This window comes from Condylostylus longicornis, unplaced genomic scaffold (genome assembly GCF_029603195.1).
Source record: "Condylostylus longicornis isolate FDR11 unplaced genomic scaffold, ASM2960319v2 ptg000114l, whole genome shotgun sequence".
In the NCBI taxonomy this organism is placed as follows: domain Eukaryota; kingdom Metazoa; phylum Arthropoda; class Insecta; order Diptera; family Dolichopodidae; genus Condylostylus; species Condylostylus longicornis.
In genome coordinates this window covers 6,176-68,959 of record NW_026578082.1, presented here as the reverse complement: position 1 = coordinate 68,959, position 62,784 = coordinate 6,176, and the positions used below count along the sequence as shown (strand labels likewise).

The 62,784-nt window shown below is 24.9% G+C and overlaps 1 protein-coding gene across 1 annotated transcript; it reads right to left on the bottom strand.

Moving 5' to 3' along the window:
* Positions 1-24,026: 24,026 nt before the first annotated feature.
* Positions 24,027-25,302, bottom strand: LOC129614638 (cilia- and flagella-associated protein 61-like). The gene is made up of 5 exons (XM_055529368.1): positions 25,115-25,302; positions 24,788-24,988; positions 24,476-24,684; positions 24,098-24,411; positions 24,027-24,041 (listed from the first exon to the last, which is right to left on the bottom strand). Exons 1-5 carry the CDS (start codon positions 25,300-25,302, stop codon positions 24,027-24,029), a joined length of 927 nt encoding a protein of 308 aa, XP_055385343.1.
* Between the last annotated feature and the right edge of the window lie 37,482 nt (positions 25,303-62,784).

The following is a 62,784-nucleotide window of genomic DNA, read 5'->3' as shown; positions in this document are numbered from 1 at the left end:
CTTTATTAATTGAAGAGAAAATGGTCATTTACAGTGAGCCTCATAAATTTTATTTTTGTTTTTTTTGTAAAATTACATTCTTTGTAATGATGTCCTTTTTTCTTTTTGCTTTATCTTGTGTGTTTAGACAGAAGATAGGATGATAGAAAAATGTAAAAAAGATATGAGATCAGAAGATTATTTTACAATTTTATTTTAAAATTAATTTTTAAAGATTTAAAAACTATTTTTCATTGATTGATTCTGGCAAAAAAAAAAAAAAGTAAATTTTTGAATTCTTATTGAATAAATTATTTGCTAGAATTTTTCTTTGCTTTACTGCTTGTTAACAAAACAGATGTATTGTGTATATTTATTAGATGAAACCCTTTCATGAAATATCATGAGTTGTAGACTTCTATACACCTTCTTACATTGAAAGAATTCTTTCGTATATAAGATGAAATTTTATATTGTGATAACGACAATATAACTGTAGCTATTTGGTCCCGCAATAAAATATGTATTTCATGAATTGAAAACCTTCTTAAAGAAAATAAACTTTTAGTAAGCAAGAGAATTGAGTCGTTTAGAAACTGAAGGATGAAATCAATTTCCAAGGTTAAATTATACACGATTTTCAAGAAATTTAGGAAAAAACAATTATAGAACCGATCTTCCAGAATTAATAAACCCACTATCGAAACATAATAATCGAAGAAATTTGAAAAAAACTTATTCTACTCATGAGTCTGGACTAAATAATTTTATAAGTGATTTTTCAGGTATAGTTACCCAAAAATACTTCTATAGGAATTGGCATGAAAAATTACGATATCTTCATATTTTGAAATTTGGTGGAGAGATCAAAATATTTGTGGAGGTTTAGTGGAAAGATTAAAATATTTGTGGAAATAAAAAATTTTAATTCACAATAAAAATATTAACGCATCAATCGTTATACCTTGATTGCCTTATGCCATTCATATTATTCTTAACCATCAGAGTACTTACAGTGGATCTGAAGTGAGTGCTATTGGAAATTGGAGACAGTGGAGCATCACTATCCTATATAAGTACCCAAGTATAAATATCCATTAATTTTTTAAATTCAAGCTATTAAATTTATCTTGAAAACTAAAATATTCTACTTAGCATTTAAACGTTTTTTTTTTGTTGCAAATTTTCGAAACTAAGTAGATAAATTTTCTAAATTTTTGTGCCCAATGTTACTTATATATACTTAGTTAAATTCTATATGCTTCTCTTTGAAAAATTGTTTTTTTTTTTTTATAAAAATATAAAAAAGAATTTACAAAGAATAAATCTTTAATTTTCAAATATAAAAGATTTTCAATCCTAAGTTATTTCTAATCATTTATTTTTACTTCTAAATTTCATTCAAATCGAATTGGGTGGATCAAATAAGCCAGTAAGTAATATTAAGAAATAAAAATCTAAAAATATAGAAAAAAATAATATTAGTAAATTTTAATTTTCCTCTTTTTTTATATATGCTGTACAATTTAATTTATAAAGTTTTATTGGTAAAAGAAGTTTCACATAAAGAAGCCGAATGGTCAATAATTCATCTGTATATAAAAGCAAAGTAAAACTATACAATTTAAAAAAAAAGAAGATGAAATCTCAATAGAAATAATTGAGTATATTAAATGGGTATTAGATAAAAGATATATTTGAAAAATAAAGATTTATATTAGATAACATTGATTGGTATTTCTTAAATTTTCTAATAAAATATTGAAATACTTACTTATATAGTAAGAAAAAATAGAAAAAATAATATCAAATACGATTTTGAAACATTTGCAATTAAGATTGCAAATGATTTCGAATATAAAAAGATGAGATTCCTTTTGAATATTCAAAGAAACTATTTACAGACCTCAAGTTCTTCTTATATATCTTTTATACAATAAATTAAAAGAAATTACAAATGTATGTATATACGAATAGAGTTAGATGTGTGATATATAGAAGGTGTTATAATAGTGATGGAACCGTAAGTGGTTCCCGTGAAATATATGAGGTAATAATAAAATATTTTTTTAATTGCCCGTCTTTATTTTATTTCAATTATTTTTGGAAAAGGTCTACAAAGAATTTATTAAATGTTTAAAATGCACTAAGTTTGAGTTATTTGGGTTAGAAACCTCATTATTTAAATAAATTAAGAATAAATAAAAAATATTATAGGTCGGAATTTTCCAGATTTCGAATGGACACCCCCGAGAAATAAGTATAAACAGAAGTTTCAATCTTTAACCTACTGATCGTATATGATCTATAGTACGTATGGCTTGTGGGAGAACTATAAATACTATTAAATACAATAGGTAGCAATAACAGAGCACATATAGTACGTATAGCTTGTGGGAGAACTATAAATACTATTAAATACAATAGGTAGCAATAACAGAGCACATATAGTACGTATAGCTTGTGGGAGAACTATAAATACTATTAAATACAATAGGTAGCAATAACAGAGCACATATAGTACGTATAGCTTGTGGGAGAACTATAAATACTATTACTTAAGTATCATATGTAACAATAGTAGAGTATGTTAAGAATAATATTGTATTTAAAATTTTAATTTTAACTATTAACACTAAATTAATTATTATTTAATTATAATTTAACACTTTTAAGAAAAAAAACAAATGATTTTACAAATTGTGTTCTGTCATGCAATTAAATATCATAATGGTTTTATTTAAGTACCATTAACGTTATACTATTAAGTGCACGAAATTTCTTATTCTTAATTATATTCTTAATTATATACATACATGATCTTAAGTTGCTCATAATTACTGAATATTTATCGTCATTTATGTTATATTGTTTATATGCATACATAACTAATATGATTAAAACAATGAAACTTAAAACTATATGGTTTTACACTGATATTTAAATTAGAGTTATCAATTTGAATTTCAAGTAGTATTCAAGCACTTAGAGCATATTGTAGAAAATTTTATAATGAAGAACTGAAGGATTCTAACATTTATACACTTTTTCCCTAAAGGTCAATTGAAATTTTATCGAAAGTCTATGCCTTATTCGTTAGAGGTCTAAAAAGAATTTCACTAAAAATTGTTGGAATTACTTAAATTCCATTTTTAGAGAATAAATTTTAATGCTAATATTATTTTAAGTACTATATTTACTGTTATAAAGAAATAGTCAAATATAAGAATAAAAAATTATAAGTCAAAATATAAATAGTAGATCTACTACAATTTTAATTATTACAAAGGCTATACTGTTTCTAAAATTTTAACTATTCTATAGTTTAATTTAAAATATAATCAAAGTACAAGCGCATAACACATGATATGAACCAACCATAATTTGATCATGTACAATCATGATTCAATTAAATATTTAGCGTTTTATTGTCTTCTGGTTCGTTGGCTTTTCATATATAAGTGATACGTATGCGGGAATATAATTAAATAATGCAATTGAAAGTATTTAATTTAAAGGGTGTTATATTAATTTATAATTTGTTAGATTCTAATGAAATATGATTAGATTTAAGTTTAGTGACTTGCTAACAAGTTCTGAAAATTATATTGTGATAAAGAGAAATTAACTAGGAATTAAATTAATTATAATTTTATTCGTGAATATGAGGGGGTGATACATTTTTGAGATAGTTTTAATTTGTTATTTAGATTTTTCTATTCTGTATTCTGTTTTATTGTGCTAATGAAGGCATACAAAAAAAAAGAACTGTATAATTTATTCATTTAAGATTCAAGAATCCCATTAATTATAATTAAATTTGTGAGAGATGGGAAACCAAAGTTTAAATATATAGTCACTGACTTATACTGAAATTTGTGCACATGTTTCAAAGCACATAACAAAAATATTAGTCAGAGGAGCACTATCGAAACCTAATATGCTAAGATTTTGCCAAAAAGCGCCATTATTTAACCTTTAGTGCCAAATTTTAGCTTAATAGGTCAAGTTTTGCCATGACATACTTATATGTAGCATATTATGCAAATTCGAGCTTAACTTGAAAGCTTTACAATATTTGACAAATTTTAGTGTACTAGATTAAGTTTTTAGCATAATACGCTCAATTCTATGTAATGCGCCAGATTCTAGCATATTATGCCAACTTTTAGCATTTTATGTCAAAATTTAGCATAGTATGCCTAAACATTGGTTAAACATTTGATTTGAAATAGTATAATAAAATTTATAGCCATTATAGTTATAGTTGGAATTTTTTTTTAGACAAGTTATGTAAATGAGAACTTTAATATTGGAGCATATAAGACAATACTTAATCAAATTCTGAATTTTTTACTCAAAACACTAAAATTTTTCTTTATTAAATCCACTTTTTCTATTTTCTCTATATTGACATATTTTTTATTTTCGTGAGTTAATTGGCATTTATTGCCGCTACTACTATTTGAGTGGGGCTTCTTTAATTTAAATGATATTTTCACGCAATTATTTTAGTATTAAGATAAAAAAAATTCGTGCGTTTTAAAAATTTATTATCTGTCAATTATCATCACAATATTCGTGTATATTTACAAAAATATCTTGATTTAATATAAAATATTGTAGTAATAGGTTTAAAATCAAAGAAGAGAGAAAAATAGAAGAATTGTGTACAGGTATTTCTTTACTACTTATAAATTGTACATTTTCGCATATTAATTTTGGACACGCAATTTTATACAAAGTACTCGTATACATAGGTATACGGTTTGCTTTTGCAATTATTAAGTGCTTATATAGAAAATTTTCATACTGTAATGACAATTACATACTGTAAAATATTTTTCTCCTTATATATCAAAAAATTTCATCTGCACCATCTTCAGTAGTGAGCAGCAGATGAGTTGGAATTTTCAAAAAGGTGAATTGTTTTTTTTTTCTCTTATAATTTCAAGTTTAACATTTGCAAATTTTCTTTTTTTCTTATGGTTGCAAATTTGAAAAGTTGAAAAATTCTTTTATTTTTTTTTTTATTTTTAGGTTTTGTTGTCTGCGTTCAGGTTTGGATGTGAATTTTGAGTAATATAGTAGGTTAGTATTGTTCTTGGATGATTTTTCAGTATTTTTCTATTTGGTTTTTTTTTTTTTGTTTTGTTTTGTTACAATGAAATTAATTTTCTGGTCACATTCTGTGGTTTTTTCTTTTACAGTACTTTCATTAATGTTTGTAGCTTAAGTATAAGAGAGTGATATTGCGGAGTGTTTGTAGAGCAATGAGGTTTCTTCATTTATATACCATAGATTATATCATAAATGAATATATACGTATACGTATGCAATATAAGTATAGCTAACAGATGATAATGATAATGATGTTGATGATAATAATGGTAATGGTGATATTTTTTTCTTTAAAATGTACGCCTTCTTCAATTATAACAAAATGATGTTAGTTTGCTGTAAGTAAAAATTAGAAATAAAAAAATACGAGAAGAAAAATACAGTAATTTTAGGGTGAACAAAAGATATGATCACGAGGATTTCCGAATAAGTTATAAATATAAACGTGTTCTATTTCATTTTGTGGTAATATTAACAAAAAAATTAAGGTTAGGAGAGTGAGCGTCCAGAATCAAAGTGGAATGAAAGCCAGATATTTTTAGGTTTTTTCATTTGGAGTAACATTTCTTTTAATTAACAATGAATTGTGTGTCGACTGTAAAATAGTTCGTTTTTATAACAGTAACGTGAATTTATAAAAGCCTATAAAAGTGAATTTTCAGCAGATCGAGATTATTTTGAATGGTTTGTATAAGCATCCATGCCACATAACACCTGTGCTTACAAGAAACACATGTTTTACTTACTCAAATCTGAATAATAATTTTCAGCTTGTAACTTTTTTTTCTGAAGTAAATTTGCTTGAGTCAATTCTCTTCAATTCCCTTGCAACGAAAGGGTTAATTCCCTTCGACAGACGATATTTTTTATTTTGATATCAAAATATTCGTTCAGGATCTCTCAGGTATTTGAGAATAAAATGTCCTCTCTAATAAATAGTGAAAGTGTTCTCTAATAAATGTGAAATAAAAAGTCAATTAGTTCAACAAATTAAAATCTGCTAAATTATTTATTTCAGAATTTTTGAATGCAACAAAAAATATTAAAATTTAGCAGTATCCAAATTTAATTTATAACCTTACGAATTCTCTGGGAACCCTCGTATTGAATTTTTGTATTAAAACCGAATGAGAGAATAAGAATAGAAAATATTATTTTTCATATAGTTAGATGCTAACCGGATTCGGTCATTTTCTTTGTCAATTAAAGGGACACAATTTTATATGACCAAAACAAAGAAAAAAACAAAAAACGAAAACAAATAAGTATGAACAAAAAATGTATGGGAATAAAGAAAATGTGAATGAAAATTTGTGCTTTTGTTTTTTTCTTATTTTTTAATTTTAAAATTTTCTTTTTCTTTTTTCTTTACACAAAAGAATGAGAATACTTTAGTTTTTCAAAGTGCAAGTCTAATGTTATCTTACATATTTGAAGTACTTAAGCATTCATTTATGGTTATGTTCGAACATTTGTTACATCATCAGCACAGCACCCATACATAAATACATTTTTTAACTTTACTGATATTTTTTATTATTTGCACTTAATTGACGATGCAATAGGAGTTTTTATTAAAATCAAAATGGCTAATTTAATTAATTGAATAAAATTGTTAAAGAGAAGTTGTTGTTAAACAAAAAAAAAAGGAAAAGAAAAACATAAAACTTTTTTAGAATTTTAAAATTTTTCTACATTTTGTGAACATACTCATGTACATGACTACTATAAGGTACACATGTATGTATATGTATATGAATGTATAGAATACAAAATACATTTATATATAAAAATGTTAGAAGGGTCGATTACAATTTGAGTGAAACTTTCCTAATTTAAAAAATTCTTTTTTTTTTTATTTTTTTTTCTTTTTATTTTAGAAGTACTTAAACAATGTTAATGGCATAATGAAAAAATAAATTTAAATTGTTAAGTTAAATAACAATAGAATTGTTGTTTTGTGACCCTAGAACATAATTGGATATAAGTACTTATAGTTAAATATTATGAATTCATAAATTTATAACACTTTATATTTGACACGCGCTCTTTTAACAGTTAATAAGATTACTTACTTAGAAGTGTTTATAGAAAAATATAGTGATAATTATGCATAATTATATAGAATTTCATCTACATATCTCAAGTTAGACAAAAAAATAAGGGTACAATTTTTATTTTTCTCTTTACCATTACACTATTTTTATTACAAATGCATATGCTTCATTCATGCCACAAATGCATTCGTTTGGAAATTCGCCAACCGACACGTATAACATTTTTTTACGTACAAGTAAGTGCAATAGGTAAGTAACGATAAGTATAAGTAATTTTGATTATAACATAACATTTAAAACAAGTTTTAATAATGAATATTGAAAATATTTGGTAGCCAGTTTCATCTACTTATGCCTGATATGAATTTAATAATTAAGTAATAAAAGTAAAACCAGGATGATCGAAATTTTAAAAAATTTACTATTTGAAGGTTCAAGCCCTTAAAGACGTCCTTATAATGTGAAATCGGTGTTTACTTATGGAAAATCAATTTTCAGCTGAGCTGAAATTTAAGAGTTTCCTATAATTTTTAATGTAATTCTTATGAAAATAATTACCTACTCATTTGCAATTAACTAACAACATTATACAAATCTTAATTAATTCCCAAATTATCTTAATTACTGTTATACATACTTAATTAATATAAAACACCATTTTATATTTTTGAAAATCCCCCTACAAATTTTACAAGCAATTAAAATATTAAGTATAAGAAAAAAAAAATCGAATAAAATTCTCAAGAGAACAATTTTATCATATTAATATTTAATTAATTTATAAAATTAATTGTTTCTCTTGTGGTAAAAACAAAATGATATTCAACTTAATTATTTAAAAAGAAACAATCATTAATTTCTCAAATTGATTCAAATCAGATACTTCCGGCGATACTTGCTTAAATATACTCGTACTTATATGTGAAAATTTATTTAAATTGAATTTTTTTTTTTTGTTTTTTTTTTCATACTCAATTAAATTTTCATTTATATAAATGATTTTCTATAATGGGAATACACATAACATCAAGTATATATTTAAGAAAATATTCACACATATGTACGTACATATATGTACATTCTGTGGCAAATTTTCTTATTATTTTACTACAATTTCAGACATAATTCTGTTATACTTGTACATATTATATAAGTTTACAGTATAGTATCTTGTATGTATGAATATTGCTAACATGGGCACTACATTATAAGATATAATGTAGTTTGTATAGTGTATTAAAATGTAAATGTTTAAGATACATATTTTAATACAAATATAATTAAAGCATTTAATATATGTAAACCCATAGTTTTCAATGTTAATATTACTTATAATATGAACAAGAACAGAAGGAGTTAAACAGAATTAATTTTTTCTTTTTTGTTTTCTTTTGCAAATTTTGATTTTCATTCATTGATTCAATTCATTCATTCATTTATTCATTCATTAAATTTTCATATACATACATATATACTCAAGTTGTATAATATATATATATATAAGAACTTATGCTTGCTAAATTCACTATGTAAGTAAATGAGAATGAGAAAATATTTTACTCAATGAATATTTTGAAAAAACTATATTATAAACAAACGAACATACTGTAAATTATATATATATATTTAGTTACGTAAGTAACTCTTGTAGATATTTACAAAAAATGTAGTGCTTCTTATATAATATTCTACAAGTAGACTTTGAAATATAACTCAAATATTTAAACAACGATGTAATGAAACTCGAATAGCAGACAAATACATCTTAATACTAATGCTATAAATACGAGAAATCACTTAATTTATTCAAGTACTCAAAGAATATTTAGAAAAAAAAAAACAATAGAACATTGAATAGGATTCGAATTATTAAGACATACGTATTCACACAAATTATAAAATGAAAGTATGTAGTATTCATTTTTCCCAATAAATTAACTTTATTGACCCATCATCCCGATCAAATAAAAAAAAAACGATTCACATTGGAGACATTAATTGGTTAAAAGAATTGAACTTTTACGCGTTATTAAAATATAACAAGAATAAATACAAGAAAAGGAAAGTAAAAAAAGATGAAGATGAAACCAAGAAAATAAAAATAAAAATTTTAATTAAATGATTGATTCAAGTATATTGTAGATACTTATGTTGAAAAACACTTGAAAGTGTATGGTTACTTTATTTAATAAGAAGCACATAATTTATTAAGAGATTTGTAAATGTTTTGTACATGAATAAATAAAATCTTCAATAAAATGATGTAAGTACCTACTTATCTACATAATAATTATGGTTAGTAACGAAAACTATAAGTAAATATAATTATATGTCCTTGTTCTGATACTTATTTGAGTATTCATTTTATTGTAAATAAAAAATTACTACTTAGTTCGTACTTACGAGTATAATAGACTGACTAAGATAAACTGACCGATAGAATTTCTTTAGTTAATATAAAAGTGATTATGGAAAACCAGGAGAACAACGTATAGTATCTTAAGGCGGTTACGAATAGTCTAAAAATTGCAATTATAATAAGATAATATAAAAAGATTTTGGTTTCTAAAGGCTCAATTCAATAAAAATTTACAATTATGAGACCGTATTTAAATAGAAATGCTATAAATCAAAATAAAATTTGTCAATCTATTAAGTAATTAATTAAAAAAAAAATACTGCTGAATAAACTTGATAATAATTTAAAAATAAAAAATTTTATAAAATTATCAATAGTACTTAGTGTTGCAGTTAACAAACTAAACCTGAATTTTTGGAATTAACCTGAATTTTTTGGAAAATAACATAATGCTATTAGATATTTAATTAAGTCAAAAATTTTGTGTTAAACATTTTTGACACGGATATTGAGAAAACACCGTAGTACTTGCTCAAAAGATATAGATTGTGTAAGTAACCAATAAGTATTTAGGTTGACAATCCACAAATAATGATCTTCAAACTCCTTACCTACATATTTTGAATTACTGACTTTAAAAATTTTCGATTTTGAAATTTTATCAAATTATTATTTTAATAATTAATTAGAATAAATTTTTAAAATTCTAAATTTTTATAGCAGAATATTTGATAACCATTGGATACCACTAATTTCAATAATCATTGATATGATTTTCCAAATGAAAATATAAAAAAATATTCTTAATTCTGAAATTATATTCATTTTCCCTCTTTGTCTTTTAATTGAAATTCAAGAATAATGAAATTCCAATTCATAAAATTAAAAATTTGATCAGTGTATTTACCGCCAATTCCTTACAGAGACAATATTGAATTGTTATTATCTTCGAATTAATTAATATTACAATTTGATCATTTCCAAGTAATTTAACCGTTATTCGGGATAATTTCACATTTGGACCTAAAAAATTCAAATTCAAATAAATAGATTAACATTTAATAAATTAAATATTACTGCAACAAATTACTGGAATTGCATCGAACCTCATATTTGTTTGCTACCTATATGACATTATTGATTAACTATTATTGCCAATAATTCACTAAAATTTGAGCGGTAATAATTTTGTATTTCAACATGTTTAGCACACTCAAATATAAATAGGTCAAAATAAATTGTTTAAGATTATTTTAAAATTTGCTTACCTTTTGGTTTTGTGTTTTTGTTTTTTTATTTTTATTTATTTCCAGGTAAGTAGGTAGGTAATTTTTTTCTCTTTTTTGCTTTTTTCTTTCTTTTTTTTTTGGGAGAATTTATTTATTGAACTAAAATTATAAACCTATCTAGAACTATCGTATATCGATTTGTAGCACCCGCGTAATTTAGGTTTCTATTAGTGAAAATAAATTTAGCAATTTTTTAATAAATTTTTATTTTATAATTATTTCACTTTTTTATAAAAGAAAAAAAATTCTTTACCGTCCTAGTCTTACCACAAAAAAAATAAGTTTATTTTTTTTTGCTTTTTCTCTTTTTTTTTGTTCTTTTTAACACAGAATTTTTTTTTTAACTCACTTATATCACTCATTTATATTTTTTATTGTCATTATTTTAATATTAGATTTTTTATTTAACAATAACACATTATAATTGTAATTATTTTAAATTTTTCAATTGAATAATTTTAATTTTATTTTAATTTTTTATTAAAAAAATCAAAACTTGTTGATGAAAATAATAAAAAATTGACAAAAATTGACAATCAACTGTTTAATTTTTCTGTTTTCCTTTTCTTTTCTTTTTTAATGTTTGACATTAAGTGTTGACAATGTTTTGAAAATAAGTGAAATTTATTTTATATTGTGCTTACAGTGTTGAATAAAATGAAAGGCCACCTGGTGGTAAATTTTACAGTATATGATTAAATGTTATTTATTCGTCTGGTGGTAAGTAATAAAATTTAAAATAATTTTTTTTAAAATGACAGTGTTAATTTTGTATTATTATGAAAATGTTTTAAAAACTATATTATTTAAATGGTTGTTGTCTTAGGAAATATGTAAAATATTTACTGGTTTTTGAATGTAATAAAATAATGTTCGTAAATTGGCCGCTCAAACGTACACTAAAAGTTTAATTTGATTAATTGAAAAATAATGTTTACACATTTAAATTGCAAATAATTAAACAGTATTCATAATAATACAGAATTAACTAGAAAATAAAACGTATGTATATTTTCATACCTACATATATTTTTTTTCGAAAAAATTGAATTTATGTATATAACATGTAATTACCCAGACAACAATTTTCGGATCAACTGAACTCTTTATCTCATAAAAACAAATAGTCGGAATGCGATACACATGACAAATAGTTTTCGAAAACGTTCAGCACTTGACTCGATGAATTTGAGCCGGAAAGGCAACCAAATTATCCACTTTCATTATTTTGCCTTCTTCAATCGTCGAATTCAATTCAAAAAAAATTTTAATTCTTATTAAAATTCAAGCCAATTTTTAATCACTAATTGTCAAACTAATTTAATGTTGAATTTTCATATATTTTCAGTTTAATTATTTACTGTATAGCTGTACATATGTATATAGCCAGGTATATAAATTTTCTAATATAAATAAATAGATTAAAATAAATTAGTTTTTCACGTGCTTCATAATTTATCTACGTATATATGACAATAGATATTTTTTTTAAATTATCGCTATTATGAATTTTTCCATAGGGAAAACTTAAATTCATCTATATATAGAATTTTTAAGTTCATTGCACTTTGAAATTCAATAGAAAACAATCGCATATATTATATAGAAAGCAAATGCATAATATTTAAAATAAAAATAAAATAGAGCTAAAAAAAAATCCTGAAAATTCATACATAATTCAAAAATTTATAAGCTAATCTTCTTAAATTAAATAAAAATTTCAATTTCTTTAAAAAATTTTATATTATTTTTCCATCTTTATTTTTTTTTTTTTTTAGATTCTTACAATTTCGCTTTGCATATGGTTTTTATAAAGTGAAGTTATCAATACCTTTGATATTTTAAGTCAAACCAGAAAAAAAAGGGCCATATTATTGTATCAAAAGCAAAATAAAAATTCACATATATCCTTGCAATAGAAAAAAAATCCTTTAAAAAAAAAAAATGGAGAAAAAGAAATTGTGTATACAATTGAATTGGTAAAAAGGAATACAAAAACCAAAGGAATGTTTTTTTTTCTCATATTTGTGCTTTTGTTTTAAAGAAAACATCTATGAAGGTTTTGTGCCACTTTTTATCCATAAATATTCGTATATCATTCATATGTCTGTGCATAGTGTGCACACATCGTTATATAATATACAAATGCAAGCTATATAGACAGAAAAGATAGAGATTAAATCTATTTTACTATTTTTGATTTCTCTTCTACGATTTGTTTGTCTTTTCTTCTTCCATATTATAAAAATCCTTTACGTATATTAATGGTTTGTATATGTACATGTAAATGTGTTCACCTGAATCCTTTTTATCAAAATATAAAAATACTTCAATCACGAATTATCGTAATGACAATACAAAGAGAGAAACAGAGAAAAAAAAGAGAAAAAATATAACCAGAAAAATTGGCCATTTTTAAGAATTTTAGCTTGTTTAAGATTTGGCCACAATACGAACAACCTGAATAAACTTTTGTAAATTTTTATAAATAAGAGAAGTTTTTTTTGCAATAGTTTCAAAAAATACCTGGCCGCCTATTTCGTTTCTTTTTAAATTAAACTGAGATAATATTTGCAAACGAAAGGGTTTTTTTGGGGTTTTTTTAAATAAATTGTACAAAATTCTGCAAAATATGATTAGCAACTAAAATTGTGGAGACTAGCAGCTTAAGTTCTAATACTGTCGAACTCATCCATTAAAGTATAAAAAAGGATAACCCTTCAATTTGCTTAAAGGACATTTAATAACTTCATAGTTCGTAGAAAGTAATATTACTGTGTAAAACTTTACTCGAAGCATTATAAAATTTGAATTTTTGAATAGATAAAAATCATATACATCTGAGTTCAATATAGAGACAAAAAAACTTTTATAAAACAAATTTGAATCTTCACATTTTATAGAAAAATAATTTTTATTACAAGAATATTTTCTTTTCTTTTTACAATATAGGATCAAGACAACTGCTGAATGAATAACTTTTTTATATATTTTTATCATAAAAAAATTGAAAAAATGAATAAAAATTTTGAAAATCCTAAAACAAAAAAATGCATGTGGGAATTTTTATTCGAAATAGCATTGACTGTTCTATACGTTCAAGTTTCAACCAAATCAACTCACATAAAAGAGAGAAAAGAGTGACTAAAAAAAAAAAAAGAGCGAGACGTGGCTTTGTTTTTTTTTTGTTTTTTTTTTCGAAATTGAATTCTCGTATAACAAATTATAATTTCATATACACAACCAAAAGTATATTATTCTTCTTTTTCAATTTATTTTTTATCTCTTTTTTACTTGCTTGTATACAACTGTTTGTTTAACTTTTTCACTTATTTATAAGGTTTTTAACTTTTCAATTCAAATTTCTTCTCTATGCTAGATTTTCTTTTCTTTGTTATTTTTTCAAAAATTTATTCAATTTTTGCACATCTTCAAAATATTATAAATAATGCATGTAGAAATATTGTAGACCGTATATACCCACGCCGTACTCGTAATTTTGCACATAATATGAGTGAATAGAAAATACAAGACAAATTAAATGAAAGTGAAAATCCGCTTTTAGTACATACGAAGGATATTTTAGGTATTGCAAAGTGTTATGAAGAAAATGTGTATTTAAATGGAATGCAGTTTAAAATTTTTTCATGAAATATCAATGTTTCTTTGAATAGTAAGTAGTTATAGTGATTTAATGAAAGAGTGGTTTCTCAGAAATTTTAAGAAAAAGAAATTTTGAATAGCCATTGAATACGTATTATTTCTAATTTAAAACTTAATTTTTAAGATTTTAATTGGGAATTAATAGTAAAAATTGGATTTCTAGTTTTTAGCACTTTTCCAAAAAATTTTTTGAAAAAAGTGCTTATTAGTTTCACTCTGCCCGTCCGTCCGTCAGTCCGTGGACACTTTTTTTATTTACAAAACTTTTACACCCTTTAAGATAGAAAGCTGAAATTTCATACGTACATAGATCTTCACTAGAAACTTATTTCCGTAGAACAAAATTTTTACCTATCTCCCCCCCTCTAGAAGTTATACCCCCCCAAAACCCTAAAAATGGCCTTTTTTAAATATTTGTTGCAATGAAACCATAAGTATTTTTGAAATTTTGCAAACGCAGAAAGGCAGTGGCTTGCTTCCCCTAGCGCGATATACTATAGTTAAACTTTAGAAAAACAAAATGGCCGTTCAAATTTACCGTTATCTAAAGGTCTTTTTTTACAAATTTTTGATGTCGTTTTTCTTCTAGACCCCAGCCTGTAGAAGCTTGAAATTTTAGGAGCTTTTAGACATTGACAAATAGTTCATTTTGTTAGAAGAAAATTTTTTTCCATCTCCACCCCCTCTCAAGTTATCACCTCTTGAAATTTGTAAAATTTGAATTTTTGACATCTTATATTTCCGAAACCGCAAGCTTTTCCAAATTTTTATAAACGCAAAAAGTTAACGGTAAATTCCATGAAATTAAAAAATATAATTATTTCTCTTAACTCACACAATTAACCCTTAAAATCGAGCATTATGTTAACCCCTTTTTATATTAATTTTTGCTTTATTTCAAAGACTGCATAAATGGTTTATCCTAAATATATGCAATCCTAGAAATAGTTTTGTATATGAATGAAAATAATTTTAATAGTGTGATAGGTATACATAGACTGTATTTAAAAGCAGAATTTTCACTTGTTGAAGGGAAAAGTGCTACAATACAAACCATTGGTTTGACCCAACTTTATTGCTCTTAATTTTAGTTATTACCAAAATATTTAGCAAAATATTTACAAAAAAAATTTAGAAAAATTGAGCAAAACAACCAAGACATATAAAATTGCATAAATTTAGGTGTGTGCGACAACATATTTTCAAATTATTACAGTATGATTGTGTTAAGAAATAACTATTTTTGGTATTTAAAAATTTACGAATTACAAATATATTTAAAATAAATTTTATCATAGAATTAGAAGTTTAAAAGGGCTTGTCATTTTGTATATAGATACCTAAAAATTTCTTTTGAAGTGATAACTACACAATACAAACAAACAAATAAACAAAAATTATTTCATTGACAATTTTTTAGTAATTATTCATGAGTATAACAGAATGTTATTTTCTTAAAAGGAAATTTTCTTTTTCAAAACAAAACCCTTAAAGATAAAGAGAAAGTATATGTGCATAAAATTACATACATATTATATAGAAAATAAATTCACTTTTTCCCTTTATGTATAGTCTCAAAATTTTCTTATACCTCTTTCATTCATTTTCTTACTTTTCATTTGCATAAATTTTACATGAGAGTTTAACATGTGCATTATATCGTATGCAGAAAAATTCAGTTATGTACCGTGTTTTATATTGGTTTTATCCTTACAAGAGAATATTTTAAGAAAAAATTCTGTTAGTTAAAAATTACTTCAAAAGAAAAATGGGCTGAACTATATATTATATACATATATAGAAGGGAAAAAGATGAGTACTGGGGGGCATAATGCTCTTAAAATAAATATAAAAATTGATTGAATGTTCTTTTTCATGTTTACTTTCAGGATGTTTTTTTCTTACTCTTTACAGTTTACATATTCAAACATAAGTATGTTTTGACCCTATGATGAAATTTTTTTATATATATATATATATATTACATATTATTTTAATTTGAAAAGTTATGAAAATATTGACGAAAAGGTTTTTTAAGCGTATAAAATAATTTTTATATTAGTAATAATATGCAATTCGTTTTTATACAGGGTGTATGTTCTTAAAGAACAAATGTACCCATTTGGTGCCACGAGTAAATTATTTCATTAAATTTGATTTTAATGAGTAGGAACTTAAAATTTTTATTATAACATTAGATTTTTCCATTGGTCTAATATGTGGCCTATTCTGGGATAATGATAACTTAGTTCCGCGACATAACCGGTTTTCATTTAACAGAGAGAGAAAAAATTGGACAATTTATTAATTATTTTATGTACCAGGTACTTTGCAATTAAAAGAGATGTTTCATTTCTTTTGTGAGTTTCGAAATATGAGTCAAATTCATTTACGTTGGCTTAAGAACATGATGTCAATGAAATTTTTACATATTTCGAAAATTTTAATATTAATTTAAAATTAGAAACTTAATTGAAATATCAGAAATCCTATTCGGTATTTTTCTTACAACGGTTAATATTTTCGTTCAACAAAACAAAACTGGTCCTCTTCGGCTCATATTTTAATTTTGCCATATATTTTAGTTTTAATTGCATTTAAGCATTAAAGTTAAATAATAAAAATACATTCAAATTTTAAAATAAAATTGACTTGTACTAAAATTGAGTTAGTAACAAAAAAATAAATTGTACTTTACCTCAATTGATAAGCACACCCTGTACTTACATGCATAACATTATTAATATTATTTATATAGACAAATCTTTAATTCTTAGACTGAATGTAGACTTAAAAGTAAATATAAAAAAAAAATTTTTTTTTTTGTCTTATCATAAAAGTATTAAGAAAAATATTTATTTTACTTTTTTACATAGTGTGTATGAAATTAAAAAGGAAAGGATATGATTTTATTATAGAAATCCTTTTAGGTTTTATGAGAAAACAGAAACTTTTTTTTTCTTATATTTTAAATAAGGAAATAAGTTATAATGCCATATAATGTAAAATAGTTGGCCTTATATAATTAATTTAGTCTTGGAAGCAACTCATAACTTAAAAGACTAACATATTTTTTTAAAGAATGCCTTAAAGGTATTGAACTTTTCATTTACTGCGGTCTACCAATAAATTGTTTAAAGAAAGTAAAATTAAAAAGTTTTTGGGTAATTCTGATGTTTTTTTTTTTTATGTAAAATATTTAATAGAGTGTAAAATGAGTTCTTATTATTTAAAATTAAAATGAAAGGGAAAATTTCTTTCGGCATTTTAAAATCGTCTTTTGTTTCTGAATTAGCTTTGAACTGCTCAAGTAGTTTTAGTAATATTGAACCGGTTCAGTAAATATAAAGAATAATTAATTAATAAAAATTAAGCTAACCGAGTGCAGTGGTAGTGTCCTGAGTGCAGTGGTTTTTAACCGAAGGTGTTCAGGTTCAGATCCCGGCCAAGTCACTATAACAATTATACTTAATAATAATAAATAAAATGTTAATATAAAAGTAATTGCCCATATCCGATATTGCATACTGATAAAAAAATAGACAATAAATATATTAATAACCTTCAGTATTTTATATGAAAAAAACTGTGGCAGGCATGGTGACCATGGTGACTTGTTAACTTAAATACATGTAAAACTGATGCTTGACTAAAGTCAAATGGAAAATTCCTAATGCTCTGAAGAGCAAAGTGAGGGAGAAAAAAAATTAATATAAAATCAGTCGGCTTTTAAGAACAATATAGACAACAAATTTGTGACTTGCATTTAAAAAACGCACTTTTAAAATAAAACTTGGCTTAAGTTAACAAAAATTTTAAAATTCTTTCGAATTAATTTATCAAACATTTCGCGAAGAGGAAGTCTTTTGCAACCACAAAAACTAATGCAATAAAAAAACCTTTATTTTCAAATTATTTTTAATCTTTATTTTTTTTTAATAATCCTAAATTTATTTCCATATTCATTTGCGAAATGAAGCTAAAAATCAATTACTTCACCAATAATTTAAAATTTAATTTTAATCATCTTATAATTCTAATAAAATACGATAGTGTGAGTATGTAATTGCAAATATTCAAATAATTTTAAAATTTAATATTTAATCCCTCCTACATGTATGCAACATTTATGTACACCATTATTAAATATATAATTAAAATATTATATAATTTATTTGACTAAGTAAAATAGTAAAAAGAAAAAAAGAAACCGCACACAGAAAACGATTCAATTATTACAAACGCGATAAATTGTAAAGAAAAGTTAATAAAGAATTTAAAAAGAAAATTCAAAAACCATAAACTTTTCCTATAAAAACTATTAGCACTTAATGAAAACCTATAAATTGGCTCCCAAGTATACTTATAAAATATACATATGAATGTACACAAAATATCGTTTCCTATACCGTTTTATATTCCTATATTCCTTTCGAAAATAGAATTGTTAAATTTTACTCAATTATTTTCGTTTTGCTCACTTCCACACACCCACACACACTCATAAGTTTATTTCTATTACGAGAGCATTTTTGTATTAAAGTTACTTTAATCGATTAAAAACTAAATTTTAAGCTAGTAACTATTATTTGTGTATAATAATATAAAATAATAATAACAATAATAATAAATACGGAAAGAGCATACTTTCAGGCTCATAAATATAATTAAGTCAAAAGATCTTTTACTTTAGCTATGTTTGTATACAATATTCTCTTTTGTAAATAATGAGTACTTATATGAAAAGTTTGTCAGTAAAATGATTTCGGCGGAAATTTGGTATAACACAACTTTTCCGGCAACCTATATACAATGTAACATAAATAAATATCTTATATGTGTATGCAGATGTATATATCTTAAATATATAGTCGTGCTATATACATATTATGTGTAAAATAATTGCAATTATATTGTGTAAATAATATATATAAATATTGCATGTATTTAGGCATATAATATTAATATATATTGTATTGTAAAAGTTTGTATTTGTAAATAAATTTTGTTATTTTCTTAAAAATTGAAAACGAAGAAAGTTTTTCTTTAAGAAGTAGCTGTACATACTGCGTATTATAATGTTTATACACATATATACATATATAAATGCTTATATAGTGAAGTGCACAAACTCAGTCTCAAGTTTTTCTGTTTAAATTCAAGACAATTATGTGTGAAAGAAATGTAGATGTTTGCTGAAATGCCGGACATGAAAAGCATTTAAACAAAATTTATTTATAAAATAAAATTGAAGATTTTTCCACGCAGTTACTGAACGGCTCCTCGAAATCGTTAAAATTTTTTTTGCATTAAAAGCTCGAGGATCCGTTTATGGCATGATCCTTAATAAGTTGACAAATTGTAACAGGACGGTGGATTCGGGGTTAATGAATGCGATTTGTCAAATTTTATTTTTTTTTTATTTTAAGTAACTTGTCAACTACGATTTCTAATTTCTTTAATTCTTTACTCGGTAACACTGGTTAATACACTTTGAATAATTCCCATTTTGTAAAAGTCTCAATGGTATATTCTTAATTTATAGCACCTGATTTCCGATTTCCTGTTCGAGGTTGCGGTTAAATATACAAAAAATTATATGGTGGTTTGGAAATATTTTAATTTGTATAAGTATATATATATATATATATATATACATACATACATATATACATAAATACATTTTTGTACTTTGTTTTTCTGGTTTTTCAAGTATCGGAACATTAAATTTAATGCAAACACTCAAATTATATTCTTAATATAGAAGTTCTTTAAAGTTCATATAAAAGGATATTTTAAGGAAATGTGAAATAAAATGGAATACTTTGACTTTATTTTAAATTAGTTGTGAACTTTTAAGTGTGTACGTTCGAAATAATATTTTATTAGTATCTATATGGGATAGTTAATTCAAAGCATTTGGAACCGGATTTGGGAAAGCATTTCATGAGCTTTAATAGATCATTTTTTTTAAAGAAATTTAAGGTTATCATTTTGCTTAATGGAAGTTCGGTGTTCAAATATTAGCTGATCTTATTTCAGAGTTGTTAGTGTGTTGTCGAAACTAACGCTTTTTGTGAGATAAATTTGCCAATTTTGAAAATAAGTTCAATTAGGATTCAAGACTCTTTAAAGGACAATTTGTTGAATTTTTGATATTCGGCATAAATAATAGTCTCTTATTAAGAGTCAAATTGTCCGGTATATAGGACTATTAATATAAGATTAATTAGGTTTGGCTTATTTTTAAAAAACTAATTCAATGAAAAATTTAAGCTTAATTTTTGAAAGACAATCAATTTAAATTTTTTTTTAAATCATTTGTATGCAATTTCAATTATGCAATGCTCGTAAATTAACATTTTGTTTTTAATTCAATAAAATCATATTATATAAAAGGATAATTTTAAAAAACAAAGGACAATACTTATATTGCCTAAGGTTAGAATTTTTAAGATTTTTTATAAAATCAATTAAAATTTTAAAGTTTTTAAATCTTTTTATAATTTAATTATATAAATAGTCTTTTCTTTGTATATTAAGGTATTATGTACAATACTAGAGAAAATTTTAAAGTAGTGTTTACAATATTAAAATGAATTTTGCCAAAATACGGTACATGACGTAATTTAATAAAAAAATATAAACTTATACATTTAATTTCATGCATCTCGTACTTAATTTAACTCGTACATCTAGAGTTCATTTAAGAACTAGTGTTTAGAATAACTATTATTTAATAATAACTAATAATTATTTGTATGTGAAGCTATTAAATTAAGTTTATATTTTATTTTTATAAGCAGTAATTGACACTATATCAATTCTAATTATATGCAATACGATTTCAATTTACTAAACAGAATATTAATTTCAAATTTATCATTGTGTTTACCTATATAATAGTGATATACAGAAGACAATTTATGTAATTATACAGAATAATACGCTACTTTGAGCAGCGCTATTTTGAAATTAAAACACTTAATAATCACAAGTCCCCTCAATAGCAATCAATTGTAATTCATTCTAAAATCAATGGTAATTTGTTGTGTAAACTATACCTTAAATTTTAAATTTTATTAAATGAAATCATGAAATTTCACAGAAATGCATATGCATAAAATATTTGTGAAACGTGTATAGACTTTATTACTTTAGGATATGAAAATCTTTAGAGAATTTCAATTTAAAATTTTTATTTTTTACTATCTAAATTATTTTTATACTGAAATTATTTTAAAAATCCTATTTCAATTGCAATCTATAATAAAATAATAAAATTTAAATTTAATACTTATAAATTCAGTATATTTGATGGGATTTTTTTATTCTTATCATTCTATTATACTAAAATTAGGACAATATGGTTTTCAAATTCAAGATTTGAGGTCAAAATATGTTTTACGTATACGAAAATTTATTTATAAGCTTCTTAAAACTTCCCACATTTTATATTAAGAGAAAATTTTTAATCTCTCTCTTCTTATTTTAGTAAATTTCAATTTGATAATTTTATTTTCTAGAGTAGGATTTCATTTTTTTTTTGTTCTAAAAATATATTTTTTAATATTCTCTTTAGAGAATTAAATGTGACAAGGTATTTAGGCATATATGAAATGTTGCAAAAAAAAAAAAAGACTTTTATTCCCTAGCCTAGAGGCTAATGTGTTGTTATATAGGATGAAAAATTTTTAATTTTAGAAAATTGCATTATTAAATTTATATTTTATAGGTGTTCAAATTTTTATCTCTAATCTATAATGTTATTTTGGAAAAGTATTTTAATTGCTTTAAATTTGAATTGATCATATACGAAAAATTGAGAGCATTATTGTGAAATAAATTTAAAGTAAATCAAAAATTTAGAAATGTGTACAAGAGTAAATTGAATTCGTATTAAATTTTATGCTTTAAATTATAAAAAAATTATATTTTATTCCAATAGATGAAGTAGTGTTGTTATTATTTCCAGGATCTAATGTAAAGTTGGAAATTATGATATTATTAATGCTTAATTTTATACTACATATACATATATTAGAATATAATGTTCTCTATCATTGTACAAAAGTGATTCTAGCCATACTATTTGGCTAACAATTATTAACTTAAATCTACATATATTTAAATTTAATAAAATTCTTATTTATTTTTAATTAGTTATATGTTTATGGCAGATTTTATCGAAATATGGTATATCAAGTTCACAATATTTATAATTTGATAAATCATAATGATTATCATTAACAAATTTCAATAAATTCAATTCTAAAATTTTAGTATTTTCTTCAGTATCCAGAATATTTCGTATTGATTTCTTATTGTCGTCACTTATCTAAAAAGAGAAAAGAAAATTTTTTAAATTATTAATTATAAGTTTATATTATTAAACATTATTTTTATAAAATTACAATATCTTAATTATTTAAAATATTTTAATAATGGTAAAGAATTTGGGCCACATTTGCAAAAGTGAACCAATCTAATATTGAAAGCGATTTATTTATATTACAATAGTTTGAAAAAATTAATAGCAAAGTTCTTAGAGTTCGGTTAAATTCAGCACAGTTCACGGTTAAGTTCACTACTACAATTAGGGTGTATATATTTATTGAAGAAATTAGAAGGTTCAACATAGTAGGACTATTTAAATTTTTGTTTTAGCAATACTTACATAAATTTTTTGCATTTCTTCCCAATTTTGTTTCAAATATTTACTTGTACATTTATTATTCATTAAATAATTCAGAAGAAATTCAAAATTTTTATTTTGAATACTTTCGAAATTTGGATGCAATATTATTTCGACCCATGTTTGTGTAAGAAATTCTAATGGATCTAAATTTTTATTGAAATTAAAATGTTTTACAAAATTATTTAATAATTTTTCATGCATAGTAAATAATTTCCCTAGGAAATTTAATGAAATTTCTGTCTACAAAATAATTAAATTTTATGTTCTTTAATTCGTAAATTGATATGCAATAAAATACCTCCTTTGTCAGACATATTAAAGTTCTAGGAAAACCATTATCACTAATTCTTATTCGAAAATATTCTGATATTATTCCAATTTTATTTGAGGTTACTAATTCCTCATTAGAAAAGATTTCATTTTCCTGTTTATTAAAATGACTGTGTCTGTTAAAAATATAATTTTTTCCTAAAAATCCAAATAAATGCGAAATGCTTGTAGAAATTCTTGGACCACATCGTATAATTTCTAAATATTGATAGCCACCAGGTAAAAAAGTTTGTTGAATTAGAGGTCTATTGAATATTGGAATTTTATTCTCTTCATTTTCATCTTCGTGAATAATTGTGTGATTACAAAATTTATCAGCTAACTAAAATATTTAAATTATTGTTAATTGTGTTAATTCTGAATTAAAAATTAAATTTTCCATAAATACCTTCTGTCCAATTTCAAATTGATTAAAATGATAATGATCGAAATTTGTTGCAAATAATTTCCTTTGATATTGTGTTATTGAACCAGCTGCATATATAAATACGTCGTTTGTTTTAAAATCTTCGTCAATTACCAATCTACCATCAATTATAAGGCCACTTTTTTGAAAAACATGACGCTTGTGACGGCTAAGTAATTTTCTACAATAACTTACAAATAATTGACATGGTAATGTTATAGCATTAAATTTTGAAGCAAATGTTACTGATTTTATTCTATTGGTTTCTTCACATAAACTCCATTTGACGAAACGATAATTGGTATAAATATTTATATTTGCTTTTTTCAGTTCATTTAAAATAAGTTCTGTTACAGTGGGATCTCGAAAACCTTCAATATTCATTTCGTCTTCTTGTCGAATTTCAATTTGTACAAAATGTATTTGATTTCCTGGTATATTTTGTTCCAATAGAAAATTTAAACAAGAATATGAATATAAAACACTGCCATATACAATAATATCGAAACCTGCATGAAATTAATCAGTTCAATTATTGGAACTATTATAGTTTTAATAAAAATTTTTGATAACCTGTTTGGAAAATTTCCTTGATCATACTTAACTTATGATAAAATAATGCTGCGGATGCTATGTTATTTATTTGTACATAATTTGATGGTGCAGGGTCTGTAGAATTCCAAATTAAATTATTTGGGTAGCCATAATTTATACTGCATACCAGAAAAAGATAATCATACTTGATTTTATAAAAATTGCTCATAAAAATTGTTTTTGATTTCCTGCAAATAAAGTGAGATTTGTATTTTGTTAGTTATGTTACACATATTTTTCATTTAATCCTTGTGGACGCTAAAAGATTTTGTTTGATCTAGCATTTCATACCTATCAATAGATGCTATTTTGCCACCAATGCAAGAAATCCAAGTTTCTAAACCCATACGTTTCATTATTTGTGGTGAAGTAGAAGCATCCACTTTTAAAAGATTACAAATTTTACGATATAAATCTGTAATAGTAAATTCAAATTCTGCTGGATCGGCAATAACAATTATATTTGTAAATTTATAATTTATATATTTTTTGCTAAAATTTAAAAATTAATAATTAATTTTATTTTGAATGGATTGTTTTGATTCAATAGTGCTCGAAATTTATTACTTAGGAAATCGTTTTTAGAATTTCAAACACTATCAGAACTAGTATACGAACTCAAATATTAATTGCTTTAAGAATCCTTTACAAACATCATCAAATCCTATGCAACAGATTTTAGTGTCAATATTTAAAAATGGATTTTGTGAATTTTTTAAACTGCGAAAGTATAATGGCTCCGTCAATTGTTCTTCTTTATTTGTATTACGAATGTTATAAACAATGTTCGGTTCTACTGGATACATAAAATCTAATAAATTGTTATATAAATTTATTTTAGATTTCTGAAAAAATTAATAAATATCACATTTAAGATATTTAAGAGTTCAATGTTAAATTACTCTCCTGTATACCTACCGTTCTCTCTAAACTATAATAGAAAAATTTGAATCCTGTTAAACGGGAGATTTCACGAAATATTATTTTTGAGTTACAATCAGATAAAGGATTTAATAATAAATATAAAATTCTTCCATGTAATGAATTGTCTTGGACTGCCTCATAGTTTACAAAATTATCCAAATTAAAATATTTACGTAGGCAATGTAAATTTGTTTCAACACTAAAAATAATATTAAATAAGCTTAGCAAAAATTTCATTATGTGAGAATATTTTCAATACTAACGTCATAATCGTAATACCAGTTAAAGAACAGGCGGTTCTAAAGCAGATAACATAGTAAATTTTTTGGCAATTTCTTATTCCATTTTTTATTAGTTCGAAAATGTTTGAAACTTCATTGTATTTGTTTTCATCATCATACTTTAAGAAGGCCCGTATTTCCATAAGATCTCTTTCCGTTGGTTCATACCCAATGATCTGGTTGGTTACAGTTTCTCGATGTAATATATATAAACTTTTGTCAGCTTCACATTGAGGTCTTGGAGGAATAAACTACCATATATAAAGTAAATTTTTCTGTTAAATGTAATTATAAAATGTGTTCTGCTTTAATTTACTGTAAGAATTACTGTAAGAATTTAGCATCGTACCGAGAAATATTGAAGTAAACAGTCATTTGATTTCAGTGTATCAACTTCTATAATGCAGTAATCGATATCAGGATAAACGAAAAATGCTGCCTTTAACAAATCAATCACTTGTCGATTGTCAAAAATTTCTGTATTCGACGAAAAAAATTCAATTAAAAAAGCATTATTTTCATAACTCGATAAGAAAATTTTCTTATTATAGGAAATGACGTAAGGGTTATCAGGTACAAGTCCTATAAAAAATAATTTAGTGTGGATATTATAATTTGCAAAATTAAATATAAAATACTTGCGCTGTTGGAATCCAGATTATCAGTATTATTTTCATTAGTAGTTAGAGCAAAATCGGCATCATAAAAACTTACGGACGTTATTGTATTATCCACGCTAAAATTATAATATTAGGCATTTTAATTTGTGACTACCAAGCTCAAAGACTAATAAATTAATTATTCATCATTTTAGTACAAAGCATAAACCCGCACTTGAATGACTCAGCTTCTGATTCTTCGTTTCTAATATTATTGCCTTGTGTTGGAATTTCCAATTGATCACACTTTTCCTGTTAAGTACATTATTTCGCTTGGAATTGGGTAAGTATAATATATAAAATTATTACTTACATGTTTTGAATTAATTCGACAGTTTATGTTAAAATACTTCTTGTCCAGGAAATCGTGTGTTTTTCTCTTTTTAACATCTCTAAAGAATAAATTATTTAAAAGAGGATTGTAAAATTTATTAAATCACAACAATATTATTCAAAGTATACTTAACTTCAAGTATATGAAATTATTAATACTTACTTCACGAAAATAAAGTCTTCTGATTGAGAATCATCAGCTTTTTTCAAATTATTTACAAGTGATAAATCAAAATTTTTAATAAGAAAATTAATATCAAAAATTTTATTTAGTACCATAACACAATAAATGTCATCATTGTCATCCTAAAAATTTGAACAGAAAATATTTGTATAATTTGTAATTCGACACTGCCTCCTTTCGGGCAAAAAATTTATTACCACCATTAAAATGAAATGCTTATCACTGTTTTCTTTTAAGATTTCTTCAGCAACATAAAATTCACCATATTTTGATTTTAAATTGGGGTAACGTAAATTAAGTATGCCAACTATGTTATCATTATCTTCTGGTCTAAAATTTTTAAAAGAGAATTTTAACAAAATCCGAGCTGTAAAAAGAACTGGGTCTTTGTAGATTTGTATTCTTTACGGTGCAAAAATTCTAAATATAACGGCTCAAATGAGCACTAGTATTTTACATCAGTTGTCACTTTGAGTGTGTGAGAAAAAATTTTTTTTTAAAATAATTTAAATTATTTAAGTTTTAGCAGCAAATATTTCGTTTTGTATGCATTAGTGAATTAATAACAGAGAATACTGAAAATTTTGTGATTCTTCGTTTAACAACCTGTAAAGCTTTTACGTCAAAAATTTTTTTAATTGGTAAAACAGTATATAAAAGGGAGAGAAATATGAAGTAGCAACGCCCAAAGAATACAAATATATGAAGGCCCATTGCTAGTTAAAATCAAATTTTTACGTAGCGAGGCGGCATCTTAGTGGTGGTAAAAGCTTATCATACACGAAAACATAAAGTTTATAAAATTGGTTATTAGATGGCGGTGAATGTCTTATATATTGGGTTGAGGTTTTTTCCAAAAAATTTGAGTATATTGAAAAATCTTAAATAATTGGAAGTTTAATTAATTTTAAAAAATTCAAATTTTGCAATTACTTGAATATTTTTCCTTAAGTGGAGGTTGTATAAGTATTATATTATGAATTATTTGCGTTGATAAAAATATTTCTTCCAATATTAATTTCATAAATGAAAATTCATCAAATGATTGCTCGAATACAAAATATTCAATAAACATCGTATTGTGATAATAAATATTTGGAATTCTGAAAAACAAAGTTATTTATATATTAATAATTGAAAATAAATAGTTTAACAATGATTAAATAACAAAAAGAGAAAATCTCCGGCACATATTTTGAATTGGAAACTCTGATGTAAGTTTTTATAAAATATAAACTCTTTATAATATTTTGATATCTGGGTGACATTGGAGCTGTGATAGGTGTTATTAATAGGAATTGTAAGACTGGCGAATACGCCTAGAGGATAGAACGAAGAAAACGATCTCTGCAAAAGCTGTTGTAACGAGGGACTGTGATGACGAGTCAAAATAATTTATAAAGAATTAGGGTTAGCTTAAGTGATGATGAAGATGTAGAGATCCGACGATATCACTACAGGCCTCCCTGTCGTAGGTGAGGGTCAGAATATGAAGATCCGGCGATATCCCGTCAATCTAACCTAACCACAAATCTTTAAACTTACTTGTAATTATAATTAATCCAATCAAGCCAGTTACATGAATCTATAGCTGGAATATTTACTGTTACATTAAAACAAATAAATCCAATAATAAGATCGGTTTCATCTAATAAAACAGTAGGATGTATTGAAGTTTCCAAAACTACTTCCAGATTAATTGAAGCTCCAAAATAAAATTCTGTTTCTTTATTAATTAATTTTTCAATATTGCAAATATCTTCTTTAATTGCGGGACGAAATGTTTTTGGTTTTAGTTTCGATTCCCTGTTAATATATGATGAACATACTGATGTTATTAATTCGGTTCATTAAATTTTGAATTTGTTAAACGGACATTATTTACCTGTCATTGAAGCTTGGCTTTTGTTCTGTACAACAATCAACATTCTTTGGATTGCTCATTTCGTTAATTCGACAAAATAAAAAATAATTCAGAATATTTTTTCAACGACTGAATAATAAAATTTTTATTGTAAAATTTTTATTGTATTCTGACATTTTTAAAAACTGACAAAAGGAAATGAAGAGCCAAAAATTTTTTAATTTTAAACTACTAAAAAAATTTTTGTTCACTTTCAAATCAGAATTTTCAGTATTTTCTAATGGATATTTCACTTTTTCAATAAAATTGCTCATTTTTTCAATTGGTTTTGTGAATTTTTCTCAAATTATCGATAAAACATCTTACTTTCAAAAACAAAGTGAATAAATTTTGTATGCATTTTAGAGAAAAACGAGATACGCAATACTATAAATAATTCTTGTCACTCGAAAATTACATTAAACAAATATATGATAGTTACTCACTATCTTCTCACTTTCCGAGGAAAATAGCGAGATAGGCGATCAGACCCTCAGTATAAATGAACGTAATTGAGTCTACATATATAGAAAATGGATTTATACGGTATTGGATAATAAGAGTCATCATTAATTAATAAATCATTAAATCGTTATTGATTATACCTACATAAGTACACTAATTCGGAAAAAAAAATTATAGTAACGAAACCAAATCAAAACAAGAAAAGAAGAAAAAATTAATTTTAATTAAATTTTCCGTATAATAATCAAAAAAGAAACCCGATGATTATTTTGATCATTAAAATAATCTTCTATATATTTTCTACGATATTAATTAATTCAAGCATTAACAGACGTTCTTAATTGTATATGTATTACATTAATCTAAGGTTTTTTATCCTCTAAAAGGACATATAAATCCTTTATTATTATATTCTCATTTAATCCTTTACTAATGCTTATTTTTTAGTTAAATATTCATTTATGTGTTTGTGTCTTTATTTACTATATTTTTTATAGTAAGAGGAGAAAGAAATTTTTAATTATAACGCATATTAAATTCTCGTTATCGATTATTTTCTCTCTCTACTATAATACGTTATTTTGCTTTATTGTTAATTTTCTATACAAACACACTAACTATGTAATGTTTTTTTTCCGTTATATTCCACCGAATAAATAAATTGAATTTAATTGAAATTATTTTTTTTGTTATACTTATATACTTTCATTGTATTGTATGTAATTTGTCAAGGATTGAAGAATATTATAAAAAAGATGAATTTGTAATTCATTGAATTTTTTTTTAAGTCCTTTTCATTTGGCAATTCAAGATATTGTATAGGTATAATAAAAAAATATTAAATTTATTATTTCTATTGTTGTTGACTGTTACTTTAGTTTGTCAACGTTCTTTTAAGTTTTTCAGTCTATTATTGAATGATTTTTGTAATTATATAAAAGATTTATTGATTCGTTTGTAATGTTATACGAAAGCAGATTGTGTGATCAATTGGTTCTGGCGAAAAGGCTAGAGTATTTGTTATCCCCAAGGTGGGGAGGAGAGATATGATGCTCAAGTCATTCAGATTAATTATCCTCACGCCTTTTTACTAAAGACGATGAAGTGGATGTATAAAATTATGGGGGTGCTGCTCCATCATATCAAATCAATATGTCATTTCAAACAACAAGAAGGGAGACATCCGTAACACTGGGTTTATGGGAACGCGTCCAATCGCGGAATGGACGTGATTTTGCGGCTAAATCTCTTGCTCTCGCTGTTGAGATGGCAGCGAAGGCGCCATTCTGAGGTTGCGAAAGAGCGGGGGCTCGGGAGCTTTTCACGAGCGAGATTCCGCTTTGAGAAAAGATTTACCTTGTTGCTTTCACTCCATCAGTTCGTAGAAAATTAAGGAACTAACTATCGGAGGCGGCGGTCGGAGCCCTGGAGAAGCTCTCCTGAACTTTGACAGGTCAAGGAACTTCTAGGAAATTACTACCGGGAGTGCTTTAGGAGTATTTTAAAGTTTTGGGTGACTGAAATTATTTTCGAATTTTTTTCCTATATGACTTTGAATATTTTACTGGTAGACAACAACTTAAGGTGTTTTAACATTTGTCATGCAATGTTTTCTATATACGAGTAATCCTATAAATGTTAGAATAACTTTAAAAATATCTTGGTTTTTATTACAATTTTATAAGAAAATTGTTTACCTATATTATATAATATTATAAAATATTAATAATTTCTTAAATAAATAAAACAATATTACTGCTTTCAAACATGCGAGTTTTAACACAGATTATAATAGTTTAGAAAACAAAAGAAAAAATTGTAAATTTTTTAAAAAGAATTTTATTTTATGTAAGAAATTAAATTCTCCATTTCGATTTAATTTATACAATTTATTAAGCCTTATATACCATAGAAATTGTCGTACAACAATCATCTACACGCAGTAAATTGTTTATAATAAAAAAACTAAAGCAAATAAACGTATTAGTTAAAATTCCATTTTATTTGAAATAATTATAAAGGATAACATTGTATGTATGTTACGTTATATATCGTTTATTATTTTATAACTGTTATATTTATATAAAATACAATATAATTTTTTTGTTCACTGGAAATAAAATGAAATTCAAAATAAAAACTATATATGTATACGAGAAATATGTCGTCTTATAAAAACTTAAGATTTTACATTGAACTTTTTAGAGGTTCAATCAAAATATTGTTTTAAGGATTAAATAAGGATAAGAATGATATATTTTTATTTTTTTTTATTTTCATTATATTGCAGTATAGTTTACACAAAAAAAAAAAACTCAATTGAAATTGAAGAGGGAGAAATTGTTAGAGAAAAATTAATGAAACAAGGATCTTATTTTGTTATTATTTAAGTATCCTAAAAGAAGGTAATTATATCTAGTTAATCCTTCAATATTTTTCAATATTGTAATAACCATATCAATATTATTATTATTATTTTCTTTAAAGAGAAAAATAAACTTTTTATGGATTGTTTTTTAATAATGTTTATTCAAAATCAAATTTAATGGGGTAATTAACTTAGTATATAATTTAAACAGACTACAAGATTGTACTTTAATGACAAGAGCTAGTGAATTTGTTCGTGTTTTTCAATGTAGTGGGAAAATATTAAGTGGACATAAGAGATTCGATTGCCTCCTTTTATTCATTGAAATGAGTAACTTTTAAAGAAATTAAAATTAAATTTAAGTCCTTATAGATTATGGCGCCATCTGTCTGGAAAAGTAGACACTAGTTGTATTTAATTTGTAAATATGTACATACTATGGACCATAATTAGAAAGCTAATTGAGTAAATAAAGTTTTGTTGCGAATTAAAGCAAGGCTTGAAAATCTTTAAAATTAATGCAAATGTTATGAATAATATTATATACTTACATTATTAAAAAGTAAGGGGGGGGTGAATAAAAAATCAAAAATAATATTTAATAAATCTATTTCTTACCTATTTCATTAGGGCTTCGCTCGAATAATTCAAATCTACCTTCATATTTCAATGCCAATTGCAAATGTTCATACACAGATTTTAGTCATAAAAAACATAAAAATTTTTTCAGTGTTAAATTTTCAATTCTAAATTTTTTATTTCAAATCTGAAAAAATAATTTATAACGAAAATCTGTTAACAAAATATCACCTTAATAAAAGTAAAGAAAAACGAAAACCAACAAACATTATAAAGAGTGTTACGACTTATTGCTTTAAGTTCAGTTTAACTATAACATTTCACTATATTATACGACTACACTTAAAAACTCATTTAACTTTTTTTCAATTAGTTTTCAAATAAGGAAAAACCTTTATTTAAATTTCGTGATTTTGTTATTGTTTTTTTTTTTCGTACAGCAAATGTCGTAAAAAAGCATACGTATATGAAGGCTAAAAAACGTTTATCAGTAGAAGGAAAAGGTAAAACAGGTGGATTAATTATACGTAAAATTAACCTGATATTATAAAAATAAAGTAAATAATATTTAAAATCTTATCGCATGGTTTACACTCGGGACAAAAACAAAACAAAAAAACTAAAATGGGTCTTAAACGTATATGTTTATGCAAATTAGATTACTTGAAAAAAACAATTCTGATTTATTTTTCCTATAGTTATATGTGAGTATGTAGATTTTTTTTTGGTAAATTCCTTTAAGTAATTTTCATGAAATTCCATTATTATTATTGAAAGACATTTTAGTTTGTATATACAACGTCGGATCTATCAACCATTTGCAGAGTACTTCTATGCAGAGTAACCATTTTCTTTAAGAGCCGGGAAACAGGGGCGCTATTGAAAACTTCCAATTCTAAAAATTGCATATTGTTCATTTCTCCTCAAGGAGGAGATTGGAAACGTGCACTTTTTGGAAACCGCGTAGGGCGCCGAAAAAATCAGAGCCGGGTCTGATTATGAGCATAAATGTATGCATATTTGTATATGAAATTGCACAAATATGCATTGAATAAAATAGTTTTTAACCCTTTAACTATGTTTTATTTAAAGAAAATTTCCTAATAAGATCTTTAATTTTTCCATATTGTAATAACATAAATAATTAATTTGTTTCAATTTAATTTTATCAATAAAATATTCATGCTTTCACATAAGTCCTATAGTATATTGATCATCACCTACTGTAAATTGATTGAGGTCCGCATAATCAATCTGAGCCGCTCTCTCATCTGAACCAAATCTAGGACTACCCAATATTTTGGTCGATATTCTTGGATCCGATTCTATACGAGAGCAATTATCGTTCTTGTATCCGAAATGTCACGAACTATCATATATACGGTATTAACTTTTGTGAAGAATTGCACAATTCTAACTTGTACTAATAATAATTAGAGAAAAACTAAAATAATTTAAAATAATAACCTTATTTTGTATAATTTTATATGCTTCTTAAATTAATCCAATTATCGCATGTTTAGATAGAGTACACGCAATACAAGGGTTATAAATCGTCTCCTAATTTTGTTGTTTTCGTAATTTTCCCTTGTTATTCACAATTTAAAAAAAAAAGAATTTTACATGAACTTTTTTGTTACTTTATTCAAAAGTAATAATTGTTTTCTTTTTCTTATTGTTGTTGTTTTTTTTATTATAAATTAGAAAACCAACTATATTAAGAAAATAGCATAGTCTTTATTAAAACTTTCTAATTTCTAAAAAGTTTTATTTTTCTTATTATTTTTTTTTTTAATTTTCTCCTATTTATATGCCTTCAATTTTTCACATATAAAATATATAAAATAGTTAAAAAGAAGAAAGACAAAAACAAAAAACAAAATAGTAAATATAAAAAAAAAGTTTGTTATTTTCTTTCTTTACAAATGCCCTAAAGGGTTTGAATCCTAAAACGGCCAATGTATTATACTTTTAGTATAGCAGTGATCGCGATTTTGCTGAAAAACTGCCGAAAACATTGAAATTTTGAATAACAGAATTTATAAATGTTTGAACATGTTTGAATTGAATTGAGAATTAAAAAAACTTTGAAAATTATAATAACAGTAACTGAAACAAGTCTAAGAATCTACACTATTTGCATTTGGGGGCGATATTGAAAAATGTTGGATCAAAATTTGAACAGGACTTAAATTAAATTTGGTTTTGTTTTTGGTAACTGAAATCAAACAATATTAAAAACGTAGAACTTTCAATTGGAAAAATGTTGCATATGAATCCTTGAACAGACTATTAGCAGAGGTAGACATGCAATTTTTAGTTTTTCAACTGTTTGATTGCTTATTAGTATTAATTTTTTACAAATTAATTGTAATTTTTAGTTAACACGATCAATTTCAATTAACTCAACAGTTTACTTATTTAGATATGGACGCAACGATTCTACAATCAAGCAGTAATTGCAAAACTAAAAATTGCATGTCTGTCTCATTCTTAACATAACTTAAGTTGCAATACAGCATGTTTGGAATTGTTGTGTGGAAAATTGAGTATGTTTGATTTGTTTCAAACATGTTGCAATAAAAATTCTACTCTTATAGTGATCGCAATCTAAACTAAATTCTGAATTATTTAGACTATCGTGTCTGCATATTTTATTCACATATCAAGCAGCAAATTAATAATAAGTTAAAATTAATTAGATAGTTTTTCTTATTGTGCATTGCTTTGCAAAACTTTTTTGTATGATCCATGCGTTATTGTATAGGACACTTTGTTTAAATCATTTAAACTGCGAGTGCTATCACTAACCTGAAAAAAAAAACACATAAATTATGTATATCGCATTTTGTATTTTAGTAAATATTGAAAATTACTCCTACAAAAAACAAAAAAAAATTTATGCCTGAGAAAATATAATGAAAATCTGTAATAAAATAATAGCCCTTAAGGCTTTTACAAATTATTTTACGTATGAAAGTTTTCATTTTTAAAGTCTTAATCATTTGTTTTTTTTTTTTTTTAACAAAACTTAGGTCTCAGACAGTATCCTTTTTTTATAATATGTAAATTTATGTGAGTATATATGTAGACTTTGCTAATGTTATGTAGTTTTATAAAATAGTATGATGAACTTACGTGCTTATACGTTATAATGGTAGTAACATAGAAAGTGCATAGTATTATTGATTTAACACATTTAATATTACATAATATTTACATATATTTAAAATGTAATATTTTACTAAAAACTATAATTATTTTACAATTTTAAAATATTTTATAAAATTATTGTTTATTTTTCGTGTTGTTTTTAAAATTATAAAATAAATATATTTAATAAGTTTAAGTAAATATTTTTTGCCTAAGATTATGCATTCAATTTATTCTTACATTAATAATTGGAATATTAAATTTAATTGAATTATTTTGCTATATAATGTTAAATATTATTGGAATTTAATTAAATAAAAATAATTTAAACATTTAATCTGAATTTTCTATATTATTTAAAAATTATAAATCTAAATATTAAGTTTATTTTACGTTCCTATTACAGTGCTTACTCTGACACACCTTCAATAACACTTGTAGAAAATTTGACTTCATTAAAGTTATATTTTAAAGCTTATTGATATCGCGTTGAAATTACAAATTAATAATTACAAAAACCCAAAAAAATCGGCTTGCTTAAATACATAACCCGAAAATTTTGATTTAATTCGATTAATTTTAAAAGCGGTGCACCTGACCAATGGGTTATTATTGTACCAGTCCTTTAATCGAAGGGTCTCGGGTTCAAAGCCAGGCCATAATAAAAACAATAAATATCAATAATCTTAAATATTTAATGTAAAGAAAAAAATAAGGTAGGCTTGTCAGCCGCTTTTAGTCAAAAATCAAATGGAGCACAAAATTGGATCATGGTTATTAAGGATATCATGCGCCAGCCCTATACTCCTCACATGAATGAAGCAGAAAAAAAAAGTTTAAGACGATCGGAAACATTAAAGCAGGAAAAAGTTACTGAAACAAAGTATATCAAATCAGATTTTCTTATTTGTAATTATAATATAAAAAATCTGAGAAGTTTACCTAACCTCTGTAAGACCCACCTTTAACTAGAACAATTTTTTGAAATCTTAAAATTTTTTCAAAAATTGTTTTAAATAATCTATAATTTCAACTTACTTTTTATTTGCTAATTGTTATTTAGACAATTAAAGATTTCATTTAGGGTACAGATTCTCAGTTTGAATTTTGTTTCGCCTAAATGTATGCAATAGAATCTTCTATACTTTGGCATTTTATAGAAAGAATTCAAGCGAAAATTCCAAAAAAATTCTTACATGAAACTGAAAAGAGGAAATATTATAGTGTGAATATTGTTGCAAAATAAACTTGGGTTAAATATTATTGCATCTTGGCACATATTAATGCAAATTTGAACACATTTTTTCGATTTAGCCAGTTTTTTAAAAAAAAAACACCGAATTATAAAAACAGTAGGTTTGAAGTTAAGCTAAAAATCAAAATAATTTTGTTGTTGTTCATTTAATATTATCAGAAATTTAATTAGATTTAATGTAAGTAGAACTGTTATATTATATAACAACTCTTGTGAAAAATCTATTTTTAAAAATAATTTTTTCTTTCAAAAATTCATCAAATCTGAAAAAAATTGACAATAAAAAACAAGAAAATATGAGTATTAAGTAGAATAAGAAGAAATAGAAAACAAAAAATCTTCTATGAAATTTCAAAAAGATAACTATGAAAATATGATGGTACTTTAATAAATTCAAAAGTTATTTTTATATACAGAGTGTGTAAGTATTTTTAATTTTTTGAATATAACTTGAACATGTAAAGAAGTTGATTAATTTGAAATGACGAAGAATTAAAAAATTTTCATTAAGTTTCCGTAACTATACTATAATATTTTGTGAGACTGTAAATAAACTCTTAAATTGTACTAAATTTTAATTAACAGACAGCATTTTCTTAATTTTTCATCTAATTTACACAAGTATCTATTCTGAAAGGTTTAAAATTTATGTTACAATCTGGAAGCTTTCAATGGGGAGTTTTACAGCTTTCACATTTTAAATCTGCAGCACAGGTTAGAATTTCATAAATAATTTTGTTCAAATAACGAATCCTTAGGGTACGTATTCAATTCTCACGAATATGTCACGACTCTTATTCACTCTACAACTCTAAACTTTAGACATTGGCAGTTATAATTGCTTTGTTAACGTAAGAGCACCTTGTATTTTCTATTTTATATATACTATAATACTATAATATTGTATATAGGTATTTTTATATTAATATTATTGTATACCTTTAGATATAAACAGTTATTTTTAACGAAGTCTCATTAACGTAATGCTTTCGTATTAATCACTAGACTGATATAACAGGATTTTTTTGTCTTTACCCTTTTATTATGATGTTATTTTTGTATATTATTTTAATTTCTTTTCTCTTCTCTTCGTTGTTGAAAATAATATTAGGGAAGATTTTCTTATATGTACATAATGTAATTACATACATACGTACGTATATTTCTAGAATTGTAAACATTATAAGAGTTTAAAGATTTGCGTTTGTAAAAAGATTTTTGTTATTTCTTTTTCTTCTGTGATTTTTTTCTTTTTGCGATTAAGATAGTAGAAGATAATAATATACGTATAACATTTTATTATATAAGAGACGTAAAAGACGTAAATGATAGAAAAGAGCAATATTCTTTTGTAAAAAATATTTTTGTTTTTCATATCTATTTATTTATACATATACATAAATAATATATACAAACATACGTTAGATACTGGATGTGTACGTGTAAATTTATGGAATACAACGGTAGGTTTAGGTATAGGTCTATACCTATTAAATTACAGTTCTATAATATTTGTATAGCACGTAAAGGCCCATTAATCTAGTAATCAGAAAAAAATTAATAAGAGTAAAGAGATAAGAAGAGGTAAATGAACGAAACAAAAAATGATTAAAATAGAAAGAGAGAAAATGTTGGATTTTTCATAAATTAAAACGATTGCAACTGTTGCGATAATTTTATGTTATTTAATTTTTTTTCTTGTTCCTTTTTTATACGCTTGAAAAGTTTAAACTTTTAAATTCTTATAAGAACAATTAGAATTTTAATTTTAGTTTTGAATAGCTATTAATGAAAATTTAAAATTTTTTGAGTTAAAATTTTAATTGAATTAATTTAAATTTTGTCTTTTTAAATATGTATTTTACTTTCTTACCGAACTGAAAATCTAAAATTCTTATGGAAAATCTTACACAATCAGCTATTAGAGTCATCATCTAGAAAGGAGGGGAACGCTGACTCAAATATCGTATGGTAGATAAAAATTTATTAGTTTTTGTGCCATCGAATTTATTCCTGTGTCGATGGTAACACTGCCAGTCTCTATACTAGAATATAACAGTCTTATCTAAAACAAAAAACAATATTACAGAACAGAAAATTTAATTAAAGAATACTATCTGGTTATTTTTATTTCTGGTTAGTTAACCGAGTTCGGGTTTAGATCTTCTGATTTGTCAACAAAATTTACTTAATTCTCTGTACGTCCTCTTAATTCTAAAATACACTGTAAAATCATCGCCTAAAGAACATACAGTGTTCTTTAAGCACGCAAAAAGGCAAATACTTACTTAACTTTTGAACTTTATTAAAATTTTCATTAACACGTGAATATCTGCATTTTAAAATGGCACTCATATAATGAAAATTTCCGGAACTTCAAAAGAAAATTGAATGACTTTTGAATATATCCTTCAATAATAAGAATTTTAATTTCCTTCTAATATTTCCTTTTCAAAAGAAACAAGAAATAGAAAATAAAAATAATAATACTGTAAGTATCGCGATCTATTAAAAAATATTAATAACGGTAGAGTTAAACGCAACAGAATGATTTCGTCTTACATACACATATAATACACATGTACATACATATACACTATGATATAATAATAATAGTGGTACTTGATGGGTGGGTGGTAGTAAAATTAAGATGAAGTAATCTAGAATTTTTTAAAAAATTTCTCTCTTATTACAACTTCTCTCTCCAATTCTTTCAATTCCCTATATTGTTGTTATCAATGAAAATTAATCTAAAAGAGATGGCTATATTTTTGTGTTTTCTTTTTTTTTTTAATATAATGAACCTATCCATCTTTAGTAATGGGTACGTATAATAAAATATTAGGAGAATTGGTTATAATAAATAAAATATAACAATTTAATTCTAAAAATTATAAGAAAACTTTAAGGTTTAAATGCACTTCTGCCATAATTAAATAAGATTTTAAAGTAATTACAAGGACCTAGATTGTAGATTTCAAGGGAACCGAGTGGGATAGGGGTAATCACCCGAGGCACCGCAGCCATTTTTGACTTATTGTAGTCTCCCCACGCTCCCACCTATAATATACCAACTGTTAAGCCGACTAAAGGACCTAAGATTAAACATGTTTGAATTTATGTTGCAACATTAGGAAAGCGATGTGTGGATAATTTTAACGGGCGTAGCGGCTAATAAACAATTCCAGTATTTGTTTGAGAAACAGCTCCTGTAAGAGCCACCGATGACAGAGAGAAGAAGATATGTGGAGACTATCTGTTCCTTTTAGAGAAAGAAAAAAACCTTAAGAAATTTCTAATTTGTTATTATGAAAAATTTTTTCGTTTATACGAAAATTTTTCAAAGGTACGAAATTTTTCAGTAAATATTTTCTCACTAGTAGCGGTCTCACTTCACTTTATTAGGGTTTTTTATTGTTCTAGATCAAATAAGTTTCATGTGTTGCCTCAATCACCGTTTCGTTGAACAAATGCTCATTAAAGTTATAGGGCAAACATAACCTGAAAATTTTACTTAATGAATTTAAATGGCGTCGGCTCTCTTGTTGTCTTATTCCAGTTTAAAGAATAACATATATGTAACTTTCACCAGCCAGTATATTCAGGATTAAAATTTTATAAAATAACTTTACACCAACAAAATTATGAAATTTTGTTCATCCTGCTTGTAAATTTCATCAGTTCCAACAAAATTCCAATCCATCGAAGGTTAAATAAAATTATTTCATATCAATTTTAAGATTTAGGAATATTCAAATATTCAAGTTTACCACAGATAAAATGTATGGTATGTTTGAGTAAATGTAGTGGCCTTAATAGCAAAGATTTTTAATTCGTTTTTATTTCTTTTTCTCATCTTAAGATAAAAATGTCTCAAGCTTTGACAAAGAAAAAAGGGAATTCTTTGAAAAGAAAAATCTTCATCTTTCAATCTTTCAATCACAATGCAATCTTGTAGACTTTGTAACCAAAGTAAGACTATGAAGCAAGACTTTTTTTATTTTAAAGCAAATTATGATATTCTTGTGAAATTTGTAATTTTACGATAAAAAGATTTTGTTTTTCAATCGATAAAAACTCTTCTTCCATTTTCAAAGGCTATAAATGATTGAATGTCAAAGTGAATTGATTAAGTGAATTGACTTAATTTATTGTACGGAATTTTTGAGGACAATTTCTTTACAAATGAATCCTTTGGATCAGTTTAAAGGAAATTTACTTTAAGAATAACTAAACTATATTATGCGTTTTCCTTTAAGATTAGAATTCACGTTCTAATTAGGATTAGAGTTTACGTTCTAAATTATATATTAAAACTTCTATTGAATCTAACAGTCAAACCGTATACCCTTTTTGACATAGTTTCAGTAAATTTCTCGATAAAATACTATGAGTTAAATGGAAATCTTGAGCAATGCAATTTTAATTTAAAAGTTTTCCCCAAAAATTGGTCTTCCCTGTATTCCCTCCTTTTACTGATTGCATCATCATTTTTAAGGAGTTTGGTGAAGATCAATGTTTTTTGTTTGAACAATGAACATTGATCGACCGTAAGACCGGAACGACATATGATTTCAACGGCGCTTCAACCTATTTGAGGGATTGAAGGATCTTTCACTGCCGCCTTGGGTGGTCTATCTACACTCAATTTTTTCGAGGAAGTTGAAAAGATTTAGCGGAGGGAGGTGTGCCGTGAAGGGATGCTGGTGGGTCTTCTACTGACTAACTAACTAATTACTAACTATTGATGCAAAGACATAACGTAAAACTGAGAAGACAGACTGCATATGAACGGCATTTTGTTCTCTACATTTCTCTACATTTTATTCAAACGATTCATATTTAGCTAGACTTTGTATATTAAAATTAAATTCATGTCTATAATTAAATTCACGCTTGAACTGTGAAATATTGACCTTTATGCTAATATAGAAGGTTTTATTTTATATTAATTTTAAAAATTTGAGTTGTGTAGGTATTTAACATTGTATTTGTGTGCCCATTAACTTTTCTTTTTATGAAATTATAATCTTTATTTTAATTGCATTTAAAATTATAAATATTATTCGTTTATGAGGTTAAGTTCGTTGCACAATGCTTCTAAATATCTACCCTTCTAAAAATTACTTTATATAATTGCACCAAGAAATTATGAAAGAAGCAATTTTAGTATTTTTAAATTTTTTCTCTTTTTTTTTTGCCATATTTTTATACTCTTTACTGGAATGAACCTGTTTAAATCAAGTTCATGTTATATAAATATAACCGTAGTGTGTATAAAGGTCTCATATAGTACTCCGTAATTTTTCTGTACATTATTTGCTCCACGTATGATGTACAGAAATATTTTGTTTTGAAAAGGAAACTTAATAATAAATTCACGTTCGTAGGAAGTTAATTACGATTGGATACTCAACTCACATTTAAATTTTTATATATGAAAATGGTAACCCTGCTTAGAAATAATTTCACACCACGTACAAAAAACTTGTTATATATAGGGTGGGTAATTTTTCGCTTTACTTGTGTAAGTCCCAAAAATTCCTATAATATTAAATTTTATAAAATATTTAAGGATAAAATTTTATACATGTGTAAGAGCAGTAGTGTTTGTGTGTGGTGGGGTTGGGGAGTTGGAAATTACTTTATAAATGTATTCACTTTTTCATTTTTATTAAAAAAAATGAAAATAAAAATATATAGAACATTTTTTATTTTAAAGGTTTTCGCACATGTTTAGCCACATACTTTTGCAACAACAAATAGGATGTGGGAAGTAAAAGAGGGTGAAGCAAATGATTCTAAAATTCAGTTGAATTCGATTATAACATTTTCTAATTTTTATATTTCATGTTTTTCTATAAATATTTAGAATATGAGCCGTTTTATCTAAATGACTTAATTTAAATGCCAATTCATAAAGAGCGTCACTGATTTTAAGAAAGAAAGATTTTATAATAAAGAATATACTGCATTCCCACTAAGATCTAAAATTATTCTAATTTTTAGTAGTCGCAAAATTGCATATTTGCAAAATAAATTAGTATTATTTAGAAATTTGTTGAAAAATTTCCTAAATAACTGCAGTAATTTATTGTTATAGGATTTGGCATTACCATGATAGATGAATGATATTAGCCGGACCGGACGCGAATTATTTCTGCGTAGACAAATTACATTTGCTTAAAAAAATTATTGCTTGCAAAAGGCAAAACACAATCGGAAGGTGAAAGGCTTCTTCTTTGACCTTAACAAATCAATGCGCTTTTAAAAAATTATTACCACGAATGCTGCAAGAAAATGACAAGGAATGGATAAAAGCCAGATAAAACTGCTTGATATTGTTTTGTGCGGTCGCTGCAGATCTTGGAGACTTCACTAAATATTAAAAAAATGTGTTATTTAAAAGAGATGCTAAACACTGGCGAGCTACATACTTCTATCGACGGAATTATAGGAAAGCAGTGTAAAAGAAACATAAAGCAGGCCCGTTACTGCTTTAAATGGAGGTTATCTATATTTAGTAGAGATTTACAACTGTTAAAAGTCAAATATTCATTATGTGGAACTTCCACTTAGTATTATGACGTTATAGTCGAAAAAACCTACCATACACGCATCACATATTATGGCAGTCTCAATTTGAAAAATAATAAAAAAGTAAAACTAAGTTTTGCCGGATAATAACTAAAGTATTTGTAGAAAAAGTTTTACTCTGGAAGTAATTAACGTTAAAGCATGTATGTGTATGTACAAAAATCAACTCTTATTCAACTATTTTAACTTTATCGAAAATCACTGATTTAACTAAATGAATACAAACAAGTAGGAATTTAATATTCACTTAGAATAATTTTTTAGTTGTAATATGCTCATTTTTGTATAATACACATATGTGCCGTGTACATATAGTTATATATTATACTTTTCAAAAGCATAATGTATGTGGGTATGCCCTATATACATAAGAGTATAGTGGGTATGAGTTGAACAGTTTACTTTATGCTTGAATGGATTTTGGAATTTCACTGGCGTTTATGTTGTTTTACACATATTTAGGATTGCATTTTCCAAAAACATTATAATTAAAATTTTTAGTTGTACCCCTATAAATGTACACACAATATATTGTGTACACATTCGAGCATTTGCGTAGTTCTGTTATACGTTTTTTGGAATTATTAAAGACTTTTAAAGACGTGATTTGTGTTTATTTAATTTTTAATAATATAATTTTTTCTTGTTAAAATGATTTTTCAATATTTGTCGTAAAAATTCAAAAATGATTTTATGGTCCCTAAAATATAGTTCAGGGTACAATATTGAAATTCTATACAAATCAGTTTTTGGTAGGGCCACAATAAATAAAAATTTAATATGAATTATACTATATTATGAGCGCACTTGTAAAAGGTACTTTGTAATAATTAGATTTAATTATTTTAGGAATTAATTATAGTGTAATGTACTACATACCCTTTTATAAATATCAGAGTTCCTACAGTCGACTGTTCTCATATCGAGCAGCTGTTGTAAGGTAAGGGTACTGAATTGAAATTTCAGATTATAATTTTGATATGTTATTTTCATTTCATAACAGAAAAAGCAACATTTCATGCTGCTGCTTTCTACAGTTTACAGATAAAGACAAAAAGTTTGCAGGAAAAGAGATGTAAAATGAAATTATAAGCTTTCAAAGCGATGAATGGTGCGTAACTTTTCTAAATTGTATAAATCGTGCATGTTAAGACTGAAAATTAATTTCTATTTTAGAGCTTAAACATGTACTCGTATTTTGCTCTTCTTACAATAATGTTCTTATTATCTTTTCAAGTCAAAATTTTAAGTTGAAAAAAAAAGACAAAAACTTCCTAAGAATTTTTAACGTTTGTAAAGAGAATTAATTGGAATTCTTATCAAAGGTTCCCATACGCATTTTAACACTTTAATGAAATGTAAATGAAAACAAAAGAATTTTAAAGAATTAAGATAAAAAAAAAATAAATAAAAACTTTAAACAAAATAATCCTTGAATTATAAGAATGAATGAACTAAATATACATATGTAACTATGTATGTGAGTATATGCGCGCAATACACATATCCTTAATTAAGTTTCTTATCCTACAATATAATAAAAGACGTGCCTACGATATGTGTTTTTGTATATGTACATTAAAATCGTATATGAATAAATTTAAAATAATAATATGAATTTAAAGTTGGTAAAGTCATTCTAGGATATTCATTAACACAAAAAAAACTGAATTTTTGAGCAATTCTGAAGTTAAAACGAGCTCTATTTTAATACCACACTTAACAGGAACGTTGAACAACATTTCTGGTTTATCTTCTTCTTAAAGTTCGCGTGGTGCAACCTCCATTTATTTGAAAATCCACTAACACTACTTCTGGCATATCACATGAAAATCTCTGATGTATATATATAATTTTTTTTTATTCCTACTTCCTGGGAGAAGCATAGGGTTAGTGCACGATATTGTAGATAATCATGAACCAGTTTCTTACGTCATAGAGTTTACTAGGTAGGTGACGAGGCTTTATATTGCAATTACTTGGAAATCTACTAACACTATCGCTTCTGCTAGTGCCATCTCTAATATATCTTAACCTCTTGAAAATCTATTAAAGCTGTCTCTGATATATCTGTCACTTCAAAATTTACTAACGCTTACACTGATCTGTCACCTGAACATTTACTAACGCCATCTATTATACGCTTTTCTAAACCTTTTTTATATATAGACTATTTCGATTAACTGTTCTCTATACAACTCAATGTTGTTCCACATGTTTGGTAAACCTCAAAAATTACTCATTTCAGAAAATTTAAAATTATTGAATTTTATTAATGGACACCGTCAACAAAACCTAATATAACAATTTAAAAATTTATACTTTACAAATAATAATACCAATAAAATTTCTATTGAATGCCGCTTCGCAGTTATTTTTGTAATAAATTTTAATATTATTATTTTTATTATTATTACACCCCCCCTCCTTTCTTTTTGTCAAATTAATGTACTTAACCAAATTTAATATTGAATATAAAAAACCTATTGAATATTTTTTTTTTTGTTTCATATTGGAACAATAACATTTATGGAACCAGTTGTTGATGCTGTAAATTTAAAAAAAAAATTAAGACATTGGTAGCCTCTATATTGTTCAAGCTTTTGTATTTTACTGCTATGGTGTTCAATAAAATTTTCAGAAAGAAGGAGAGGGTAATTGCTTGTATTATTTCTAATTTTCACGAATTTTCTATAATAAACATTCATTTATTATTCTCAATATATATACTTATACTTACACATTCATAGCCCCAATAAAAGAGCCTATATTTCGCCACGCAACATACACACATGTATATATAATAAATTGTTAGGAATTTTTTGTGATGGGTGTGAATGTATACAATATTGAAATTTAAGTCTCCTATTATTCATTCATTTAATAACATTATTATAGGTCTAATGATATTATTCTTGCATATATGTGTGTATGTATATAATAGAAAATTTGTTAGTAGGAATAGAATTTAATATATTTTTAGTATTCATTTGTTAAATATGTGTTTGTATATGTTTGATTTTAATATTAAATTTCCCCTAATTATATATACTTAAATTTTTATTAACAAAATTCTAAGAATTGCTAATTTTTTTTTCGCCATCTATTTTTTTTTTCCTTATATTTAACTTAAATATTACTTTGACGACATTTTTATGATGATTATATTTTGTATAACAGTTGGTGGGTAACAGTAATTGTTATGTAAATGTTGTATATATTGAAGTATTTTTGTTTTGTTGCTTTGTGTTGATATTACGTAATTTTTTGCTTGTATTTATGCGTAATTTATACGATATTTGGTGGCTGGTAACAATTGTTATCATTTAATTAAGTAAAATTATTATAGAATTTATTTTGAGAATAAACTCATAATTTGAAAAATTTAAGTATTTGTGTGAGAATATTCGTACTGTAAAAAATTTTTATTCGTACTGCAATATTTGTAAAATTTCATTTCTGATGTAGTAAAACAAAACTCTCTTAGTCAACTTAGCGCAAATTTCGGCTTTAATTTTCTTTACTCAAATTACAATTTTCTAGTAGAATTTGGTTCAATTTTGATTATTCTAACAGAGAAATGTGGGGAAACTCACAACTCAAAAAGTCTAATTTTCGTATGTTTAAGAATGAACTTTAAACAGTCTTTCGAATATTTGATATACATATAGGCCATATGTATGTCGAAAAATGAATTTGGCATATTGATGTAATGTTGACGTAATGAGAAAACATGTTCGAACACAGAGACTATAACTGTACCGTGCATTTGATTCTGGATCGTATGACTTTGAAAGCTGAGTTATTTATCTCGTATCGTTTATAGATTAAGCTTTTTTTTTGTAAAGCAATTTATTTAAAATACTGGCTTTAAAATCATTCACACCCTCTCCAATGACAAAAATATTTGTGATAGTATATTTTAATTTTAAAAATGTAACATTTAAGTCCAAAAATTATTCGATATTTTAAAATTAACTTGTATTTTACCAAAGTATGACATAGTGAATTGTAACTTCCTCCAATATTTTACTCGAAAATCACTGAAAACAAAAGATATAAGAATTTTAAATGAACTAATCAAAATCACATCTTCAATTTCCATCTAATTCTCCTTCCTATATACAAAATATATGAAAAAAATAAAATCAAATTACCATTTATTTTATTAGGTTACAAAATAATTCTATTTAAACAAGCTTCCATCAATTAAAAATATAAATATTGAATAAAAATATTCTATTAACACCATAAGCAACCAAAGTAACAAGGAAAAAAATTATTATTTTCTCTACTAGGTTTTTTCTATAATAGCACTAGAGCTATATTAAACTTATTATTCATGGAAAATTTATTCAAAATCTATAAAGAGTTGAATGAACGTTGAATGGAAGGGAGCAAATAAAAAGGAAAAAAAAATTCAACAATTTAATATGAAAATGTTAATATCCTTTAATAAAACTTTGAACTTTATATTAGTCGACTTTATTTAAGAAGACTTGCGGGCAAAATTATAATGAATTTTCGAAAAATTATTATAATTATTTTATTTTTTCTTTGTTTTTATATAGAAAAATAAATTCATTTTCAATATTGTATAGAGAATAAGGATAATAACATTATATATTTGCCTATTATCCTGTGTAGATTTTCATAGCAATCAGGAACCTCTTTTTCTTTTACCGTTTTTGTTTTTGTTTAATTATAAAAATTTTTTATTTAAAATTGGAATGTAAAAAATTTTAACAATTTTCTTTTCTTAATCGAAAAGATTTGTTTTTTTTTTTTTTAATAGAGAATTTATTTTTCATTTTGTTTTTGTTTTGTTTTTTTTTTTTAAAAGAGTTAACAAATTAATTAGTGTATAGTTCGAAGGTGAATTTCAAGAGTTGAATAATGGCATAAAATAAATAATAAGGCTTTTATATTTCTAAGGATTTTTGTTTTTTAATTTTAATAGAGATTTTTTATTAAAATTACATTTTATTTTTGGTGTTTGATTTTAAGATTTTTTTTGCTTTTTAAAGCAAGGCGTGAACTTTCCTATTTTTGTGTATTCGATAATTAAGTTTTTATTTAATTGAAAATTTCATTAGATTTCCGGTTGTCTAATTTATACCAGTATAATGAATGAGGAATATTAAGGGGCTAGAGTTTGTTTTACAAGGATATTATGTTAGAAGTTTGAGAATCGATTGGAGATATTAAGTTAAATAAAATATTAGAACATAGTGAGGGTCGTGGTTCAAATTTTATCAAAAATTTTTTGGGAATCAGAGAATACTAATTACAAAATTTATTTAAACTTTAAGATATTTTAATAAATGATATTATGAGTTTTTTCAATAATTTTGAAACCCAACCTTAACATAAATAAAGAAGTATCTATTTTTGAAAGGTTCTCTTGATCAGAATCAGTCAATAATAACTGTTAAAAAATCACTTGAAAGTTATAAAAACAAAAAGTTAAAAATTATTAAAAACAAAGGTTTGGGGGCTTGTTCAATTTCATTATTGCGTCTATTTTATTTTTCAAAAATTTTTAAGATTTTTTTTTTCTTTAAAAAATTCAATTTAAATTAAATAAATTTTTTTTTTATTTTATTTTAATTCAAGGGTATTTATTTAAGCATATATGTGTTAATTTTTAGCTCACTTCAAAAAATTAAAAAGAAAAAGCTGGGGCGGCTTCCATCTGTCTGTTTGTTTGTGTCTTTATTAGTCTGCTTACAAAAATGCTATAAATTATTTAAACTGCACAGCTTTCACAAAGAAATCTCATTCTCTGAAACAAAATTTTTATACGTATACTCCAATTCTCCTTGAAGGTAAAATGCAAGTTTCTGAGCAGCTCTTGTAAATTAAAGTTCTAAAGGAACCCTAAAAGCTCAAGCATTATTTCTTCTATCATGGAAAATTATGAATAATATTGATGGGTTAAATTTAATTCTAATAAAATGTAGGATGAATTTCATATTTTTGAGATGAATTTTTTTCTTTGAGTTATAAAATGTCAATAAAATGTTTATTTTCGGCAATGCTTCTTTTCGGCCTCTATTTTTCGGCTGCTAATAAGTTTTATCTAGCTTCTATAAAAGTTTCTTTTTAACTAAGTATATTACTTAAAAAGAAAGCAAATTGTAGACCTAAAAGTGTACCGCGATTACCTCTCCCAACGAGCAACCACTTTCTTGCCTAGAGAACGCCATCAAGACCGTCTTTTATGATGAAGCTTAGCAACTTTTCCGCGGAAATATCCCGAAACGATATGATGTGCTGAAACCAGTGAGTGTCTACCCCAAATATCCTTCTCCTGTGGACCAACGCTCCACATTTATTGATAAGTTTTATCGGGTTCCCCTCCCTTCCCAACAGTACCTGCAAGATCCGTCAATCCATAAGCCTAATTTGCTTAGATGTTTCTTAAGCCTACAGTTTTCCGTCAGGAGACCCGCCTTAAAACACGATTGCCTCAAAACGTTTTCGGTCGTAATTGCCTAAAAGCTCCCTTGGTTGACGAAGGCCGGACGCGCTCGAGAAATATTTTTATGGTTTTAACTAAATTAATTGCCAATTTAAATCAATCTTTATTATTATAGCATAAATTTAGCATTTTGTAAAAATAATTTCTGCAAAATTCATCCTAAAAATATGCAACATTATTTGGCTAAAGACTATTATTTTGAAGGAAATCGTTGTTCATTATTTTTGTTTACAATTTCTTTTGACTTAAATTACTTAGGGAAAATGGGCTATTTTATAAAACCACGCGTTCAATCATCTAGACTTTTAAAGTATCAATACAAAGAAAGAAATTCAATTTAATTTACTTTTGATTTCACATTAGCGTATAAGGATCACATTATTATCTTTGATTGCACGCGTGAAATTTTATTTCTTTTGTTGTTTGACTTCGAAAAATCGACTTTAATTCATTAACTTTTAACAGAGATAAAAAATTAATAATATTTATAAAATGCAGTCGTCTATAAGTACATATTAAAAAAAAAAACACAAAACAAATAAAAATTGTTCAAAAAAATATTTTCCATTATAAAACTTTTCAGACATAAAATTGTTTTTTTATTTTTTTCGTTTCTATATTGAATTAATAAGCGTTGGGTTTTCTTTTTTTGTTATATGTTCTATTAAATGAAGAAAGCCGTCTAGAAAATCAACTTGAATAGGAATTATAAATGGGCTTTTTTTCATAAATTTTTAATTTTACTTAACATGGTTGTGTCTAACATAAAACTTTTAATATTTATAACAGTTTATATGCGGTGTACGGCAAAAGTCGAAGGTGAGAGGGGGAGGTTAAAGAGAAAGTTTTAAGTTCTTAACTTATATAACAATAATAACAAAAATAATTTGTATTAAATATTTTGAAAAGCGAAAGTTGTCCTTAATGTTGGTTTCTCACACTTTGTATTCATTTAGAATGTAATTTTGTAATTGAAATTCTATGAAATTTTTGCATAATCATGTGTGTTATTTCGCGGAACATTATGATAAAATTAAAAATTTTTATATAATCTGATAATTATTTCAATTAATTTTCTATTAAATTTTAACCATTTTAAAAGTGAAAGTGGTTACCTAAATGAGGATTATCTAAAATTTAATTTATCTGTTCAAAATTAAATTTCATATATTTTAAAATTTTTAATATTTCACGGGTAGTTTAAAAGAAATGCTATAAATAAGCATGATATTTGGGTATCACATTATAGAAATTAATTATACGGACAAACAATTTCTAAAGTTCATAAAAATTCTATTTTAAAATATGCAAAACCACCTACAGAGACTTGTATAGACGACTTACTCTTAACATCTTTTTCTATTTGTTATTTTACATGGCAATATAAACTCAAATATTTTTATCAAAAACAAGCTAGATATAGCATATATACAAAAAAATATTTATAAATAATCTCGGTTCGTATATAGAGAAATAACATACACACCTATACATCAGAAATTATGATGAATGTTTAAAATAAATTTCCTTTTCAAGGATATTCTAAGTCACACATATATTATGTTTTTGTTCTCATCTATAAGATGTTGTTGTTTATGTAAACCAAATATGGCAACAATATGAAATCAAAATAGCAACGCGTGTACATAAAATGCGTAAAATATTTTTTTTCAATATTTGTGACCTTTAAAATATTTGTTTGATCACATCTTTGTAACAATATGTTAAATATGAGAAAGTAATGAAAAAATTGTGAAAAATTTTAATTTTGCTGTTAAACACAATTCAAATGTTGCCAACTTACATTTCTAAATAAACTTGGAACATTTGAAAAATTTTTTGGAACACTAAAGAGCACAGTTTATTTTATAACGTTTAATGATGTGGGCAACTCAAAAGCCCAGAACGTTCGGGGTAATTAACGGTAATTTCCGAACTTTTCAGTATATTTTCAATGATATTTCGCACGATTATTACTCAAAGAGTAGAAATGTTCAAAATTCCTTACCTTTAGGTAATTTTGTTAACATTTGCAATAGCATGCGCAGCATAAATAAATTATCGTAGTAAGTTTTTCAAATTATGACCAAATTGGCAAATATGACCAAATCGGCAAACTGTGAAACATCAGTCCGTTTTTAGGTCAACTTAAAATATGAATAAAAATGTAATTGGCTCCAAGGTGCTTCAATTGTAATGATATAAGTATAAGTGGTGAGAAAAATAATATGAAAATATTTTCTTCTTAAGCTCTTCTTTATATTTTTGATGTTTGCATTACTGAAAATATTGATATGAAATGAGGAAATTGCAGGGTCATGTCTCCTAACACATTTTATTTTTTCTCCATTGTCTCAATTGTTTTATAAATCAATGGCGAGGAATTAAAGAAAAATTTCCACGAAAAAAATTTTTTATATGAAAATATTTTTGGTTACAAAATTCTATTATTTTATTTTTATTCTTCATGCTTGTTTCCATTTTTAATAGAAAATTTCCTAGAATTGTTCTTTTTATAAAATCTAATTTTCATATGTTCTCTATTTAAATTATTTATAGTGTGGTATGCACTAGATGAAAAATTAAGGTGGTAAATTGACAAAAATTGTTTTTTTATACGAAAAAAACTTTTTTTTTTTGTTTTGCGTGCTTTATAGATAAAAAGACACATACGCATGGCTGTATATGCTCTTCTACAAAAAAAAGCGTCCCCACCTTGATAATTTTAATTAGAATTTGTAATTTGCTAATTTTATAAGCTTTAATTGTAATTTGTGTTTTCAAAAGGTGTTAAGAAAATAGGAAATTTTTTGGAAAATTAATGGAAATTTTAGAGTCGTCTTTTTTAGCACTTTTCCAAAAATTTTTTGAAAAAAAGTGCTTATAAGTTCCACTCTGTCAGTCCGTCCGTCCGTCCGTGGACACTTTTTTTGTTTACAAAACTTCTAAACCCTTGAAGATAGAAAGCTGAAATTTAATACGTACATAGATCTTTACTAGAAACTTATTTCTGTAGAACAAAATTTTTACCTATCTCCCCCCCCTCTGGAAGTTATACCCCCCCACTTTAAAAATGGCCCTTTTTAACTATTTGTTGCAATGAAACTATAAGCATTTTTGAAATTTTGCAAACGCAGAAAGGCAGTTAAACTTTAAAAAAACAAAATGGCCATTCAAATTTACCGTTATCTAAAGTCCTTTTCTTCGAAATTTTTGATGTCGTTTTTCTTCTAGACCTCAGCCTGTAAAAGCTTAAAATTTTAGGAGCTTTTAGACATTATCAAATAGTTCATCTCGTTAGAAGAAAATTTTTTTGCATCTCCACCCCCTCTTAAGTTATCGCCTCTTGAAATTTGTAAAATTTGAATTTTTGAGACCTTATATTTTCGAAACCGCAAGCTTTTCCAAATTTTTATAAACGTAAAAGCTAACGGTAAATTCCATGAAATTAAAAAATATAATTATTTTTCTTAACTCACAAAATTAACCCTTAAAATCGAGCATTATGTTAACCCCACTTTATATTAATTTTTGCTTTATTTCAAACGCTGCATATATGCGTCATCCTAAATATATGCAATCCTAGAAATAGTTTTGAAAATGAATGAAAATAATTTTAATAGTGTGATAGGTGTACATAGACTGTATTCAAAAGCAGTATTTTCACTTATTGAAGGGAAAATTGCTACAATACAAACCATTGGTTTAACCCAACTTTATTTTTGTTTGGTACCAGGTAAACTTTATTGTTTTCTAAATATTTAGGTTTTGATATGATTAGTGGGGCAGTAAAGTGCCACAAGGCATTTTGACATCCTGCTCTTTGTACCGACTTGCAAACCGTCTTCGTTTATTATTTTGCTAATCAATTCTGTCGTTGTTAAATTTAAACATATTCAAATTTTTTTTAAATATAAAATTAATAAATTTTGATTGATTTAGATTAAAATTTTAAAGTAGCTATATTTGATATATAAACAAATTTTTTCCACAAATTGATAACTTGCATTGTATTTAGATATTAATTATTTGATTTGTTAACAAAACTACGTAATTTCTTTTCTATAAAAAATGTTTAAAAATTTTTCGGAAAAAAATTGCCTACATTTAGGCTGACATTTATAAAGCATTTGTAATGAAGTTTTTAATATTGAATTACTTTACTTTGAATAAACAAACATTATAATACTTAATCTAATTTTTTTTTTGTTATACAATTATAATAAAAGAAAAATTGAATAAAAAATTAATTTTCTCTCATACATTTTTCTCTCACAAAAATATTGCATATACGCGTTATGTGTAAGAGTCTTTTGTTTTTATTTATAAATTTTGATTTATTTTTTTTTTCTTATTTATGTTTTTCCTAATTTATTCATATTCATATTATTATTGTTTCCCTCAATTTCATCTTTAAGAGAGCATATATATTTATATAACTGTTATTTCTGTAATATTTTATATAAGTATTTCAATTTGCATAATATTGTTCTTATGTATGGCATATTCGAGTAAGTTTTGTTGCAAAAACTTTAAGATTTCGATAAGAAACAATTATTATTATTATTATTTAACTATTCGTTGTACTTGAGACATTTTAAAAAGGAAAAACTTTATTTAATATTCGGGGAAAAAAAAGTTTTGTTTTGTTTTCCATTTCGCTCTCTCCCATTCACCCCCACCCCCCCTTTGTTCTCTCTTAAATTGATATAAAAAGTATAAATATTTTCTTGAAAAAGTTTGTCTCTCTTATACTTTAATTTCCTCTCATTTTTTTTATTTTGTTTATATTGTTTGTTGTTGCTTTTTATTATAAGGCTCCTGCATATGCATAGATGAAAATCTTATGAAAAAAAAAATTTTATGTTACAGAAAATAGAATCTTAAAGTAAATGATATTTAAAAAGTATATTGAGTGTTTGGGGTTAGAGTTAAGTTTATTTTAACTATCATAGTATAAGTAAAATGTTTGTATATAATAGAGATGGAAATTTTTTTTTCTTTAATTCTTATTTCTTCTGATTTTTCGAGAGCGAATCAAAAAGAGGAGGGTTAACAGCTATTTAAATATTCATAACACTGTGTCTCAACTAAAGAAAAGTTTTTGTTTTCTTATTTTTTTTTTTTTTGTTTATTTTTGTTCAGTTTCTCTATTGCTTTTCTCTTTGAGGTTATTCAATATTCAGGAGCAGATTAAATTTCCTTCCCATGATTTAGAAAGAAAAGCAAAAAAAAAAAAATTCTTTCAATTCCTTTAATTTTGTTGTCTCTTTAGTTCTCTCTTTTTTTTTTCTTTGTATTTTCTCATTTAAGTTGTCAAAAATGGTAACAAACAAAATGTATGAGAAATAATATTGTCGACATTACCGACAACAATAATTACAAATGTTATGTTATGCCATTAATTACCTTTACGAAAGTATTACGTAGAATGTTTTTGATATTAAGGGTTTAAAAAAAATATCTGTAGCGAACAAATTTAATATTCTATGAGTTTAGAGGCAAATCGAGTAAAAGAAAAGTGAAGCTTTAAGAAATATTAAAATGTGATTTTGCGGAGAAATATTAAAATGTGATCGTAAGCGGAATAGTTTAATTGAAAACCTGGAAAAAGTTCTGAAAGTGGGAAACGATAAACTAAGAATCCACTGATTATTTTGCTGATTTCTTGAATTTGACAATAATCTTAACCAAATTGAATATAAAATTTTCGATATTATTAATTTAACATTCAATTCAGAGTAATATTTCGGAAAACAAGTATTTATTAAATCAATTTCGTAGCCATTTATAGCCTATTTGCAAAAGTTTTGACATTGCAAACAATTTATTCAAAAAAATTGTTTACAATGTCAAAATATTACGTAAATTTTGACATATCCACACATATACAATTTACGAAATGCATATTTTGAATTATCTACGCTATATAAACAATAGATGGCATTGAACGTGAACACAAAAAATTTACATATAACGTGCCTTGATTCTAATATTTCTCTCTTTGTATTTTGAACGCTCGACGATAATCCAAATGTACACTTTCAATTTAATTCTGCTGTATACAAACATAGGTTCCTGAAAAATTAAACAATGATGTAAAAGGAAATAGTAAGAAAATTGTAGAAAAAAAAGCGAGGAAAGTGCAAGGAATAGTATAAAGTAAATGGAACCAGAGTACATATTTGTTGTAGAGGGATACCAGAGCTGACTCCATGAATCAGAGTATAAGTGCATATTCTTAAAAGAAGTTCTACTTCTTTTACTATGCTTTTCATATTACTAGTTGTATAAAGAAATACTATAGTTAACACCAATAAATAAATGTACTTAAATAGTAAGATTGATAATAAAAATATAAGAAAATTTGCTTAAGAAAAAAAAAGAAATATCAAGAATATTAAGATTACTAGGGAGAGAATGAATAAATGAATGAATAAAATTATTTTTAAAGTTCTATGCATATAAAGACGACGAACGAATAGCTGCTAAAGAAATAGCAGTGATAGCAACAGGGAATAATAGGGAAAATTCATGAAGAACAAAATTGTGTAATAAAAAGAAAATGCAAATGAAAACTAAAACTAAATAAAAGAAGAAAAAATAGGAAAAACTCTAAAAAACTTTTCAATTGAGAAATCGTAATAAAAATGAACTTGTACGTAAAAAAAAAAAAAGAGGAACTTTTAATTAGCGTTTTCAATGAGATTTGTATAATTGAAAAATATAAAAACGAAAGGATATAAAAATTGTCATCGTAAAGGATAATAGAAAAACGAGAAAAAAAATTTACTTTTCCTTTTTTTTTTTGAATAAAATATTTATGGCCTTTTCATTTAAGTGTTTTAGTACAACGTTTTCCAATTGGTTGATTTTATGAGAAAACCGTTAGGTGCATATTTTGATAAAGGACATAAAGATTGTCACCTTAAAACTCGTTCTATTGTAACCATTATTCATATATCCTGCAGCTGTATGGAAAACGAAAGAAAACATTCCATACTGATCCTGAAAATTCTCCATATACTAATATTTTTACACACACACTTAATTAATACATATAGGTAAGATCTTTCGAGCAATTTAAAATTCACAGTGTACATACTTATAAAATTAATGTTTCTGATACTAATTATATGCTTTTTCTTGGATCACATACATGAAATAAGGGTATAGAAAATATATATTCGAATTTCCAAGAAGTTTTTTATTGGAATGACTTCGACAAGATATAACCCTAATTGAATGCTATTGTTAAATATTTCAGAAACTAATAATTGAAGCATGAAATTTAGTGCCAAATTATAATTTACAAACACCTTAAACATTTGGTTCAGCTCGCTCTCGGCTTCAGCTTGTTCATTTTGTTTTTTTCGTGATTAAATAATCAAATATTCCTGGAGTACTTATAATTCTGTTGGAAAAGGTCATTTGTCATCTGTGGGTTAATATTTCATCGAAACCATATTGAATAATCCTTTGCTTCAAATCCCATTTGAAGAAAAATTATAGTTTATTATATAGTCTTTTTATAATATTATAGTTTTTTTTTAAGGAATATAGGTTATTAGATCACAATATAATCAAAATAAAATTTGATTGCCATTTTAAGTAAATATGCACACACACATCCATTTATTAAACTATTATATATTGAAGAATAATAAATTTTTTTTTTACGATTTCAATACAAAATGCAGTAAAAACTTTTTCAATTTCGATTTTGATTTCAAGAAATGATAAAATTCTGGATAAGAATAAGAAATTTAGAATAAATTCAACATTATTATAAAACATAAAATTAAAAAAAAAAAACTTTTCAATAATGCTTAAACAAAAAGTATTTTAACTATTTTTTTAATATTATATGAAGAGTTTTAATTTTATATTCTGGAGTATGTCATAAGAAATCAATATTTGAACAATAATTGGGATTTAATTTGTAGAAGAAAAAAATTGTACTAATTATTTATAATAAAATTTATGAAATTTTTTAGAAATGTGTTTGATTTTATATAAAATAGGAGTAGTGATATGCAAATAACCCAATTATAATTTTTGGTTTAGCAAAAAGTGAATACACAACCAAAATACAGGTATTCATAAATAGAGAACTAAGAATTATCTGGAGTATTCTGGTCCAGATGAATGACTATAACATAGACCTCTCAGATTTTACACACCAAGGGATAATCGCAAGAGTAATAAGAAAAAAAAAGCGGGGTCAGATAGGCCATATACTGCGACGACCATTCGAAACAATTGCAAGGTATTGGAGAGGAGTGTGCAAGGGAGACATAAGCAAAAGTAAAACAAATGGCCTTTAACGGAGTTCGTTGGAGGTCATAAAATTGAGTTCTAGAATTAAATTTTCAGTTTTTTTTCTTGCGATGTTATAGGTACATGCTATCAAGTTAATTTCGCTGTAAGTAGAAAGTAGAAACATTTAGTGAAAGAGATTTTTATTTCCTAAAATTTAGTTTTCTTTTTTAAGTGTTCAATGGTGCCCCTATTTTGCAATGGCGCGTATTGCAAATGTTTACAAGTATCTACCATGCCGGAGGTGATTGAATTTTAAACAAGTGTATAATTTGCGTTTAACATATTCCAACACTGATCAAATTTTAATTTATTTCAACAACTTGTTACTGACTATTAAGAACTTAACAAAAATCTTAAATTTTATTTTAAATTCGATAAGCTTGTCTCTAAATAAAATTTTTCATAGAAATTAATAAAAATCTGTCCACAAATTTCATTGAGTTCAATAACATTTTTAAGTGTAATAAAAATAAAATTGATTGATTGCTTTTCAGACGACACAAGTACCACCAAAATCTACTTATGTAAATTAAATTTTATTTTGTGTAATTTAAAAATTAAATTCAAAATTATATTTTTTAACTTGTTAGCATTATGTAAAATTCCAAAATATCTGAAAGAAAATTTGAATATTGTCGAAAAATGAAAAAAAAAAATTTATTGTATTTTTTAATAGAAAAGTTATAAATTGTTTGGTCTTTCCGTATACATATTTGGCTCGTGTTTATGTTTAGTTGGATTTCAATATTTTTTTTTTAAACTACTCATATTAAAGTTTTCACATTATCATACTTACGGTTAGTTAAACATGTAAAATTTGTTAAATGATGTTTGCATAAGAAAAACTTTCCTGTACAATAACAACAAAAAAAAAACAAAACAACAAAAGGAGACCGAAAATAGAAAATTGTGAATTTTTGTGTACAGGGAAATTTTTTGTTAAAAATTTATTTTTCAATTCGAAAATATTATTTGTTTTTTGGAATGAGAAATAAATTTTGTAAAAATTTTTTATTGTCTGTCTACCTTTTTTTTTAACAATAAGGAAAATGTTTACATTTAGATATTTCAATAGTGACTATAAGAGGATTTTGTTAATTATAGTTAATGCTTCTGTCAAATTTTGGATTATTTTGTAATATTGGTAATATTTTAGATTATGAAATAATACATGGCTGCCGGTTAAGTTCAGTAATTGAAATTTTAATATAGCAATATTTTAGATTCCCATTACATACCCCTTATTTCGCACTCCCAGAATAATACTTTCACTACTTCAAAAATCTAATATACTCGTATTCTGTCACCTTTCGAAAGTTTAAACATTTTAGACAAGTTATGTATATCAACTATTGCGCAAATTCTTCAAAATTTCTTATCAATTTAGTTCAAGTTTTTTGTCAACTTATTTTTAAATTGTAGTATAAATTGTACGAATCGGATTTAAATAGCCGATTTGAAAAACAAACCCTCAACAAATATTCAAATTTTTAAATTACATTCAAACTATATAGGTTTGTGTCAAGAATATACTAATACTTTTCGGACATATTAAAAGAATGAAGTTGATAGTTCAATGAAGTTTCGGCCAAAAAAATTGTAATCAAATAATCTACTGATATTGAGAAAACGGTAAAATTGTTTATAACAAAATTTTTTTTTTTTTCACAAAAAATTTTTTTTTTGGGACTAGTATTCCCAGCACGCGTTCGGTTTTCCCATTTGAAAAAGCGAATTTTTGTTTATTGTTATTTTGTTTTGTGATTATTTTTTCGTTTTTTCACTCAACTTTCTTTCAGTGAATTAGAACAAATTGCTGATAAGAAAAATCACTGAACCTGAAGTTAAAAAAAAGCAAAACATTCATTTTTTGTTTTGTTTGGGAAAGTTTTTCGGTGTTCAGTGAATGTGTGTATGTTTCATGATAGTAGTATGTAAAATTTTTTTTTTATTTGTAAATTTGTGTTATTTTTTTCACATTTCTTGTTATTTTGTGTTATTTTTTGGCTTGGTTTTTCTTTCCAGAATATATCTAAATTATGAAGGTTTTATTTATTATTGCAGGAGAGAAAAAATATGTGTATCCTTTTATTTTGATTAAATTTAACCAAAAATATACAAGTTTTCTTGTTCTATTTTTGTTTTTCTCATTTTTAGTTTTATCAGTTAAGTAAAGGTAGAAACATAGTAGTGGAAGGTATAAGTTTCAAAGAATTATTCATAAGGATTATGAAGTTTATTAAAAGATTAATAATTAAAAAGTATTTTTATATATTATGAAAATTACTAGTAAGTAAGATAAGCCTATGATATATAAGGTAAGAGAAAGAGAAAGAGGGAGGTAAAAAAAAAAGAATTAATAAATTTGAAAGGTCTTAGACTTTTCAATATTATTGTAAGTTGTAGGTTGTAGGTTGTATTATAGGTGAGTTCAAGTGATGTTAAGTAAAGATCTTCTTTAACATTTTCATAATATTTAATTTATTATACATTTTGTTGCTGAAAATAAGTCAAAAATTATAATTGGATATGAAAAAGTAATGATATTTTCAACAAGCAAGAAGAATGTACGCGAAAACAAAAATTATATTTTTTCAAACTATAAGAAGGGAAATTTTGAATATTTTATTTTCTTTGTGATTTTTTCAATAATGCTACGAAATTGGATACATTCTAGTATATTCTAAAGAGAACATGTATTACTAAGTAGGCAGATCTTAAATGCCCATTAAAATTTAATATGAGATATTGTTATAAAATGGCTATACAAATGACTTACGAAATAAATCTGCTTCAAAAATTATTTTTCGTATATCGTAAATTCTTAGTTCGTGAAATTTCACTCTCAAGTCCACTCAAAAATTATTTTTGAAAAAAAATCTTTTGAGTTGTTTCTGTAAGAAAACCGATTTTGGGCTTCATAGTTTATCTCAATATTTTACTCGCCAAATGAGAAGAAAGCGAGTAATTATCATATATTTGAATAATGTAATTTCCGAGTGAGAAGAAAATTATTCCGTATTGCGTATTTCGGTTTTTTTCTAAAATGTATACAAAAATTGATTTACTTTGTTTTTCAAGATGAGACGTTTAGTTTATCCGGAAAACTCGAAAAATTCGAAAATCCAAGAATTCTGATTTGAAAGTGAATTAAATTTGAGAAGAAAAAGTGGGATACACGATTAGAATGTTTGTATTAAAATTGTTGACTTTTAGCTGAAAATTATTAATACAATTTTAAAAATTTAAAAAACCAATGGATTTAATTTGAAAAATTTTATAGAAAAAGTAATAGATGAATCACAGTTTTGCGTTAATTTTAACTGAGAATTAGAATGTGCCCAGGTATATAGTCCGTTAACAAAAGTCTTAGAGACTTGACCTTTAAATAGTATGAGTTTTTATAAAAAGAATATTCAAGCAGAAGTTCCAATACATTTTATGGTTTGTTTTTTTACCATTTCAAAATTCTAAAAATTTCTTCAGTGTACACAATTTGTTTTGCATTTGGAAAACTTATGCCACTTCATATGTATGAAGTATTTAAGGAATATTGTTCCTGAAGAAAAAATTTTGCATTTATAAAAATGCATGTACATCAACAATTTTATTTTAAAAATCTAAAAATCTGATAATTTTAAGATTTTCAAAATGAAACATATCAATTTGAAAACAATAGGCTTAAGCTCAAATTTTTATTCCAAATATACAAAATTTCTTAAAATTTACATTCTTACTATGTAGATGTTTATTTGAGTTCAATCATCATTAAAATGATTTTCACACTTAAGGATATAAACAATGTACACATACAAAATATTCAACAATACTAATATATTTTATAGATGGTATATGTAGAGAAACAAACAATAGTTAAAAATTTCCTTCCTTATTAAGTCATGCATTGCACAAACAAAAAGCAAAATGAAAAAGAAAGACAAAAAACAAACCAAATAGGAAAATTTAAAAACTATAGAAGAGAAGGAAAAAAGCACTTGTATTTGTACTCAAAAAGGAAGAAAATTTATACAAAAAAAAAGTAGAGCAAATCAATGTGAAATCAAGTGTATATAAAAGCAAATCTATGTGAACAAAATTGCTCTAACTTAGAATGTTGTACAGTATAAGTATAAGAAAAATTGTGATTTAGTTCAAATCCATTGCGAAATTATTTTTTTCCATTTTCCCAATGCGATATTTTCCCAAATATATTGAGAAAGAATTTTTTATAATGTTCAGAATTAAGACAATTTAATGATAGGCTTAGATTTACAATATTTAATACTGAATTACAAAATTCTCTTAGAACACTGATAACCGAAAAATTATTTAGCGAATTAGTGGTGCTTAGGCTTGGTTATGTAAATTTCTAAAATTCATAATTTCATTAAACAGCATAGAAAATTACCCAATATTTCTAAGAAATCACTACAAAATTTCTAAGTGTTTCCCATTTTGTGAAATACTGCCATATCACTGCTTTGACAGCTTCCACTTTTGGTTTAATATCTGGAATAATATATTAGTATTAAATGACTGAAAAACAATATATACTCCTCTTACTTGTATGAATTTTCATTTTTTATATATATTTTTATTAATTTTCATTAATTTTTATTAATTTTCATTCATTTTTATTAATTTTTATTAATTTTTATTAATTTTTATTTATTTTTATTAATTTTTATTTATTTTTATTTATTTTTATTTATTTTTATTAATTTTTATTTATTTTTATTTATTTTTATTAATTTTTATTTATTTTTATTAATTTTTATATA

Coding starts and splice junctions, on each gene's coding strand:
- LOC129614638 (XM_055529368.1), bottom strand. CDS start 25,302: ATGTATCCAGTAGAACCGAACATTGTTTATAACATTCGTAATACAAAT. Junction 24,989..25,114: donor TTAAAGCAATTAATATTTGA/GTTCGTATACTA, acceptor TTTAAATTTTAG/CAAAAAATATATAAATTATA. Junction 24,412..24,475: donor CAAGGAAATTTTCCAAACAG/GTTATCAAAAAT, acceptor AATTTCATGCAG/GTTTCGATATTATTGTATAT.